Genomic DNA, 64,366 nt, shown 5'->3' on the forward strand with positions numbered 1-64,366 from the left:
GCTTTCACCTGCCAGTGGAAGCAACCTGCCCACATCTATCCTATCTATTCCCTTCATAATTTTAAATGTTTCTATAAGATCCCCCCTCATTCTTCTAAATTCCAACGAGTACAGTCCCAGTCTACTCAACCTCTCCTCATAATCCAACCCCTTCAGCTCTGGAATTAACCTAGTGAATCTCCTCTGCACACCCTCCAGTGCCAGTATGTCCTTTCTCAAGTAAGGAGACCAAAACTGAACACAATACTCCAGGTGTGGCCTCACTAACACCTTATACAATTGCAACATAACCTCCCTAGTCTTAAACTCCATCCCTCTAGCAATGAAGGACAAAATTCCATTTGCCTTCTTAATCACCTGTTGCACCTGTAAACCAACTTTTTGTGACTCATGCACTAGCACACCCAGGTCTCTCTGCACAGTGGCATGCTTTAATATTTTATCGTTTAAATAATAATCCCGTTTGCTGTTATTCCTACCAAAATGGATAACCTCACATTTGCCAACATTGTATTCCATCTGCCAGACCCTAGCCCATTCACTTAACCTATCCAAATCCCTCTGCAGACTTCCAGTATCCTCTGCACTTTTCGCTTCACCACTCATCTTAGTGTCATCTGCAAACTTGGACACATTGCCCTTGGTCCCCAACTCCAAATCATCTATGTAAATTGTGAACAATTGTGGGCCCAACATGGATCCCTGAGGGACACCACTAGCTACTGATTGCCAACCAGAGAAACACCCATTAATCCCCACTCTTTGCTTTCTATTAATTAACCAATCCTCTATCCATGCTACTACTTTGCCCTTAATGCCATGCATGTTTATCTTATGCAGCAACCTTTTGTGTGACACCTTGTCAAAGGCTTTCTGGAAATCCAGACATCCATTGGCTCCCCGTTATCTACTGCACTGGTAATGTCCTCAAAAAATTCCACTAAATTAGTTAGGCATGACCTGCCCTTTATGAACCCATGCTGCGTCTGCCCAATGGGACAATTTCTATCCAGATGCTTCGCTATTTCTTCATTGATGATACATTCCAGCATCTTCCCTACTACTGAAGTTAAGCTCACTGGCCTATAATTTCCTGCTCTCTGCCTACCTCCTTTTTTAAACAGTGATGTCACGTTTGCTAATTTCCAATCCACCGGGACCACCCCAGAGTCTAGTGAATTTTGGTAAATCATCATTAGTGCATTTGCAATTTCCCTAGCCATCTCTTTTAGCACTCTGGGATGCATTCCATCAGGGCCAGGAGACTTGTCTACCTTTAGCCCCATTAGCTTGCCCATCACTACCTCCTTAGTGATAACAATCCTCTCAAGGTCCTCACCTGTCATAGCCTCATTTCTATCAGTCGCTGGCATGTTATTTGTGTCTTCCTCTGTGAAGACCGACCCAAAAAACCTGTTCAGTTCCCCAGCCATTTCCTCATCTCCCATTATTAAAACTCCCTTCTCATCCTCTAAAGGACCATCTCCAATAAGAGCTAATCAAATTATTGCCCAATGACATTCTGGCATTAACATAATTGAATCGCCCAATATCAATGCCTTGGGCATTACCAAAAACTGAACTGGACTGGCCATATAAAACTGTGGCTATGCGAGACTAAGAATGCTGCAGCGAGTAATTCACCTCCTGACTTCCCAAAGCCTGTCCACCATCTACAAGGCGCAAGTCAGGAGTGTGATGGAATCTCTCCACTTGCCTGGATGAGTGCAGCTCCAACAACACTCAAGAAGCTCAACACCATCCAGGACAAAGCAGCCCACTTGGTTGGCATCCCTTCCACAAACATTCACTCTCTCCAACACCGATGCACAGTAGCAGCCATGTGTACCACAGAGTCATAAAATTTACAGTGCAGAAGGAGGCTATTCAACCCATCAAGTCTGCACCGGCCCTTACAAAGAGCACCCTACTGAAGCCCAGGGCCGGAATTCTCTGATCCCGTGGCGGGTCGGAGAATCGCTGGGGTGGGGTGGGGGGGGCTGGAGAATCGCGCCAAGCCACCGGCAATTGCGCCCGCGCTGGTCAGCGGCTGTTGAAAGTGCCGCCCGCAGTGATTCTCCATGACGACGGGCCGAGTGCCCGCTGAGTTCCGCCGTCATGGTTTACATATGGTCCTGCCCGGTGGGAACTCGGACTTCTGGCTGCGGTGGCCATCCTGGTGGGGGGACAGGGGGATCCAAATCGGGGGGGGGGGCCTCCAAGGTGGCCAGGCCCGCAATCGGGCCCCACCAATCGGCGGGCGGGCTCATTCCGGGAGGGGGTCTATGTTCCTCCGCGCTGGGCCCCCTTAGGGCTCTGCCATGTTGCCCAAGGGCCGGCATGAAGACGGCAACCCACGTGCATGCGCAGACCCGCGCCAGCCACGTCTGGGCCTGGAGGCCCATTGACGCCGGAGTCGCTCGCGCCGGTTTTGACGCTGGCGTCAACACTTGGCCGGGATTCTCCCACATATCTACCCTCTCCCCGTAACCCAGTAACCCCCACTTAACATTTTTTTGACACTAAGGGCAATTTATCATGGCCAATCCACCTAACCTGCACATCTTTGGTCTGTGCGAGGAAACCGGAGCACCCGGAGGAAACCCACGCAGACACGGGGAGAACGTGCAAATTCTGCACAGACAGTGACCCAGCCGGGATTTGTACCTGGGACCTTGGAGCTGGGATGCAACTGTGCTAACCACTGTGATGCCGTGCTGCCCATCTACCATGTACTGCAGGAACTCACCAAGGGTCCTTATACAGCACCTTCCAAATCCATGGCCACTAGAAGGACAAGAGCAGCAGATACCTGGGAAATCCACCACCTGGAGGTTCCCCTCCAAGTCACTCACCACCCTGACTGGGAAATATATCGGCCGTTCCTTCATTGTCGCTGGGTCAAAATCCTGGAACACCCTCCCTAACAGCACTGTGGGTGTACCTACACCACATGGACTACAACAGTTTAAGGCAGCTCAGCACAGCCTTCTCAACGATAATTAGGGATGGACAACAAACGCTGGCGAGCCAACAACGTCCACATCCCAAAAAAATTATTTTTATAAAATGTTTGTATGTTTGGAAGGTCCTTGGGTGAGGGAGGGGCAGGAGAGTGAGGAATGATCCAAGTGGCTCAAATCTTTCTCTCTCCCAATGATATCTCCACTCAGAGCCTCTCCTCATTTAACCCAAAATTGATTTTATGTTCCTCACTTTTCAGGATTCCCTCCTTGGACCCTACAAGTCACTGTGAACAATGCCATTGGCTCAGGGAACGACATTAATTTCAAAGTCCAGAATGTTCAAGTGTTTGTTTCTCAGTTGTTGACACTAATCCACCAATGATGAAACAGGAACAACCCTTTCTAATTTTCCCACGTCATAAGATTCAAGCACAACCGATATTCCCTCAGATACATATCACCCATAACACAAACACATCCACACCCCAAACACCAACCCCCCCCCCCCCCATACCCAACAACCCCCCCCCCCCCTCCCCCAGTGAAACAGCCCAACCGACACTGAAAATCTAAACAAGGTTAAAATAAGCAGGAAGATGCCTCATGGTTTCTTTAATTGATTACAGATTCAATGAATATTGAAAACATAGAGGCGATTCAGAACCTGCAGGATATTCTTCACGAGGCTCTGCAGGAGTATGAGAAGAACAGACACCTGGAGGATCCTCATCGTGGAGGAAAACTTCTGATGACTTTACCACTCCTCCGACAAACAGCAAACAAGGCCGTGCAATGCTTCCGTCGAATCATGGCAGAGGGAAGAGTGACGATGCACAAACTCTTCCTAGAGATGCTGGAGGCTAAAGTGTGAAAGCTGGAGTGGAGGATCTGCTTAAACATCTTCCCTTCAAACACAACTACCAATATCTGCTGACCAGCTCTGAGCTGCAACAAATAAACTAAACCCATCCAGAGTAGGATCAAAGCCAGCTCCGGAGCTCTATCCCCACTTGACTAAGAAATAACTTTCACAACCTTGTGATGTGTTATTCGAATGTACGGGTGGTATGTGTGCACTATAACTTGGTGATAAAGGCTGACTACCCATTTCCCAGGTCACAAGGTCAATTCACTGGTAGCCAAATTCGGGACATCTGATAAAAATTCCTGGTTCTGCAATTGCCACAAAACCACAATGGTGACACTTGAACTAAAATAGAAGTTTTTCAAGAATTGGAAAGTTTATTTGATGAAAAGACAATGAAAATAAAAGAAAATCTGGGGCTCTGGTTATAATGCTGTCGCTCTTTTATATCTCACGATAACTAGCCAATCTTCAACCTCTGCCAATATCTTACCCACTACACCAAGAGCTTTTGTTTTCCACAATAACATTTCATGTGGCAGTTTATCAATTGTCTTCTGGAAATCCAAGTACAGTACATCCACCGGTCCCCCTTTATCCACAGCAAGTTTAGCCAATTTATTGGAATTCTCTGCAGAAGTAACATGCGTTCCTCTCACAAAACCATGATGGCGCTTATCTAACCACATTGAATTTATGTAAGTGTACTGCTGTAATGGCTTCTAACATTTTCCCGACAACAGATCTGAAGCTAACCTGCAGTTGTGTTTTTGAAACTATTTTTCCGGGGACCCATTTTTACCAACCAGCCAACCTTCGAGACCCACGCTGACCCACCTTCGCGAACCGTGACCCACCCCGGCCGACGTTTGTTGACAAACTCTTCCTGGAGATGCTCCTCGCGAATGTCAACCCACGGCAGCCGACATTCACGACCCGCCATTGTCTCTGACTATTAATGCAAGATGTGAGCCTGTTTGGTCCTCACGATCTCACTCCAATCAGGTTCAGAGGAGGATAGGGCTATGTAAAGATCGAGTTCAGGATTCAGCCGGTTCCTTAGTTCAGTTCTGTCCATGATTACACCATGAGGAATATACACTCTCTCCAGATCATTACAGTAATGTTTAGGGATTCAAAACTGATCGAGGTCATCAACGGTGATCACCCACGCAGTCAGCCACCGCCAAGCCGCGATCGCACTTTGACCCCGGCTTCAGGTCCCAACACTCCCGGGCACGCATGCGAGTGCGCCGCATTTATTAAGCTGATCGCAGCTGCCATTTTGAAAGCCGCTCGCAGCCGGCATTGTTAAAGTCCAGCTGTTGCCCGTGACTTCCCGCGATCAGGGACACCGCAATGGCTGGCTCCGCTACTTCGGATTTCCAAATCCTGACGCCATTTTCACCAGAATGAGAGCCTTCGGTTGGGGTGAAACTTCAGGGTTGCTGTCAGTGTGAAAGTGAGTGTGAAAGTGAACAAGCGTGAGAGTGAGGGAGTGACTGCGAGTGAAAAACGCTGAGAGATCTTGTGTGAGTGAGAATATGAAAGAGTGAATAAGTGTGAGTATGAGAAAGTAAGTGTGAGCATGAGAGTGAGTTTGAGAAAGTATCTGCGTGAGAGTAAATTGAGTATACGGACAAGTGTGAGAGAAAGTGCGAGAGAGTGAGAGTGAGCAAGTAAGGGAGGGTGAGAGTGAAAAGTGTGAGGGTGAGAGAAGAAGGGTGAGAACGAGAGTGAGTTGGTTAGCACTGATGCCACACAGTGCCAAGGACCAGGGTTCAGTCACTGTCCATGTGGAGTTTGAACATTCTCCCCGTGTCTGCATGGGTCTCACAACAGAAAGAGTATGAGGATGAATGTGAGTGTGAGAGAGGGAGGGGGAGTGTGAGAGAGGGAGGGGGAGTGTGAGAGAGGGAGGGGGAGAGTGAGGGAGGGAGGGGGAGTGAGAGAGGGAGGGGGAGTGTGAGAGAGGGAGGGGGAGAGTGAGGGAGGGAGGGGGACTGTGAGCGAGGGAGGGGGAGAGTGAGAGAGGGAGGGGGAGTGTGAGAGAGGGAGGGGGAGTGTGAGAGAGGGAGGGGCAGTGTGAGAGAGGGAGGGGGAGTGAGAGAGGGAGGGGGAGTGTGAGAGAGGGAGGGGAGAGTGAGCGAGGGAGGGGGAGAGTGAGGGAGGGAGGGGGACTGTGAGCGAGGGAGGGGCAGTGTGAGAGAGGGAGGGGGAGTGAGAGAGGAAGGGGAGTGTGAGAGAGGGAGGGGGAGAGTGAGGGAGGGAGGGGGAGTGTGAGCGAGGGAGGGGGGAGAGTGAGGGAGGGAGGGGGACTGTGAGCGAGGGAGGGGCAGTGTGAGAGAGGGAGGGGGAGTGAGAGAGGGAGGGGGAGTGTGAGAGAGGGTGGGGGAGTGTGAGAGAGGGAGGGCGAGTGTGAGCGAGGGAGGGCGAGTGTGAGAGAGGGAGGGCGAGTGTGAGAGGGAGGGGGAGTGTGAGAGAGGGAAGGCGAGTGTGAGAGAGGGAGGGCGAGTGTGAGAGAGGGAGGGCGAGTGTGAGAGAGGGAGGGCGAGTGTGAGAGAGGAAGGGCGAGTGTGAGAGAGGGAGGGCGAGTGTGAGAGAGGGAGGGCGAGTGTGAGAGAGGGAGGGTGAGTGTGAGAGAGGGAGGGGGAGTGTGAGAGGGAGGGTGAGTGTGAGAGAGGGATGGCGAGTGTGAGAGAGGGAGGGGGAGTGTGAGAGAGGGAGGGCGAGTGTGAGAGAGGGAGGGCGAGTGTGAGAGAGGAAGGGCGAGTGTGAGAGAGGGAGGGCGAGTGTGAGAGAGGGAGGGCGAGTGTGAGAGAGGGAGGGTGAGTGTGAGAGAGGGAGGGGGAGTGTGAGAGGGAGGGTGAGTGTGAGAGAGGGATGGCGAGTGTGAGAGAGGGAGGGCGAGTGTGAGAGAGGGACGGCGAGTGTGAGAGAGGGAGGGCGAGAGTGTGAGAGAGGGAGGGGGAGTGTGAGAGAGGGAGGGCGAGTGTGAGAGAGGGAGGGCGAGTGTGAGAGAGGGAGGGCGAGTGTGAGAGAGGGAGGGCGAGTGTGAGAGAGGAAGGGCGAGTGTGAGAGAGGGAGGGCGAGTGTGAGAGAGGGAGGGCGAGTGTGAGAGAGGGAGGGCGAGTGTGAGAGAGGAAGGGCGAGTGTGAGAGAGGGAGGGCGAGTGTGAGAGAGGGAGGGCGAGTGTGAGAGAGGGAGGGCGAGTGTGAGAGAGGGAGGGGGAGTGTGAGAGAGGGAGGGGGAGTGTGAGCGAGGGAGGGGGAGAGTGAGGGAGGGAGGGGGACTGTGAGCGAGGGAGGGGCAGTGTGAGCGAGGGAGGGGGAGTGAGAGAGGGAGGGGGAGTGTGAGAGAGGGTGGGGGAGTGTGAGAGGAGGGCGAGTGTGAGAGAGGGAGGGCGTGTGAGAGAGGGAGGGCGAGTGTGAGAGAGGGAGGGCGAGTGTGAGAGAGGGAGGGCGAGTGTGAGAGAGGGAGGGCGAGTGTGAGAGAGGGAGGGCGAGTGTGAGAGAGGGAGGGCGAGTGTGAGAGAGGGAGGGCGAGTGTGAGAGAGGGAGGGCAAGAGTGAGGGAGGGAGGGGGAGTGTGAGAGAGGGAGGGGGAGTGTGAGAGAGGGAGGGGGAGTGTGAGCGAGGGAGGGGGAGAGTGAGGGAGGGAGGGGGACTGTGAGCGAGGGAGGGGCAGTGTGAGCGAGGGAGGGGGAGTGAGAGAGGGAGAGGGAGTGTGAGAGAGGGAGGGCGAGTGTGAGAGAGGGACGGCGAGTGTGAGAGAGGGAGGGGGAGTGTGAGAGAGGGAGGGGGAGTGTGAGAGAGGGAGGGCGAGTGTGAGAGAGGGACGGCGAGTGTGACGGAGGGAGGGGGAGTGTGAGGGAGGGAGGGCGAGTGTGAGAGAGGGGGGGGCGAGTGTGAGAGAGGGACGGCGAGTGTGAGAGGGAGGGCAAGAGTGAGGGAGGGAGGGCGAGTGTGAGAGAGGGATGGCGAGTGTGAGAGGGAGGGCAAGAGTGAGGGAGAGTGGGTGAGTGTGAGAGAAGGAGGGGGAGTGTGAGAGGGGAGGGGCAGTGTGAGAGAGGGTGGGGGAGTGGGAGCGAGGGAGGGCGAGTGTGAGAGAGGGAGGGCAAGTGTGAGAGAGGGAGGGCCAGAGTGACGGAGGGTGGGTGAGTGTGAGAGAGGGAGGGGGAGTGTGAGAGAGGGAAGGTGAGTGTGACAGAGGGAGGGCGAGTGTGAGAGTGGGAGGGCAAGAGTGGGGGAGGGTGGGTGAGTGTGAGAGAGGGAGGGGGAGTGTGAGCGAGGGAGGGCGAGTGTGAGAGAGGGTGGGCAAGAGTGAGGGAGAGTGGGTGAGTGTGAGAGAGGGAGGGTGAGTGTGAGAGAGAGAGTGTGAGTGTGAGGGAGAGTGGGTGAGTGTGAGAGAGGGAAGGTGAGTGTGAGAGAGGGAGGGTGAGTGTGAGAGAGGGAGGGTGAGTGTGAGAGAGGGAGTGTGAGTGTGAGAGAGGTAGGGTGAGGGTGAGAGAGGAAGGGTGAGTGTGAGAGAGGGAGGGTGAGTGTGAGGGAGAGTGGGTGAGTGTGAGAGAGGGAGGGTAAGTGTGAGAGGGAGGGTGAGTGTGAGAGAGGGAGGGTGAGTGTGAGAGAGGGAGGGTGAGTGTGAGGGAGAGTGGGAGAGTGTGAGAGAGGGAGGGTGAGTGTGAGAGAGGAAGGGTGAGTGTGAGAGAGGGAGGGGGAGTGTGAGGGAGAGTGGGTGAGTGTGAGAGAGGGAGGGTGAGTGTGAGAGAGGGAGGGTGAGTGTGAGAGAGGGAGGGTGAGTGTGAGAGAGGGAGGGTGAGTGTGAGGGAGAGTGGGAGAGTGTGAGAGAGGGAGGGTGAGTGTGAGAGAGGGAGGGTGAGTGTGAGGGAGAGTGGGAGAGTGTGAGAGAGGGAGGGTGAGTGTGAGAGAGGAAGGGTGAGCGTGAGAGAGGGAGGGGGAGTGTGAGGGAGAGTGGGTGAGTGTGAGAGAGGGAGGGTGAGTGTGAGAGAGGGAGGGTGAGTGTGAGAGAGGAAGGGGAGGAACATAACTTTAAGAGCCAGTCGTGAAACATAGAAAATGTGTGTTGAAAACCAAAGGTTTCAGAAACAGTCTATCCCATAGTTTAAATGCAGACTGAACCACAGTAGAAAATGGGAATCCAGATCAGGATATTAATGAAACATTTGCTCCTCTTTTACCAAATTCCAGTCATATCATTTGCAACCGGACAGTCTCAAGAAGTAGTGTTCAAAATAAAAGAACTGCTCCCTCTCTTCCTCCAACTTCCTTCAGGCAGGCAGGCTGAATCATGCAATCACAGACAGAATCACACACGCACAGGCAGAATCGTGCGCACACAGGCAGAATCGTGCACGCACAGGCAGAATCGTGCAGCCACAGGCAGAATCGTGCAGCCACAGGCAGAATCGTGCGCACACAGGCAGAATCGTGCACGCACAAGCAGAATCGGGTACACACAGGCAGAATCGGGTACACACAGGCAGAATCGTGCAGCCACAAGCAGAATCGGGTACACACAGGCAGAATCGTGCACGCACAAGCAGAATCGGGTACACACAGGCAGAATCGGGTACACACAGGCAGAATCGTGCACGCACAAGCAGAATCGGGTACACACAGGCAGAATCGGGTACACACAGGCAGAATCGTGCAGCCACAGGAAGAATCGGGTACACACAGGCAGAATCGGGTACACACAGGCAGAATTGGGTACACACAGGCAGAATCGGGTACACACAGGCAGAATTGGGTACACACAGGCAGAATCGGGTACACACAGGCAGAATCGCACACGCACAAGCAGAATTGGGTACACACAGGCAGAATCGTACACGCACAAGCAGAATCGGGTACACAGGCAGAATCGTGCAGCCACAGGCAGAATCGTACACGCACAAGCAGAATCAGGTACACACAGGCAGAATCGGGTACACACAGGCAGAATCGTGCACGCACAAGCAGAATGATGCACGCACAGGCAGAATCGTGCACGCACAGGCAGAATCGGGTACACACAGGCAGAATCAGGTACACACAGGCAGAATCGTGCACGCACAAGCAGAATCGAGTATACACAGGCAGAATCGTGCACGCACAGGCAGAATCGGGTACACACAGTCAGAATCAGGTACACACAGGCAGAATCGGGTACACACAGGCAGAATCGTGCAGCCACAGGCAGAATCGGGTACACACAGGCAGAATCGTGCAGCCACAGGCAGAATCGTGCAGCCACAGGCAGAATCGGGTACACACAGGCAGAATCGTGCACGCACAGGCAGAATCGGGTACACACAGGCAGAATCGGGTACACACAGGCAGAATCGGGTACACACAGGCAGAATCGGGTACACACAGGCAGAATCGGGTACACACAAGCAGAATCGGGTACACACAGGCAGAATTGGGTGCACACAGGCAGAATCGGGTACACACAGGCAGAATCGGGTACACATAGGCAGAATCGTGCACGCACAGGCAGAATCGGGTACACACAGGCAGAATCGGGTGCACACAGGCAGAATCGGGTACACACAGGCAGAATCGGGTACACACAGGCAGAATCGGGTACACACAGGCAGAATCGGGTACACACAGGCAGAATCGGGTACACACAGGCAGAATCGTGCAGCCACAGGCAGAATCGGGTACACACAGGCAGAATCGGGTACACACAGGCAGAATCGTGCAGCCACAGGCAGAATCGGGTACACACAGGCAGAATCAGGTACACACAGGCAGAATCGGGTACACACAGGCAGAATCAGGTACACACAGGCAGAATCGTGCACGCACAGGCAGAATCGGGTACACACAGGCAGAATCGGGTACACACAGGCAGAATCAGGTACACACAGGCAGAATCGGGTACACACAGGCAGAATCAGGTACACACAGGCAGAATCGTGCAGCCACAGGCAGAATCGGGTACACACAGGCAGAATCAGGTACACACAGGCAGAATCGGGTACACACAGGCAGAATCAGGTACACACAGGCAGAATCAGGTACACACAGGCAGAATCGTGCACGCACAGGCAGAATCGGGTACACACAGGCAGAATCGGGTACACACAGGCAGAATCAGGTACACACAGGCAGAATCGTGCACGCACAGGCAGAATCGGGTACACACAGGCAGAATCGGGTACACACAGGCAGAATCGTGCACTCACAGGCAGAATCGGGTACACACAGGCAGAATCGTGCAGCCACAGGCAGAATCGGGTACACACAGGCAGAATCGTGCAGCCACAGGCAGAATCGGGTACACACAGGCAGAATCGGGAACACACAGGCAGAATCGGGAACACACAGGCAGAATCGTGCAGCCACAGGCAGAATCGGGTACACACAGGCAGAATCGTGCAGCCACAGGCAGAATCGGGTACACACAGGCAGAATTGTGCAGCCACAGGCAGAATCGGGTACACACAGGCAGAATTGTGCAGCCACAGGCAGAATCGGGAACACACAGGCAGAATTGTGCAGCCACAGGCAGAATCGTGCAGCCACAGGCAGAATCGTGCAGCCACAGGCAGAATCGGGAACACACAGGCAGAATTGTGCAGCCACAGGCAGAATCGTGCAGCCACAGGCAGAATCGTGCAGCCACAGGCAGAATCGGGAACACACAGGCAGAATTGTGCAGCCACAGGCAGAATCGTGCAGCCACAGGCAGAATCGGGAACACACAGGCAGAATCGTGCAGCCACAGGCAGAATCGTGCAGCCACAGGCAGAATCGGGTACACACAGGTAGAATAACGCAATCACAGTCAGAATCGTGCAGCCACAGTCAGAATCGTGCACGCACAGGTAGAATCGCACAGGCACAGGTAGGATCATACATGTACAGGCAGAATCATGCACACACAGGCAGAATCACGCAGCCACAGGCAGAATCATGCACGCACAGGCAGCATCACGCAATCACAGTCAGAACCGCACACGCACAGGCAGGATCATACATGTACAGGCAGAATCATGCACACAAAGGCAGGATCACGCACACACAGGTACAAAAATGCAAACAGGTACACACACAGAATACACACTGACAAAGAAATCGACAGAAATCCAGAGACATGTTCTAAATATGTTCATGAAGACTCAACATGAATTTGAAGAGATGGTATTTTGAAAGCTGAAAAGAATTCCTAAGTGCAGAGTTTTGTTTGATTTCTTTCTGCCGCTCAGCTCTCCGGTTGGTAACGTGTGTAAACCCTTTGAGATTTAGTCCCTGTTTAATTTATTTCTGACCACATAAGACTGATCATCAGCTAATAGTGTAATATTTTAATTTCAATATTTAATTAACTTCCCTTTGAATCTATTAAAATTAATTATCTGCATCCCATACTTCATTAAGAAGCTGTCAATTTTTTCAGCGTTGGCCCACTTCCTCTCAAACTGGTGCTCGCTGAACTTGGATTTAACACTTCACGTTCCCAATTCCATGGGATCATTTACAGATGGGAACTCAGTTTAATGTCTCACCTAAAAGACAGGATCGACGACAGTGCAGTACTGACGCTGCAAACGTCTGGTGCTCCTTAAGTACTGACCCTCTGACAGTGCAGCACTCCCTCAGTACTGACCCTCTGACAGTGCGGCGCTCCCTCAGTACTGACCCTCTGACAGTGCGGCATTCCCTCAGTACTGACCCTCTGACAATGCAGCACTCCCTCAGTGCTGACCCTCTGACAGTGCAGCACTCCCTCAGCACTGACCCTCTAACAGTGCGGCACTCCCTCAGTACTGACCCTCTAACAGTGCAGCACTCCCTCAGCACTGACCCTCCGACAGTGCAGCACTCCCTCAGTACTGACCCTCTGACAGTGCAGCACTCCCTCAGTACTGACCCTCTGACAGCGCAGCACTCCCTCAGAACTGACCCTCTGACAGTGCAGCACTCCCTCAGTATTGTCCCTCTGACAGTGCGGCACTCCCTCATACTGACCCTCTGACAGTGCAGCACTCCCTCAGTACTGACCCTCTGACAGTGCAGAACTCCCTCAGTACTGACTCTCTGACAGTGCGGCACTCCCTCAGTACTGACTCTCTGACAGTGCGGCACTCCCTCAGTACTGACCCTCCGACAGTGCAGCACTCCCTCAGTACTGACCCTCTGACAGTGCAGCACTCCCTCAGTACTGACCCTCTGACAGTGCAGCACTCCCTCAGCACTGACCCTCTAACAGTGCAGCACTCCCTCAGCACTGACCCTCCGACAGTGCAGCACTCCCTCAGTACTGACCCTCTGACAGTGCAGCACTCCCTCAGTACTGACCCTCTGACAGCGCAGCACTCCCTCAGAACTGACCCTCTGACAGTGCAGCACTCCCTCAGTATTGTCCCTCTGACAGTGCGGCACTCCCTCATACTGACCCTCTGACAGTGCAGCACTCCCTCAGTACTGACCCTCTGACAGTGCAGAACTCCCTCAGTACTGACTCTCTGACAGTGCGGCACTCCCTCAGTACTGACTCTCTGACAGTGCGGCACTCCCTCAGTACTGACCCTCCGACAGTGCAGCACTCCCTCAGTACTGACCCTCTGACAGTGCAGCACTCCCTCAGTACTGACCCTCTGACAGTGCAGCACTCCCTCAGAACTGACCCTCTGACAGTGCAGCACTCCCTCAGTATTGTCCCTCTGACAGTGCGGCACTCCCTCATACTGACCCTCTGACAGTGCAGCACTCCCTCAGTACTGACCCTCTGACAGTGCAGAACTCCCTCAGTACTGACTCTCTGACAGTGCGGCACTCCCTCAGTACTGACCCTCTGTCAGTGCAGCACTCCCTCAGTATTGACCCTCTGACAGTGCAGCACTCCCTCAGTACTGACCCTCTGTCAGTGCAGCACTCCCTCAGTATTGACCCTCTGACAGTGCAGCACTCACTCAGTACTGACCCTCTGTCAGTGCAGCACTCCCTCAGTACTGACCCTCTAATCGTGCGGCACTCCCTCAGTACTGCCCCTCTGACAGTGCAGCATTCCCTCAGTACTGATCCTCTAACAGTGCAGTCCTCCCTCAGTACTGACCCTCTGACAGTGCAGCACTCCCTCAGTACTGACCCTCCGACAGTGCAGCACTCCCTCAGCACTGACCCTCTGACAGTGCAGCACTCCCTCAGTACTGACCCTCTAATCGTGCGGCACTCCCTCAGTACTGCCCCTCTAATCGTGCGGCACTCCCTCAGTACTGCCCCTCTGACAGTGCGGCCCTCCCTCAGTACTGACCGTCTGACAGTGCGGCACTCCCTCAGTACTGACCCTCTGACAGTGCAGAGGGACATAGATAAGCTGCAGAGCTGGGCTGACAGGTGGCAAATGGAGTTTAATGCAGAAAAGTGTGAGGTGATTCATTTTGGAAGGAATAACAGGAAGACAGAGTATTGGGCTAATGGTAAGATTCTTGGTAGTGTGGATGAGCAGAGAGATCTCGGTGTCCATGTCCATAGATCCCTGAAAGTTGCCACCCAGGTTGAGAGGGTTGTTAAGAATGCGTACGGTGTGTTAGCTTTTATTGGTAGAGGAATTGAGTTTCGGAGCCATGAGGTCATGTTGCAGTTGTACAAAACTCTGGTACGGCCGCATTTGGAGTATTGCGTGCAGTTCTGGTCGCCACATTAGAGGAAGGAAGTGGAAGCATTGGAAAGGGTACAGAGAAGATTTACAAGGATGTTGCCTGGTATGGAGGGAAGATCATATGAGGAATGGCTGAGGGACTTGAGGCCGTTTTTGTTAGAGAGAAGAAGGTTAAGAGGTGACTTAATTGAGGAATACAAGATGATCAGAGGACTAGATAGGGTGGACATTGAGAGCCTTTTTCCTCGGATGGTGATGTCCAGCACGAGGGGACATAGCTTTAAATTGAGGGGAGATAGATATAGGACAGATGTCAGAGGTAGGTTCTTTACTCAGAGAGTAGCAAGGGCGTGGAATGCCCTGCCTGCAACAGTAGTGGAGTCGCCAACACTAAACGCATTCAAATGGCCATTGGATAGGCATATGGACGATAAGGGAATAGTGTAGATGGGCTTTAGAGGGGTTTCACAGGACGGCGCAACATTGAGGGCCGAAGGGCCTGTACTGCACTGTAATATTCTATGTTCTATGTTCCCCCCAGCCCTGGCTGAAGCCTCCGGGCCAGAGGCACGGCTGTCGGTGAAGTACGGCAGTGCTGGTCCCTGTCCGTCCGCCCTCTCTCTCTCAGCAGCCACCACGCCAGTTACACAATGTCTGAGAGCAGACATGGACAATGCCGCCGAGAACTCAGCCCATAGGAGGCAGAGAATCGCACGTGGGCCCACCATTGATATGCAAACTGTGCTTAAAGTACGCACGGGACACATTGCATTAATGCCATTTTTGAGGTGGAGCAATGCAATTCAGCATCAAACCAACGCCTGCCATGATTTTGGAGTCGAGAGCTATACTCCTCCCGCTCGCACACCCCGATTGTGGCGTCAGCTAACGGAGAACGCCGCCTAATGTGTTTCAAAAGCTTTTGCCGAAGAAGCTCTCAAGGTCCAGGGCATTCATTTTCTGATGAAACCTCATCTATGGCCCATCTGGGAAGGTGGGACTTTGCACAGTGGATGGTTAGGGTTGAGAATATACTGCCCGAGTGTGTGGTCCAAGTCCCGATCAATCCTGGTTTTCCAAACTGAACAATTACCTCAAGACAAATAAATTGCAGGGAAAAGGTGGAGAAAGTGGGACCAGGTGTGTCCCTATTGCATTGAGCTGTCCTCCACTGCTCTGACCCTTCTGAAATGAAAAAATGAAATGAAATGAAAATCGCTTATTTTCCCAAGTAGGCTTCAAATGAAGTTACTGTGAAAAGCCCCTAGTCGCCACATTCCGGCACCTGTTTGGGGAGGCTGGTATGGGAATTGAACCGTGCTGCTGGCTTGCCGTGGTCTGCTTTCAAAGCCAGCGATTTAGCCCTGTGCTAAACCAACCCCATTCTGCGCTGCTTGACCACAATTGTTGTTACAAATAAGGCATTTGCAAATTAATTTCAGAGAGAAGCAATTGTTAGCCAAGCACAGAAAGGGGTGTGAAAGGCTCCCTTTCTTGGAGAACATCAGTCATATTGTGCAGGAATGCGGGAAGTTCTGCACTATTTAATTTCATGAACTATTGGATCTATTAGATGTAATTCACAAACCGCCCTGCTGTGAATTGAATTTATTTTTTTTAATATTTAGGGTACCCAATTAATTTTTTCCAATTAAGGGCCAATTTAGCATGGCCAATCCACTTACCCTGCACATCTTTGGGTTGTGGGGGTGAAACCCACGCAGACACGGGGAGAATGTGCAAACTCCACACGGACAGTGACCCAGAGCCGGGATCGAACCTGGGACCTCAGCGCCGTGAGACTACAGTGCAACCACTGCGCTGCCCTGTGAATTGAATTTATTGGCTCTGGTTTCTAGTCCTGCCTCAAATAATGAGAGGGGAAGGTAGTGGATCCCATCAGTAACAACAGGGTTCTCGTCGGGAACCAGCTGGGCACAAGCAACAAATATAAATAAAAATGCCAACTTTAATGACCCTGAATTCCGGTGTGTTTTTGGGGGGGGGGGGGGGGGGGGGGGGAGAAGATCCGGTCTCTTTAGAGCCACTGGGCGAGATTCTCTGCAAATGCGGAGAATCGTAAAGGCTCCCGTGGGACAGGCCGTGACCCACGGCAGCCTTCACGCCCACTTCCGGGGTCGATTCTCCCCCCAGGCGGGGCTAGGAGCGCGGCCCCGTGCGTCACGGCCGTGCGGCCTTGACGACTGTCGTCAAGGCCACACACCGAGCATCACGCCGGCTGATGCAGCCGATGACGTCGGCCACGCATGCGCAGGTTGGACAACGCCAACCCGCGCATGTGCTGTTGGCGTCTTTTCCCTCAGCCGCCCCGCAAGACGTGGCGGCTTGATCTTGCGGGGCGGCGGAGGGAAAAGAGTGCGTCCGTTACGGACGCACAGCCCACGATTGGTGCCCACCGATCGCGGGCCTATACCCCCCCTTGGCACGGCCGTGGTACTGCCGTGCCAAATCGGGCCCCCAGATGCCCCAAACGGGCATCTGGCATCCATTTCACAATGGCAGCAAGCAGGTGTGTTTGCTGCCGTGTTGAAACGGGCGCTCGGCCTGGCCGCTCCGCCCATTGCAAAATACGGCGAGCGGTGATTCATGGCGTGGTTCGGGGGGGGGGGGGGGGGGGGAGAATAGCGGGAGGGCGTGAAAAATGTTCTCCCACCCGGCGTGGGGGGCGGAGAATCGCACCCACTGGATCACAGTTGCTGAGGGGGGTTAAGAATTAAAACTTGGTGCTTTAAACTGTGTCTCCAACAGATTCATCACAAAAAGCTCAGTCTTTGGTCCTTATGAAATTTAGAGTCAAAGAATTTACAGAGCTGAAGGAGACCATTCAGCCCATTGAGTGTGCACCAGCCCTTGGAAAAGAGCACCCCACTTAAGTCCCACTCTATCCCCTTTATCCCCACCTAACATTTTTAGACACTTAACGGCATTTTTTTTTAGACTGGCCAATCCACCTAACCTGCACATCTTTGGACTGTGGGAGGAAACCGGAGCATCCGGAGAAAACCCACGCACACACGGGGAGGACGTGCAGACTCCGCACAGTGAGCCAAGCTGGGAATCAAACCTGGAACAAGCTGTGAAGCAAGTGCTAACCACTGTGCTACCGTGCTGCCTAAATAATCCCAATTAAATTCTCTGTTACCACAATTGATTCTGATTGGTGTTTTCTGGACTTCTAATCCTTCCATTCAGACATGATCCTGATGAAGGTTCCAGTAACTTTTCAGCTGGCCAAGTCTGGTCTCTCACCTCCCTCGTCTGTGAACTGCACTGCCATCTGGTGGAGTACCTTAATGCTGATTTTACAGTGACCCAGGATGGCTCCTCATCCATTAAATCTGCATTTGACTGCAGGAGGATAATGGGCTGGGCAGGTGGCAGAAACCTAGAAAATGGAGAAGTTAAACAGGGCAAAGGATGACACAATAAATGGGATGAGAGGAAGTGAGGGGCATTGGAGTGAATGTCCCAGATCAGTGAAGGGAGCAGGACGGGGATCGTGGTTAAGGCAGCAAATGGAATCTTTCAATTTGTTATCTGAGGCAATAAATAGACGAGCAGGGAGGTAATGTTACAACTATATTAAACATTAGTTAAGCCACAACTTAGTACTGGGAGTAGTTCGGATCACCTCATTACAGAAAGGAAGTAATTGGATTTGAGAGGATCCAGAGGTTTACCAGGATTGGAAAGATTGGAAGGGCTGAGGTTGTTCGTCTTGGAATGGAGGAGTTAGAGTAGAGATTTTATTGAGATGTACAAAATTGAGGGGCCTGGATAGGCAGGGCCAATGTCAGCAGAGACCAGTGACAGGGGGAGGGGGAAATGTGATTGGTAGAAAGATTAATAGGAGATGAGGAAACATATTTTCACCCAGAGGGTTGTGGAGGTGGGAACTCTCTGCCTGGAAGGGCAATAGAGATAGAAATTTTCAATTCATTTAGAAGGTGTTTGGATTGGCACCTTCACTGCTCCGTGGAACTTGCGAGGCTACAGACCAGAAGGGGGCTTTTTTTTGACCGGTGCAGATGCAATGGCCAAGTTGCCTCTTCCTGTGCCATATGGTTCTTACTTGGGAAGTTGTTCACAGTCACACATATCTCGCATCAACAATTACCAGCAACTTGTCTCAATGAAATCGGCAACAGAATTGCCAAAGTTACAGCTGTCATGTCAAAGCTCAGACATTGAGTGTGGACCAACATCAAACTAACTGAAAATATAAAGCTTGGTGCATGTCCCAGGGTTGTGTTCACATCATCTTTCTTTTCAGAGAGGAGTGAATCTGTGGAATTCTTTACCGCAGAAAGCTGTAGGAAGCTGGGGCGTTAAGTGTGTTCAAGGCTGAGAGAGGCAGATTCTTAATTAGTGAGGGAATCGAGGGTTATGGAGGTAAGGTGGGAAAGTGGAGTTGAGGATTATCACATCAGATCAGCCATGATCTCATTGAATAGTGGAGCAGACTCGATGGGCTAATTCTGCTCCTACATCTTATGGTCTCTTGGGTTTTACTAAAATCAGGAATAGACTGGGGAATATATTAGAAATAGAAATGGGGTTATACTCAAGGGGACTGAACAGGAAGAGGTTTGGTTCATGCGGTCTGTACAAGGAGAGCTAACAGGAAGGGGGTTTGTTCCATCAGTAGAGAGTGTTGAGCAGTTGCAAGTGCACACGTTAGGAACAAATATTGCGAATAACAGTGACAGAAATCCTTCATTGTTTATTTCATTGTAGAAATTCCATCAGCGCATTAAGCAACTTTAAAAATATTGCGAGTCATGAACTGCCTCGGAGACAAGACTAGCTGGATTCAAACATTTTAATCTTTAAAAATGAACACTTCAGTGTTTTCAAATGCAAACTATTTCAAGCACAAGTCTTCATCAGGGTGGAATTTTTAATCTGATCTGTTGATAACTCAAGATTCAGCTTTTGGGCTGGGATCAGGGCTGTGGAAATTCTCACAACTGGAAAAGCAGCCGATTGGTTGATTTCTTCGTTCTTTTATGACAGGATTTCAAATGTGGTTCTGGGCGGCGACCACGCAAAGTCAGAATCTGAAGCAAACAGGAAATGGGTTTGAAGAAGTCTGACAATTGTCTGCAGCAAGCACCCAGTCTTCAAAAGCTCACCCAACATTTCACAAGAGCGATAAAAACCCATCGCTTGGGTTTTGTCCAATTATCGCTGGACATTAATATGGGGACAGAGATGGTCAAAACGAGGTCTCATTCATTCTGGGTCTGGGAGCTGCAGTTGATTCAGTGGCTGGATCGAGGGGACTCGCTACTGACACTTGTGCCTCTGCAGTGCCTCTTATTAACGGTACACTGGGAGGGAGGGTTTTGATAGAGAGCGTCGGACTAGGAGACACAACTTTCAATCCCTGGACTGAACCTGACGGAGCCAGGGGTCTATTTTTCATCAATAGTCTGCTGTCAGATTCACAGCTAAATCGGCGCAGGTTAGTAGCACCAAATTCAGTGCCACGGGCTAACTCCTGACAGCGCTCAACAAAGCTTCCTCGTTTTCCTGTTCTGCCATCAATGTCCGACGCACTATTTTCACCACTTGGACACTCCGCTCGGAGAGGTGGATGATGCAATCTCAGCAGCTGCGGGCTCCCACTGGCAGCATCACTTTTATCCAATGAGCTTCGACTGGCAACATGTGATTGTAGGCTGCAGGCACTGGGAAATTTTTCCCGCTGTCTGATCACCGTAGGACTGTCTCTCCAAATCCCTCCAGTCCCACTCCTGGTCCATTTCTCACGGAATCCATCCACCGTTTGAAATTGGCTGTTTTAACAAAGAAGAAAAGAAAGAATGACACCAAAACAGTCTCCATCTGAACATAGACGTCCTGTCACACTGTAGCTACGGGCAAAGAGCAACACTAAGTTTGTGTAACATTTACTTTCTCTCATACTTTCACTGTGAATATTCTAGTTATCTTCTGCACTAGTGATAAAGATAGTTTATTCTCCCATTCTACTGTAACCTTGAGTAAAATAAACAATGTGGTGCCAGAATCAGACTTCACTTGTTGCATAGAATTGGACTGAGATTGCAGCTCAGATTAGGCAAGACTGGTTAAACTCAGTTCCCTATAGCACTGGATGCTGAAACATTTAGTTTTTAGTTCTGGGATGGGTCCACAATGGTTTTCCACACTATCATTCTTTACATTTCATGAATTAACTTATTAATCAGGGAATTACCTGGACGATGAAACCCGCAGCATGATAGGGTGTGACAGTGATTCTGCAGGACTGATATCTGGTGTTCTTGTCAGTGTGAGATCGCATTGCTCCAGCTGCTGCAGGAGCTCCTGTTCTGTGGGGCCACCGGGATCTGAGAACATTAAAAACAAAACTAAAATCAATGAAAAAAGGATTTTCTTCCTCCTTTTCAACTTTCCCCTCTTGCTTTGATTCGAGCATTTCTCATGTGAGCCAATTATCAGCTAACTGACTGCAGTAGGCATCACAGCACAAGCCTATCCTCACAAACACGGAATGCTACAATAATTCATCATATTCAGACAAATTGTAATAATTCCACAGAACAAGGATTGAACCAGTAAGATTCAGCACTCCCACCCCACACATATCCCTCCTCACCCCACCCCCAACTGCAACCCATACCCCATCGACCTGGCAAGGGGAGAGGCCACACCTGGGGGGGGGGGGGGGGGGGGGAAGAGAGGCTAGACCCGGGGAGGGGGATAAGAGAGGCCTGGACCCCGGGAGGGGGGAGGGGGGGGGGGGGGGAGGAGGGGAGAAGCCAGACCCAGGGGGGGGGGGGGGGGGGGGCAGACCCGGGGGAGAGGTCAGACCCGGGGGAGTGTCCCTTGTGCTTTAAGACTTTTTAAGTTTGGACAGAAAACAAATTGAGGGATTGTGTCTGTCCTTTGAACCCAAATAGACATCCACAGATTCCGCAAACTTGGGCGGTATGATGGCATAGTGGTTAGCGCTGTTGCTTCACAGCGTCAGGGTCCCAGGTTCGATTCCCCGCTGGGTCACTGTCTGTGCGGAGTCTGCACGTTCTCCCCGTGTCTGCGTGGGTTTCCTCCGGGCGCTCCAGTTTCTTCCCACAAGTCCCGAAAGACGTGCTGTTAGGTAAATTGGACATTCTGATTTCTCCCTCTGTGTACCCAGAACAGGTGCCGGAATGTGGCAAATAGGGGATTTTCACAGTAACTTTCATTGCAGTGTTAATGTAAACCTGCTTGTGACAATAATAAAGATTATTATTACTTTATCTCCTCAAGTTCCTTTGCACCTGGCGTCCCACGTACCCACGATCCCCTGCGCACCCCGACTCTGTTTGCCCCCTGACCCACCCAGGTCCCCTGATTTGCTGCACATCCCATAATCCTCCACAGACCCCCCCCCCCTGACCTAGATTTGCCGCCTTGCCAGTTGCCTCCATGGCTGTCGTCAGATCCCACATCTGGATGCTGCCATCAGAGTGTCCGGTGAACAGGTAGCGACGGGCACGGGAGCTGATTCGACTGGACCCCTCGCATTCATGGACAGTAAAGGCTGTGACAGCAGTACCATCCACTGAACGAATTTCACAGATCCTGTGCAAGACAGAGGGGTGGAGAGAGAACAGAGAGAGGGTGAGACAGAGGGGGGTTAAACGTGCTTGACCTGCTCATTTTGAGGTGATTTTGCCAACACCAACTGATAGCATCCATTTTTACTCCTGAATGTGACTCAATTGTTCAGCCCAAGCAGCTGCTGACCCCGACTTCACTACAAACCTGTCCTATTAGCTTAGTGACTGGACCACTTGGGGTGCATCAACCTTGCCTCTTGTAAAGAAAGACAAACTTGCATTTCTATAGCACCTTTTGCTATTTCAGGATGTCTCAAAGTATATTGCAGCCACGTAGGTACAACTGCAGTGTTTCACTGTTACCACGTCGGTAATCAAACGGCACAGCCAGCTCCTACAACAGCAACGTGATCACTTGTTTTGTGACGTGGATTGAGATATAAATATTGGCCAGGATCCTTTTGCTTCAAAACAGTGTCCTTAAATAATTTATATCTTTGGAATCTTTATAATGATAGAAAGTGTGGGACTTGCCTTTGGAAACCCAGCCACTTTCCAGCAATTGACTTCCAGCCCATCGGGTTCCAGCAATTCAGGTGCAAATCCAAAGGGGAAAGTTTCACCTCCCCAACACTGGCTAAAAAATAACCTTCCAGCCGGTACAATCTGTGCCTCGACTAATAAATGAAAGGATTCCATTTGCATTCTTAACCAACTTATCAAACTGCCCTGTGACCAATAGGAACATGTGGACATTCACTCCAATGCCCCTCACTATCCTCCATTTTATAATCTGATCCTTTGCCTTGTTTGACCTCCCCAAATGTATCACCACATACTTCTCTGAATTCACGCGTTGTTTTTCTGCCCATCAAACGGAACGTCAGTTTAACATCCTATCTAAACAATGATGTCTTGGGCAATGCAGCACATTCCAATTACTGCATTAGGCTGTATGCTTGCTCATTCATTAATCCCTCGAGCCTCCCCATTTACTGCAATGGATCAGACATATCTTCAAAACATCTAAAGAACCTCAGCTCATACACACACTGCTATCGCCAGAATTGACTTATCCCAACACTCCCTTGGCCATGATGGGAACCTTCTAACTTCTATGAACAGGAGGCCACTTCCCAAGTCTGAACATGCCCTAATTTCCAATAGCCTATCACCCATGTTCACTGACAAACATTGGCTCCCAGTAAAGTAACACCTTGATTTTAATTTCTCAGCTGTTTTCCAAACTCACCAGGGCCTCAACTCACCGTCTCTCTCTCGTTCTCTGTAACCTCCTCCATCTATCATTCCCATCCCTGTAACCTCCTCCAACCCCTCCCTATCTCTGTAACCTCCTCCCCCCCGACACACACCCCTCCCTATCTCTGTAACCTCCTCCAGCCCCTACACCCCTCCCTATCTCTGTAACATCCTCCCTCCCCTACACCCCTCCCTATCTCTGTAACATCCTCCCTCCCCTACACCCCTCCCTATCTCTGTAACCTCCTCTAGCCCCTACACCCTCCCTATCTCTGTAACCTCCTCCAGCCCCTACACCCCTCCCTATCTCTGTAACATCCTCCCTCCCCTACACCCCTCCCTATCTCTGTAACATCCTCCCTCCCCTACACCCCTCCCTATCTCTGTAACCTCCTCTAGCCCCTACACCCTCCCTATCTCTGTAACCTCCTCCAGCCCCTACACCCCTCCCTATCTCTGTAACATCCTCCCTCCCCTACACCCCTCCCCATCTCTGTAACCTCCTCCAGCCCCACACACCCCTCCCTATCTCTGTAACCTCCTCCATCTCTCATTCCCATCCCTGTAACCTCCTCCCACCCCACACACCCCTCCCGATCTCTGTAACCTCCTCCATTTCTCATTCCCATCCCTGTAACCTCCTCCCCCCACACACCTCTCCCTATCTCTGTAACCTCCTCCAGCCCCTACACCCCTCCCTATCTCTGTAACCCCCTCCATCTCTCATTCCCACCCCTGTAACCGCCTCCCACCCCACACCCCTCCCTATCTCTGTAACCTCCACCAGCCCCTACACCCCTCCCTATCTCTGTAACCTCCTCCATCTCTCATTCCCATCCCTGTAACCTCCTCCCGCCCCACACCCCTCCCCATCTCTGTAACCTCCACCAGCCCCTACACCCCTCCCTATCTCTGTAACCTCGTCCATCTCTCATTCCCACTCCTGTAACCTCCTCCCACCCCACACTCCTCCCCATCTCTGTAACCTCCTCCAGCCCTACACCCCTCCCTATCTCTGTAACCTCTTCCAGCCCCTACACCCCTCCCTATCGCTGTAATCCCCTCCAGCCCCTACACCCCTCCCTATCTCTGTAACCTCCTCTAGCCCCTACACCCCTCCCTATCTCTGTAACCCTCTCCAGTCCCGACATCCCTCCCTATCTCTAACCTCCTCCAGCCTCACACCCCTCCCTATCTCTGTAACCTCCTCCATCCCCTACACCCCCTCCCTATCTCTGTCACCTCCTCCAGCCCCACACCCCTCTCTATCTCTGTAACCTCCTCCAGTCCCGACATCCCTCCCTATCTCTAACCTCCTCCAGCCACACATCCCTCCCTATCTCTGTAACCTCCTCCATCCCCTACACCCCCTCCCTATCTCTGTAATCTACTCCCCCCCACAAACCCCTCCCTATCTCTGTAACCTCCTCCCTCCCCCCCACACACCCCTCCCTCTCTGTAACCTCCTCCATCTCTCATTCCCATCCCTGTAACCTCCTCCCGCCCCACACCCGTCCCTACCTCTGTAACCTCCTCCAGCCCCTACACCCCTCCCTCTCTGTAACCTCCTCCAGCCCCTACACCCCTCCCTCTCTGTAACCTCCTCCAGCCCCTACACCCCCTCCTTATCTCTATAACCTCCTCCAGCCCCTAAACCCCTCCCTATCTCTGTAACCTCCTCCAGCCCCACACCCCTCCCTATCTCTGTAACCTCCACCAGCCCCTACACCCTCCCCATCTCTGTAACCGTCTCCAGCCCCTACACCCACCCTATCCCTGTAACCTCCTCCCCCCCACACACCCCTCCCTATATTTGTAACCTCCTTCAGCCCCTACATGCCTCCCTATCTCTGTAACCCCCACCAGCCCCTACACCCCTCCCTATCTCTGTAACCTCCTCCAGCCCCACACCCCTCCCTATCTCTGTAACCTCCTCCAGCCCCTACACCCTCTCCCTATCTTTGTAACCTCCTCCAGCCCCTACACCCCCTCCCTATCTTTGTAACCTCCTCCAGCCCCACAACCCTCCCTATCTCTGTAAACTCCTCCAGCCCCTACGCCCCCTCCCTATCTTTGTAACCTCCTCCAGCCCCACACCCCTCCCTATCCTGGTGACCTCCTCCAGCCCCTACACCCCCTCCCTATCTCTTTAACCTCCTCCAGCCTCACACTCCTCCGGGATCTCTGTCACCTCCTCCAGCCCCACACCCCTCCCTATCTCTGTAACCTCCTCCAGCCCCACACCCCCCCCTATCTCTGTACCTCCTCCAGCCCACACCCCTCCCTATCTGTAACCTCCTCCAGCCCACACCCCTCCCTATCCCTGTAACCACCTCCAGCCCCTACACCCTCCCTATCTCTGTAACCTCCTCCAGCCCCTACACCCTCCCTATCTCTGTAACCTCCTCTAGCCCCACACCCGTCCCTATCTCTAACCTCCTCCAGCTCCAGCCCCTACACCCCCTCCCTATCTTTGTAACCTCCTCCAGCCCCACAACCCTCCCTATCTCTGTAAACTCCTCCAGCCCCTACACCCCCTCCCTATCTTTGTAACCTCCTCCAGTCCCACACCCCTCCCTATCCTGGTGACCTCCTCCAGCCCCTACACCCCCTCTCTATCTCTGTAACCTCCTCCAGCCTCACACTCCTCCGGGATCTCTGTCACCTCCTCCAGCCCCCACCCCCTCCCTATCTCTGTAACCTCCTCCAGCCCCACACCCCTCCCTATCTCTGTAACCTCCTCCAGCCCACACCCCTCCCTATCTCTGTAACCTCCTCCAGCCCCACACCCCTCCCTATCTCTGTAACCTCCTCCAGCCCCCACACCCCTCCCTAGCTGTAACCTCCTCCAGCCCCACACCCTCCCTATCCTGTAACCACTCCAGCCCTACACCCCTCCCTATCTCTGTAACCTCCTCCAGCCCCTACACCCTCCCTATCTCTGTAACCTCCTCTAGCCCCACACCCGTCCCTATCTCTAACCTCCTCCAGCTCCAGCCCCACACCCCTCCCTATCCCTGCAACCTCCTCCAGCCCCACACCCCTCCCCTATCCCTGTAACCTCCTCCAGCCCCTACACTCCCTCCCCATCTCTGTAACCTCCACCAGCCCCTACACCCCTCCCTATCTCTGTAACCTCCAGCCCCTACACCCTCCCTATCTCTGTAACCTCCTCCAGTCCCTATTTCACTCTGAGAATTCATTGCTCCTTCAATTCTGGCCTTTTAAACATTGTTGATTTTAATTCCATCAGCATTGGCATCTATAACCTCCGCTGCCTGTACTGCAAGCCCTCCCTCACCCTCTCCACCGGATCTCTCATCCTTTCAGGCGCTCTTTAAAACTAACCACTTTGACCAAACTATGGACGTATTTCTGAGCTAGCCCACACTAACAATGAAGAACTGGTCAGGTTTTCATGGAGCGTGATTACCTCTTGCCTGTGGAGGACAGACGCACAAAGATCTGATTTGTGTCAGGAACAACTTTCTGAATGAAAACCTGCTCATCATCTCGCTCCCCAAATGGGCCTGAAAGAGAGAGAGAGATGGTTACAATAGAAAGCTCGTCTCAGTAATGGTGACAGTGAAATGACTGGATTGGAGGGAAGGAAATCTGCCACCCTTAGCTGGTCTGATCACCCTGTGACTCCAGACACACAGAAATGTGGTTCACTCTTAACTGGTCTGTGAAATGGTCTAGAAAACCACTCAGTTGTACCAAACTGCCACAGAAAAGTGTCAACCAAGGCTCCAGAAAAAGCAAATCCACATCATGCCCAGTTGACCAAAGTCCTCCTTCCGATTGTCTAAGACTGGTGCCCAAATTGGGAGAACTGTCCCAGAAGATTCAAACAGCCCGACAGTCATCCTCACTGAATCAGACGTTACAATATCCAGGCTCATCCACACTACAGTGTCATCACAATCTGAAACATCAGCTCTTTCTTTCCACTGATGCTGGCTGACCTGCTGAATATTTCTCGCATTTTCTGTTTTATTTCTGATTTCTAGCATCGTATTTTGCTTTTTTACTTCCATCACCGTCCCTGGGTAAGTCCCGATTTCCTGTACCACTGACAGGCTAAGCCCACCAGACGTGGCGGCACAGTCTTAGAGAGACACTGCGCAGGAAAACTCTTCAGCCCATCGAGTCTGCACCACAATAACTACCCTAATCCCGCACTAATCCCACTTACCAGCACTTGTCCCATATCCTTCAATATGACGATATTTCAGGTGAGCACCCAAGTGCTTTTTAGAGGTTCTGAGGTTTCCAGCCTCCACTACCTTCCCAGACAGTGCATTCCAAAACCTAGCACTTGGCTCCCACTCTGCAACTGGATCCTCGACTTTCTGACCAACAGACCACAGTCAGTAAGAATGAACAACAACACCTCCTCCACAATAGTCCCCAATACCGGGGCCCCGCAAGGCTGCGTACTTAGCCCCCTACTCTACTCCCCATACACACACACACGACTGCGTGGCAAAACTTGGTTCCAACTCCATCTACAAGTTTGCTGACGATACGATCATAGTGGGCTGGATCTCGGATAACAACGAGTCAGAATACAGGAGGGAGATAGAGAACCTAGTGGAGTGGTGTAACGACAACAATCTCTCCCTCAATGCCAGCAAAACTAAAGTGTGTGTACAGTACACACCCCTGTCAGCATCAACGGGGCCGAGGTGGAGATGGTTAGCAGCTTCAAATTCCGAGGGGTGCACATCTCCAAACATCTGTCCTGGTTCACCCACATCAACCCCATCACCAAGAAAGCACAACAGTACCTATACTTCCTCAGGAAACTAAGGAAATTCGGCATGTCCACATTAACCCTTACCAACTTTTACAGATGCACTATAGAAAGCATCCTATCGGGCTGCATCACAGCCTGGTATGGCAACTGCTCGGCCCAGGACCGCAAGGAACTTCAGAGCGTCGTGAATATCGCCCAGTCCGTCACACAAACCCGCCTCCCATCCATTGACTCCATCTACACCTCCCACTGCCTGGGAAAAGTGGGCAGCATAATCAAAGACCCCTCCCACCCGGCTTACTCACTCTTCCAACTTCTTCCATCGGGCAGGAGATACAGAAGTCTGAGAACATGCACAAACAGACTCAAAAACAGCTTCTTCCCCGCTGTTACCAGACTCCTAAACGACCCTCTTATGGACTGACCTCATTAACACTACACCCTGTATGCTTCAACTGATGCCGGTGTCTATGTATTTACATTGTGAACCTTGTGTTGCCCTATTATGTATTTTCTTTTATTTCCTTTTCTTTTTATGTACTTAATAGTCTGTTGAGCTGCTCACAGAAAAATACTTTTCACTGTACCTCGGTACACGTGACAATAAACGAATCCAATCCAATTCCCGATTCTCACCACCCTCTCATATACAGTTGAGGGAGAATTTCCCGGGGAATCCTCAACATCGACTCTGGAATCCATGAGGTCATGGATTCAGGTCAAACATGAGCAATGAAACCTCCTTTTGATTTCCACCTCGCCTTCCCTCAGCTGGTGAATCCGTCCTCCTCCTTGTTGGACACCATTTGGGGGAGGTACCAATTGCTCACAATGTCCTCTGGGTGGGGACTTCAATGTCCGTCTCAAAGAATGGCCGAGCTGACCAAGTCTCAAAGGACTTGTGATAGCTGCTGAGACAACCGACACAAGGGATAAATTCAAATGATCAAATGTCCTCAACAATCTATCTTTCATAGATGTATCTGATTGGAGACAGCAGAGACGGGTACATGTTGCAGTGAGATTCACACACCAGTAAATGAGTGAGGAAAGCCCAAATCTGTAATATTTTGCGTTAGTTCCACACACCAACACAATCTTGCTGCCTCTTACCGATCTCCAAACCTGCTGAACAGCCTCCATGTCCATCCAAGTCTTCCAGGGAGAGGATTTTGAATGATGCCAGTGGGGTTGAACCAGGCTGTGTGGAGATCATCCCGCGGAATCTGGTTACAGTCCACGTCCGCACGTGGTTATTATCGGCACAGACTGAATAAAAACACAAATCACATCATCTCATGAAAGTGTTGATTGCCGTGTAGCTGAAGTGACCATGTGCTTCATGAATTAAAAAGCTATTCATCTGTGGAAGACTTCTCGGCTTTAACCTAATCCCACTGTCAGCTAAAATGTAAACAAATGGCAGAGGCTGCGCAGTGATTGAAAGCAGTAACCTAATCAACCCAGCAGCCAGAGAATACAGTGGACCAATTATATTCATCATTGCAGATTGTGGAGGAGGGATTGTGGTTGGGGGAATAACCGTATCTGCACATTGTATCCAATTCTGCCCAATAATCTCCTGAGATCGCTGTTCACGGGAAATCCTTCCCATCCTGGCAGTGAGGGCCGGGAAGGAAGTGAGACACAGAACACAGCCAAGTAACAAGTTGGCCGTTCAGGGTTAAGGGGTCCAATTTATAAGGAACGTTTGAGGAAGTGATGGTAAAACGACAAAGATTAATAATAGTTTACTACCTGAAATAAGGTTTTTCTCAGAGAGGGTGATCTTTGTGATTGGGCTGCGATGAACACTAAACGTCTGAAAGAGTTGCGGACCAGATCCCACTGTCTCAGGGTGCTGCACAATCACACGGACCATTCCAGAACTTGTCCCATATGCAATCTCAATCCAGTTTCCACTGTCGCCTAGTAGAAACAAAATACAGTGACTAAAATTTTGATTATTAGAACTCTGAGCCCAGCGCAGAAGGATACACCACTGAAGTAGAGTCGCTTCATCATTTTTGAAGTCTTGTCGCTTTATCATTTTTTTGTTTTTAGGATCATTCAACAAACCTGCTCTGCCATTTGATAAGATCGTGGCTGATCGGATTGTGGCCTCAACCCTGCTTTCATGTCTGCCCCAATATCCTTTGCCGCCCTCGTCAATCAAGGATCGTCATTTTCAGAATAACCGTGAGGATATTGGATATTACAAAGTGAGATTACATTTTTGTGAAATTGGCCACAAAACCTGTTAAGGTGGATGCAGCTTAAGGTGTGAGTGTGGACATTTAAACTGTGGGCAGTATTTAATTCTGTCATCAATATCTATTTTAACATGGACCTCAAAAAAGGAAATTTTCTACCACCTAAGAAATTAACACATCCTATTGTTTCAGGATTAACCAACATATTTCTCATCTCAATCGTAACTGACCGATTTGAATCCGGCGACTGTGACCCTTATTCTAGACACCGAGCCAGGGTAAACATCCCTGTCCAGCCTAGTCAGAATTTTATATATTTGAATGAGATTGCCTATCATTCTTCGAAATTCCAATGGAGACAGGCCTAGTCAACTCAGTATCTCCTCAACGCTATCCTGCCATCCCAGGAATCAGCCTGGTGAATGAGAAACTGAAGTGGATTAGCCATTAAATACTGTGGCAACAAGAGCAGGTCAGGGACTAGGATCCTGTGGATAGTAGTTCACCTCCCAAGTCTCAAAGCTTATCCATCATCTCTAAATGGCACAAGTCAGGAGTGCAATGGAATACTCCCACTTGCCTGGACGAGTGCAGCCCCAAAAATGTTCAAGAAACTCGACACCATCCAGGTCAAAACAGCCCTGCTTGATTGGCACCCCATCCACCACCTTCGACATTCACTCTCTACACCACTGATGCACAGTAGCAACTCATTAAGGCTCATTCAACAGCACCTTCCAAACTTACTACCACTATCATCTCGAAGACAAGGATAGCACACACATGAGAACACCACGATCACAAGGAAGTTCTCCTCCGAGCCACACACCGCCCTAATTTGAAAATATATCACCGATCCTTCGTTATCGCTATATCAAAATCCGGAAACTCCCTTCCTAACAGCACTGTGAGTGTATCTACACCACATGGTTCAAGAAGGGGTTCACCACCACCTTCTCAGTGTTGGCCTTCCCAGTGACCCCCAAAGTCCTTGAATGAAAAAAACAATACTGGCTAAAAACCCCCAGATTCTTTCTCCTCTCCTTCAGGGACGGCTAATTGATTCTTATCAACAATCTCTTCAGATTGCCTGAAGATCAAAAGGAAACAGGTGGGAATGACTGTCTTGTGATTGATTGCTGTTCTCGACATTGAGATATCGATTGATTTGATCCATTTAATTGGTCTCGGCGACTGAAGCCAGACGAAGCTTCGGAAGATTATCGGGAATGTCGGACCAATCTGAAACGAGGAATCAAGAGGGCTAAAAGGGGTCATGAAATATCTTTAGCAAACAGGGTTAAAGAAAGTCCCAAAGCCTTTTATTCATATATAAGGATCAAGAGGGTAACTACAGAAAGTATTGGCCCACTCAAGGACAAAGGAAGAAAGTTATGCGTGAAGTCAGAGAAAATGGGTGAGATTATTAACGAGTACTTTGCATCGGTATTCACCGAGGAGAGGGACATGACGGATGTTGAGGTTAGGAATAGATGTTTGATTACTCTAGGCCAAGTCGGCATAAGGAGGGAGGATGTGTTGGGTATTCTAAAAGGCATTAAGGTGGACAAGTCCCAGATCCGGATGGGATCTATCCCAGGTTACGGAGCGAAGCGAGGGACGAAATAGCTGGGGCCTTAACAGATATCAAGTTTGCAGATGACACTAAGATTGGTGGAGTAGCAGATAGTGAAAGGGACCATCAGAGAATATAGATAGATTGGAGAGTTGGGTGGAGAAATGGCAGATGGAGTTCAATCTGGGCAAATGCAAGGTGATGCATTTTGGAAGATCCAATTCAAGAGCGAACTATATGGTAAATGAAAAAGCCCTGGGAAAAATTGATGTACAGAGAGATCTGGGTGTTCAGGGCCATTGTACCCTGAAGGTGGCAACGCAGGTCGATAGAGTGGTCAAGAAGGCATACGGCATGCTTTCCTTCATCAGAAGGGGTATTGAGTACAAGAGTTGGCAGGTCATGTTACAGTTGTATATTTAGTTTGGCCACATTTGGAATACTGTGTGCAGTTCTGGTCGCCACATTACCAGAAGGATGTGGATGCTTTAGAGAGGGTGCAGAGGAGGTTCACTAGGATGTTGCCTGGTATAGAGGGTGCTAGCTATGAAGAGAAGTTGAGTAGATTAGGATTATTTTCATTAGAAAGACGGAGGTTGAGGGGGAACCTCATTGAGGTCTACAAAATCATGAGAGGTATGGACAGGGTGGATAACAAGAGTGGGGGTGTCAATTACAAGGGGTCACGAGTTCAAGGTGAGAGGGTAAAAGTTTAAGGGAGATATGCGTGGAAAGTTCTTTACGCAGAGGGTGGTGGGTGCCTGGAACGCATTGCCGGCGGAGGTGGTAGAGGCGGGCACGATAGCATCGTTTAAGATGTATCTAGACAGATACATGAACGGGCAGGGAGTAGAACACAGAACATAACAGCGCAATACAGGCCCTCGATGTTGCGCCGTCCTGTGAAACCCCTGAAGTCCCTCTACACTATTCCCTTATTGTCCATATGCCTATCCAATGGCCATTTGAATGCGTTTAGTGTTGGCGAGTCCACTACTGTTGCAGGCAGGGCATTCCACGCCCTTACTACTCTCAGATTAAAGAACCTACCTCCGACATCTGTCCTATACCTATCTCCCCTCAATTTAAAGCTATGTCCCCTCGTGCTGGACATCACCATCCGAGGAAAAAAGGCTCTCAATGTCCACCCTATCTAATCCTCTGATCATCTTGTATGCCTCAATTAAGTCACCTCTTAACATTCTTCTAATGAAAAAAGCCTTAGTCCCTCAGCCTTTCCTCATATGATCTTCCCTCCATACCAGGCAACATCCTTGTAAATCTCCTCTGTACCCTTTCCAATGCTTCCACATCCTTCCTCTAATGTGGCGACCAGAACTGCACGCAATACTCCAAATACGGCCGTACCAGAGTTTTGTACAACTGCAACATGACCTCATGGCTCCGAAACTCAATTCCTCTACCAATAAAAGCTAACACAACGTCCGCCTTCTTAACAACCCTCTCAACCTGGGTGGCAACTTTCAGGGATCTATAGACATAGACATCGAGATCTCTCTGCTCGTCCACATTACCAAGAATCTTACCATTAGCCCAATACTCTGTCTTCCTGTTATTCCTTCCAAAATGAATCACCTCACACTCTGCATTAAACTGCATTTACCACCTATCAGCCCAGCTCTGCAGCTTATCTATGTCCCTCTGTAACTTGTAACATCCTTCTGCACTGTCCACAACTCCACCGACTTTAGTGTCATCTGCAAATTTACTCACCCATCCTTCTACGCCCTCCTCCAGGTCATTTATAAAAATGACAAACCGCAGCAGCCCCAAAACAGATCCTTGTGGTACAGCACTAGTAACTGAACTCCAGGCTGAACATTTCCCATCAACCACCACCCTTTGTCTTCTATCAGCTAGCCAATTTCTGATCCAAACTGCTAAATCACCCAGAATCCCATGCCTCTGTATTTTCTGCAATAGCCTACCGTGGGGAACCTTATCAAACGCTTTATTGAAATCCATATACACCACATCAACTGCTTTACCCTCATCCACCTGTTTGGTCACCTTCTCGAAGAACTCAATGAGGTTTGTGAGGCACGACCTACCCTTCACAAAACCATGTTGACTATCTCTAATCAAATTATTCCTTTCCAGATGATTACACATCCTATCTCTTATAAACCTTTCCAAGACTTTTCCCACAACAGAAGTAAGGCTCACTGGTCTATAGTTACCGGGGTTATCTCTACTCCCCTTCTTGAACAAGGGGACAACATTTGCTATCCTCCAGTCCTCTGGCACTATTTCTGTAGACAAAGATGACTTAAAGATCAAAGCCAAAGGCTCAGCAATCTCCTCCCTAGCTTCCCAGAGAATCCTAGGATAAATCCTATCTGGCCCAGGGGACTTATCTATTTTCACACTTTCCAGAATCACTAACACCTCCTCCTTATGAACCTTAAGCCCTTCTAGTCTAGTAGCCTGTATCTCAGTATTCTCCTCGACAACTTTGTCTTTTTCCTGTGTGAATACAGCCAAAAGATATTCATTTAGCACCTCTCCTATCTCCTCGGACTCCACGCACAACTTCCCACTACTGTCCTTGAGTGGCCCTACTCTTACCTTAGTCATTCTTTTATTTCTGACATACCTATAGAAAGCTTTAGGGTTATCCTTGATCCTACCTGCCAAAGACTTCTCATGTCCTCGCTTGGCTCTTCTTAGCTCTCTCTTTAGAGCCTTCCTAGCTAACTTGTAACTCTCATGCGACCTAACTGAACCACCACGTCTCATCTTCACATAAGCCTCCTTCTTCCTCTTGACAAGTGTTTCAACTGCTTTAGTAACCCATGGTTCCCTCGCTCAACGACTTCCTCCCTGCCTAACAGGTACATACTTATCAAGGACACGCAGTAGCTGTTCCTTGAACATGCTCCACATTTCCATTGTGTCCATCCCCTGCAGTTTTCCTCTCCAGCCGATGCATCCTAAGTCTTGCCTCATCGCATCATAATTGCCTTTCCCCCAGCTATAACTCTTGCCCTGCGGTGTATACCTATCCCTTTCCATCGCTAAAGTAAATGTAATCGAATTGTGGTCACTATCACCAAAATGCTCACCTACCTCCAAATCTAACACCTGTCTGAGTTCATTACCCGAACCAAATCCAATACGGCCTCGCCTCTTGTTGGCCTATCTAGATACTGCATCAGGAAGCCCTCCTGCACACATTGTACAAAAATGGACCCATCTAAAGTACTCGAACTATAGTGTTTCCAGTCAATATTTGGAAAGTTAAAGTCCCCCATAACAACTACCCTGTTATTTTCGCTCCTATCCAGAATCATCTTTGCAATCCTTTCCTCTACATCTCTGGAACTTTTTGGAGGCCTATAGAACAGCCCGAACAGGGTGACCTCTCATTTCCTGTTTCTTAACTCAGCCGATACTCAGTATTCAAGTCCTCATCAAATGTCCTCTCAGGCACCTTAATACTGTCCTTAAACTATCCTTTTAGACTTTCGGTGTCCTCTGCACACTCTACCATTCATCTTAGTGTCATCTGTGAACTTTGACACATTACACTTGGTCCCAACTCCAAATCATCTATGTAAATTGTAAACAACTGCGGTCCCAACACTGATCCCTGAGGCATACCACTAGCCATTGATCGCCAACCAGAAAAACACCCATTTATCCCCAATTTTTGCTTTCCTTTAGTTAACCAATCCTCTAACTATGCTAATACATTACCCATATTGCTGTTTACCTTTATGTTATGTAGCAGCCTTTTGTGCGGCACCTTGTCGAATGCCTTCTAGAAATCCAGATACACCACATCCACCAGTTCCCCATTGTCCACCACACTAGTAATGTCCTCAAAAATTCCAGTAAATTAGTTAAACATGACTTGCCTTTCATGAACCCATGCTGCATCGGCCCAATGGGACAATTTCTATCCCAATATCTCGCTATTTCTTCCTTGATGATAAATTCAAGCGTCTTACCTACTCCAGAAGTTAACTGGCCTATAGTTACCCTCCTTTTTTAAACAGTGACGTCATATTTGCTGTTTTCCAATCTGCTGGAACCATCCAAGAGTCCAGCAAATTTTGGTAAATTACCACGAGCGCATTTGCTATTTCCCCTGCCAGGGTTTAATACCCTGGGATGCATTCCATCAGGGCCAGGAGACATGTCTACCTTTAGCCCCATTAGCTTGCCCAACACTACCTCCTTAGTGATAACGATCGTTTCTAGGTCTTCACCTGCCATAGCCTCCTTTCAAACAATTGTTGGCACGTTATTTGTGTATTCCAACACATCTTTGAAATCATAGAAAGGTGTTTTCCACTCAGCAAATTCCCAGAAAAAGCCAAGAGATGGGCTATTGGGAGGTATCAGTTTGGACCCAAAGCATTTTTGCTCTTTGGACAAAGAGAGTAGGCAAACAAAGCGACAGGGTCCCAGGTTTGATTCCCGGTTTGGGTCACTGTCTGTGTTGAGTCTGCACGTTCTCCTAGTGTCTGCGTGGGTTTCCTCCCACAGTCCAAAGATGTGCAAATTAGGTAGACTGACCATGATAAATTGTCCTTAGTGTCCAAAGATGTGCAGGTTGGGTGGGGTTTCAGGGATAAGGTGGGGAGTGGGCCAAGGTAGGATGCTCTTTCAAACGCTCGGTGTTGACCCGATGGACAAATGGTCTCCTTGTGCACTCTAGGGATTCTATGGATTATTTCAATGAGCCAAGTTTATATATTTCAGCCATAATGGAAGATTTAGACATTGTAAAGCAGCAATCGAATAGCAGGATAAATTATCACTCACTGGTTTTTGGGGTGAGATAGACACTGAGAGCTGTGATGGCATCTTCATAGGGATCACAGTAAAGTTCTGTAACAAGTAAGTCATTGTCCTTTATCCTCAGGGGAAACTTCTGTACATCTGCAAAACAAATGTCACTCCAATTTGAGAACACAGAGGGAGAGATTGTCACAGGATTTTTCTCATAGAAAATGTACAGCATGGGGATTATTCTGTCCATTGCATCTGTGAAGCCATCAAGAGCCTTTCTGCCGAATCCCACATTGCAGCTCTTCCTGCATCCTGTAGGCAATAACATTTCAAGGGAAGATCTATCTACTTTTCAAATGAGGAGGTTTTTGCAATGTTTGAGGCAGAGTTTCAGACACCCAACACCCTCAACCAGAATTGTTTCTAATCCTTCACCAATGACTTAAATTCTCTGCCCCCAACTATTAACCTCTCTACTGGAGAAATTTGGCCTTCCTATCTTCTCTATTCAGGCTCCACAATTTTATACAGCTCAATTTAACCTTCCTTCAGTCTCATCTGACCCAAATAAACATTCTCAGGCTGTTTAATCTTTCCTCAAAGCTAAAAATCTCCATTCCTGGGAACGGTTTTGTATATCAGTTCTGTAACCTCGTTAGTATTGTCACATCCTTCCTGTAACGTGGTGGTCAGAATTCTATGCAGTAACCTATTTGTTAAAATATGTTTTTTTTAAAACATGTACACTTTTGGCATTACTCCCATTTGATTCTGTTCCTAATAGAAGGAAGTATCCATATGATCCCTTAACCACCTTCTCTACCTTTAGGGATCTGTGGACATTCATTCCAAGGTCCCTCAGTTTCCCTACACTTCTCAGTATCCAGCGTTTATGTATTGTCTTGTTTGCCTTCTTCAAACACATCACCTCACATTCTCCAGACTGAACTCCATTTGCTATTTGCTGCTGGCCTGGCCAGTCCTTTGATACGGTCATAAAATCTACAAATTTCTTCCCCACAATCAACAATACGAGTTTTGCATCGTCTTCAAACCTCTTAATCAATCTTCCTGCAATTAAGTCTATTCTAAACCATTGCTTTATTTCATGAACAGCAAGGGATCTGACTGGAAACAGCCTTCCAGGCACAAAAACATCAGTCAACCATTACCCCGTGCTTAATCCCAATAAGCCAATTTTGAATCCATCTTGCCAATTTCCCTGGGTTGCATAGACTTTTCCTTTTCTGACCAGTTGCCAAATATTGTGACCACCAGCTTTTTCTAATCCCTTGTCTGAAAACCCTGTTAGTGGGAATGTTCAGCTGCATGCCTTTCCCTTCTTTGAGCCACGTTTCAACAATAGCTACATCATAATTCGGAGTGTCTGCCCCAGCTCACCTGCCTTATTCACTCATGGCATTTAATTATTTTTAATCAAATCAATGAACAACCGTTTTTTAGGTTATTTTCAAGGCTTTAAATCTTCTGCCTTCCATACTTGCTTCCAAAATCTCTGCCTTCAATTTAAGATTCTGCTTCTGTTCCTTCTGAATATATGTTCTGCTCTCTACTCCCGTGCGGAGCAAGTTTAAACCCTCCCCAATAACACTCGCACCTCTCCAACCATTTTAACTGAAAGTACCTTATACAAAACCCACTGCCCCAAACTCAGTCCTAATTCTCCAAGAATCTAAAGGGCTCCCGCCTGCATTATCTCTGCAGCCACACATCCAGAACTATTCTCCTCTTTCTAGACTCCAACAGGTGACCCCAAAAGCACTCCAGCAATTACCAACTTTGAGATCAAACATTTTAATTCCTTTCTTAGCGACCTAAAATCTGCCTGCAGAACCTCATTCCTCTTTCTCCTTATGTAATTGATATCAATACAAGGACCACAACCTCGGCCCCCTCATGTCCTGCAGTGACATCCTTGAATCAGACACAAGTGAGGCAACACACCATCCTTGAATCACATCTGTCACTGCAGGAACTATCAAGTCTGCTATTCTTATTTCTTTCCAAAACTTTATCCCCGCTCCCACTTCCTGTGCAGCTGAACCACCCATGATGCTGTGGATGCGACTCTGCACCCCTGAGGGGGAACTGTCATTCTGACTATCGTTCACAACTAAATCCAGGTTAGCGAGTCAGATACACTCGGGTGACTCCTGCACTACCTGCTTAGTCCTTCTCGACAGTCTAGTTGTGACTCCCTGCACAGCCATCGGCTGCAGGGTGACATCTATAAACATGCTACCCATTAAATCTGCAACCTTTTAAATCAGTGACACCAGCTGCTGCTCAAGCTCCTGCTCACTTTATACTTTGCATTTAATTAATTACTTTATTTAAATTAAACATTGACATGTAGGAGCTACTACATGTTCTAAAGATATCAAACAGCACCTCCACTGCATGGGTATTGAATTTCGAACTTTCGCATCTTGTCCCAACATGATTATCTGATGTTGTCAGGATTACAGGAGACCCATTACTTCATTGCACAAAGAAGAAAGAATCACTGAATGAGTAGCACCCAGAAATCTGGGGCAGGCAGAGTGGGTAAGGGATCAAAAGAGAAATTGAACATGTTTCACTTACCAATATAGTAAATGGATCCATTATTACACCCAAGGATGAGCAATGACCCAGCTGTGTCATAACTGTTTATTGGAACTACATCCTGAATCTGTGGGAGAAACGAACTGTGAGGCAAGAGAGAGTGATCAGCAAAGGGGTGATAGAGTTAGAGAGTTGGGAGAGTTCCTACCTGCCAGTGTTTGGTGACTGCGTTCCACACGCCAACTTTACCAGTGTGACTTGTTGCAATCAGCTGATTACCCACAAAGAACAAAGATTCCACTGGGACTCCAAGGCTAAAGATTCCTGCAGGGAAATGGGGATGGTGGGAAGGAAGAGGAGAAGAGGTCACAAATCAGGATATCAGCAACTTCCATCTTCTGACGAATGTTCATTGACCTGAAACATTAACTTTGTTCCATTTCCTTCAGATTCTGGCAGAGCGGAATTTGAATGCAGTAGGAATAAAAAGATAAAACATTTTTTATCTTTGCTAGTAGATTGCAAGTACAGTTCCCACAGGCACTGATTCTCACGGGGGGTATGGGCCCCAAATACTTGCCACCTATTCCAATTCATGTGTGTTTGCTGAAATAATGACAACCACAAAAATAAATCATTGCAGAGGCTGGACACCAGAAAGTACAGAAAAAAAACTCAGCAACTCTGGCAGCATCTGTGGGGAAACTAGTTAACATTTTGAGTCCTGTGTTGTTGAGGGGGGGGGGGGGTTGGGATGATGGTAAACGACCGTCCTGGAAACAAGAGTTTGATGTTTGTTTGAGGTCAGAATCTGGGGGAGGTGGGAGTATCTGAGAGTTGGCACTGAGCCTCTGTCAGGTAGAGGTCATTATGCCAGACAAAAATAGCACCATCTTTATCAGTGGGTTTGATCACAAAGTCAGTGTTAGACCCGAGAGAGAAGGAAGAGTGAAGCAGGTTAAGAGGGAGATAAGTTAGAGTGGGTGCGAGGGCAGAGAAATGAAGATGCTGATGTCACGCTGACACAGTAGGCGTCCAGGTGGCGGGAAGAGTGAACTGGAACCATTCAGCAATTTTACTTTCAATTTCCACACTGTCACCCTCACACAGTCCATGTCCAATACTTTCCTTCCCTTCCTTGACTTCATAGCCCATCTGAGAAATGAAGACACACAAAATGGGAGCAGTTAATGTCGTATACATGGATTTTAGTAAGGCGTTTGATGAGGTTCCCCATGGTCGGCTCATGAAGAAAGTAAGGAGGTGTGGGATAGAGGGGAATTTGGCCAATTGGATAAGTAACTGGCTATCAATTACAAGGGGTCACGATTTCAAGGTGAGAGGGGGAACTTTTAAAGAAGATGTGCATGGAAAGTCTTTTTACACAGAGGGTGGTGGGTGCCTGGAACGCTTTGCCAGTGGAGGTGGTAGAGGCGGGCACGATAGCATCATTTAAGATGCATCTGGACAGATATATGAACGGGCGGGGAACAGAGGGAAGTAGATCCTTGGAAAATAGGCGACAGGTTTAGATAAAGGATCTGGATCGGCGCAGGCCGTGAGGGCCGAAGGGCCTGTTCCTGTGCTGTAATTTTCTTTGTTCTATCGCATAGAAGACAGAGGCTGGTGGTGGATGGAAAATTTTCAGACTGGAGACCAGTTACCAGCGGTATACCACAGGGATCAGTGCTGGGTCCACTGCTATTTGTGATTTGTGACCTGGAGGAGGGGGCTGAAGGGTGGGTCAGTAAATTTGCTGATGACACCAAGATTGGTGGAGTAGTGGAAGAGGTGGAGGGCTGTTGTAGACTGCAAAGAGACATTGATAGGATGCAGAGCTGGGCCGAAAAATGGCAGATGGAGTTTAACCCTGATAAGTGCGAGGTGATTCATTTTGGTAGGAAAAATTTGAATGCGGATTACAGGGTCAATGGCAGGGTTCTGAGGAATGTGGAGGAACAGAGAGATCTTGGGGTTCATGTCCACAGATCTCTGAAGGTTGCCACTCAAGTGGATAGAGCCGTGAAATAGGCCTATAGTGTGTTAGCGTTTATTAACAGAGGGCTTGAGTTTAAGAGCCGCGGGGTTATGCTGCAACTGTACATGACCCTGGTGAGACCACATTTGGAGTATTGTGTGCAGTTCTGGCCACCTCATTATAGGAAGGATGTGGAAGCATTGGAAAGGGTGCAAAGGAGATTTACCAGGATGCTGCCTGGATTGGAGGGTAGGTCTTATGAGGAAAGACGGAGGGAGCTAGGGCTTTTCTCTTTGGAGCGGAGAAGGATGAGAGGTGACTTAATAGAGGTTTATAAGGTGATGAGGGGGATAGAGTGGACGTTGAGACTATTTCCTCGGGTGGATGGAGCTGTTAGAAGGGGGCATAACTATAAGGTTCAGGGTGGGAGCTATAGGAGGGATGTCTGAGGTAGGTTCTTTACTCAGAGAGTGGTTAGGGTGTGGAATGGGCTGCCTGCTGTGATAGTGGAGTCAGACACTTTAGGAACTTTCAAGCGGTTATTGGATAGGCACATGGAGCACACCAGAATGACAGGGAGTGGGATAGCTTGATCTTGGTTTCGGACAAGGCTCGGCACAGCATCGAGGGCCGAAGGGCCTGTTCTGTGCTGTACTGTTCTATGTTCTAGAGGGAGGCCATTCAGCCGATTGAACCTGCTCCGATACAAGATCATGGTAGGTGTGTTTGAGTTTTGAATTCCCCATTCCCATCTACCCCCAATAACCGTGGGCCTGAATTTTATGTTTGGGGTCTGCCCGGAGTTGGCATGAGCAGGGATGGATGTGAAACATGCACCCGCCTGAGATGATGTTGTTAATGAAATATTACCCTGGATGGCCAATTAACGGCTAACCTAGCGTGAAACACAACTCCTGTAAAATGCTGAGCGCTCCCAGCGAGAGTGGGTCTGAGAAAAGGGAGTGCGTGGGCTGGAGGTTTCAACAAGGGTGCTTTCTCAAGGGTACTGCTGCTGCAAGCTGCCTGAGGGAACTGCTGACCTGTACAAAATAAATATCAGCGGAAAAACTGCTAGCATTGTCTAGGCAACAAAATCATACACAGACCTCAGTCCCCAGACATATTTGTTAATTTTATTTGTGCCTTGAATTCCATCGCACCCTGGATTGAGTCTTAAACATAAAGGTCTCCTGGCCATATGACCCACCCATCCTCCCACCATAAAGACAGACTGGCAACTGCTGTTTGTTCAATTCAAATTGGCCTCTTGATTGTCAGCAAGCACGTGTCTGACTCACGTGTACGTCCAACACCAGAATATCACGCAAGGGTGCAATGATGTCAGGGCGCACACCGAATGCCTTTGCGTGCACTTTGTAATTGAAAATATAGAAAGATATATCATTTGAAACAAGGCAGTCTGGCAACACCCGAGAATGTGGGGGGAAATCGCACAAAGGGTTAACAGCAGCTGCAGGAGAGGATTGTAAAATGCAGATAACCTTAGTCAAGAAGGCTTATTAGCAAACAAAACAAGCAGGTCTTTCAAGACACAATTGAGTGAATTTTAGTATACAGCTAGAAGCAATGTTTCGCACCTCCTTTTGAAGTTAGGTAAGCAGATGGAAAAGAATGGATAAGGTTCTCAGTTGAATTAGGTGACAAACGTATAGGTGTGAAGTTCTGCTGACATCAGGTAAATTAAAGAAAGCTGGAGACAGCTTGTCTACGAGTACACAAATTAGACCCAAATCAAAGTCTAAATTATGAGCTGGGGCACAATTTAATAATAATAAAACTATAGAAATGACAGGAATCAAAAGTCACACCACTTTGAAATCAAAGCATTTTTGAACATCACAAAGGATACAATGTAAGCAGAGATCTATGAGATGAGGTCATGCTCAAAATGAATACTTAGTCATGTGAGAAAAAATTAGATTAAAGGTACTTTTTACAATCCAAGTGAAATAAAAGTTACTTTACAATAAAGTCATAAAAACTTAACTGCTAGAAGGGGATAGAACATAGAACAGTACAGCACAGAACAGGCCCTTCGGCCCTCGATGTTGTGCCGAGCAATGATCACCCTACTCAAACCCACGTATCCACCCGATACCCGTAACCCAAACCCCCCCCCCCCTTAACCTTACTCTTAACCTTCCCCTAAGAAAGGGGACTGCCAGCAGAGTTAGCTCGGTCATGGGAAAGATAGAGCATAGCAACCAAGCAGAACAGTGAATACATCTGAGAAAGACCAAAAGCTAAAGAAGAGAGAGAGCCAGCTCTCATAGCTCTGTACATGGGACGGATAGAGCATAGCAACCAAGCAGAACAGTAAATACATCTGAGGAAGACCAAAAGCTATAAGTGAGTGTCAAGGTGGACCTGTTGGTCTCTTCAACCAACCAGGAGAATCCAGAAGCAAGATCTTTTTACTTTTCTGTAAAGACAGTGATTGTATATTTTAAAAGAAAGAATATAATAATAAAATAACTTAAACAGTTTTAATCTGAAACAGTGGTTATTATAAAGTCTACTTTACTTACTTAGCAACGCGGGACCCAGGATTGATGCTACTAAGTGGTAAGTAGATGAAATCTTCTGTGAAGGTATGCGTTATACCGGGGGATAACTTGAAAATATAGTTTGACCTGAATAGCACCCACCGAAGCCTGCATAGGAGTCAAGGAGTGAGAATCCCTGTTCACCATTTAGAATATCGGCCCTTTTTGGTATAGGGGGAATTCTAAGAATAGTGGTGAGTTTTTAACTTCAACTTCCAGGTCAAACATATGTCTGCCCGAGCAACAGAAAATTCTGGCCCTGGATTATCTTACCTGACCAAAATGTATCTACTTGTGCCTTAAAAATGTCAATCACCCCACCTTCACCGGCAGAGATTCCAAAGTCACACAAGACTCGAGAGAAAATAATTCTCCTCACCTCTGTCCCATAAGGATGATCCCTAATTTATAAACAATGCTCCCGAATTATGGGCTCACCCACAAGAGGAAATGTCCTTTCCATGCCCACCTTCTCAACACTTTCAGGATCTTATAACTTCAATCGAGTCACCCCTCACCCTTCTAAACTCCAGTGGAAACAAGCCTGGACTGTCCAATCACCCATGGCGACACAGTGGTTAGCACTGCTGCTTAACAGTGCCAGGGACACGGGTTCGATTTCCGGCTTGGGTCACTGTGCGGAGTCTGCGCGTTATCCCCTTGTCTGCGTGGGTTTCGTCCGGGTGCTCCGGTTTCCTCAACACAAGTCCCAAAAGATGTGCTGTTAGGTGAATTGAACATTCTGAATTCTACCTCTGTGTACCTGAACAGGCGCCGGAATGTGGCGACTAGGGGCTTTTCACAGTAACTTCATTGCAGTGTTAATGTAAACCTACTTGTGACAATAATAAAGATTATTATTATTGTTATATCCGTCCCTGTCCTGCTACAATGTTCCAGTGAAGCCCAGCGCAAACTGGAGGAACAGCACCTCATCTTCCGATTGGGCACCTTACAGCCTTCCGGACTTAACATTGAGTTCAACAACTTCAGACTGTGAACCCTGTCCCACATGAGCCAGTTTGAATCTTATTCTCATTGAATGATAGAATCATAGAATTTAAGTGCAGGAGGCCATTCAGCCCATCAGGTCTGCACCGGTCTTTGCCAAGCCCACACCCCCACCCTCCCAGAGCCCACACCTCCACCCTATCCCCACAACCCCACCCTATCCCCACACTCCCACCCTATCCCCACAACCCCCACCCTATCCCCACAACCCCACCCTATTCCCATAACCCATAACCCCACCCAACCTTTTTGGACACTGAGGGCAATTTATCATGGCCAATCCACCTAATCTGCACATCTGTGGACTGTGGGAGGAAACCCACGCAGACACGGGGAGAACGTACAGACTCCGCGCACACAGTGACCCAAGCCGGGAATCGAACCTGGGACCCTGGAGCTGTGAAGCATCAGTGCTAACCACTGTGCTACCGATTTGTTTGTTTTCAGAGCTGACCTTTATTCTGCTATTAACACCTGCTCTGGACCAATGATTTGTTTTCTTATTATTACCATGATCACTCTCTTAGCCTTATGTTCCAGGATATCTTCACTTTATAACCTCCCGCAGCCTCTAACCTAACCGTGACCTTCCCTTTTTCCCCATCTGATCCACCTCCCATCCCATCCCTTATTCAATGCATGAAAACCCGGTACATTTATATCTCTCCTCAGTCCTGAAAAGTTATATTGGACTTGAAATGTTGACTTGGTTTCCCTCTTCACAGCAGATGCAGATTTTTTCATCCGGGGGGGGGGGGGGGGGGGGGGGGGGGGGGGGGGGGGGGGGGAGAGGCCTGTCTGCACACAAGTAGCTGTACATTGATCATGGCCAGTGTCTCTATCTGACCTGTGATTCAATATCAGATCAAAACCAGTTTCTGCTGATGGCTTTGTAGTTGGGTTGGGTCTGGGTACCAGGTTCTATAGCCCAAGGATTGGTATAGTGACCATATTTCACGGTTAAAATAGCAACATGCAGCATACCAGACACTGTTGCAAATACTCTTTGGAAGCAGTAAATTGAAGCAGTCACTGTACCGATCTCATTCCCACTGCCGCCTTCATGAATGGCCCACAGGATAATCTCGCTGCAAGAGGCCACGGCCACCATCTTGTCATTGTCCCCCAGGGAACCGCCCATGACTTTAGCATTCAGTGCCACCCTCTCAATCACCCAGTCCAGACGGGGGCTGGAGAAGACTTGCTGCCAACCCGATGACTCCTTCAATCTGTGTGGTGAAAAACAGAAAAGGGTGAGAAGCCAATAAGCATTGAGAGAAATGACTGTAAACTCCTGATGTCAGAGGCTCAACCCCAGGTCCAGAGAGTGCGACAGGGTGTAAAAAGAAAGGAGAAAAAAAATAGATGAACGAGGAAGTAGGAGTGAGATGACATGAAGTTTGAGTTTTGCACACTCACCTGTAACACACCACAAACTGCGTGTAAACTACTGCAATCCAGTTGTGATGCCCGCGAACAATCCGTACCATCCCAGGGTGGGCCGTCAAACCTGCTTAGGGAGGGGGAAGCAGGTTAGAGTGACACAAGCAAATTCAGTACTTCAGTTTTACAGACCTGTTGAGTACTTAACACTTTCGCTGATCAAATGTTTCCCTCGATTTCAATGCAAATTAATTACTATTTCGGCATTTAGGAAAAGTGAGCAGCTGCTTCACAGACCAGGTGAATTTTTGCTCCATCCTTCGACTTCACTCAGCCTCTTAGCAGAAGCACGAGAATGCCAACTGGTCTCAGGGTCCTGGGTGACCACTGGGCAAGTTCTGGATACAATGCCATGCTACTCAAAGATTCAATCCCAAATTTAATGCCCTCTAACAGGAAGAGTACTCCATCCACCACCTTAAACATTCACTTCCTCCACCACTAATGCACAGTGGCAGCCGTTTGCACCATCTACAAGACGCGCTGCAGCAACTCACCAAGGCTCCTTCGACAGCACAGCCCGATCCCATGATCTCTGCCACATTGAAGGACAAGGGCAGCAGATTCCTGGGAACCCCACCACCTGGACCTTTCTCTTCATGTCACTCATCGTCCTGACTTGGAATTACATCGCTGTTCCTTCACTGTGGCTGGGTACAAATACTGGAACTCCCTCCCTAACAGCACAGTGGGTATACCTACACCACGTGGTCCGCAGCCTAACTCAATATTGTGAGTTAGTAAATAAAGAGAAAGCAGGCACCAGTACTTTGGGTCACAGTGCCCTGCCCACCTCTCCCAGAGAGACAGGCTCCTGGTACTTTGCCCAGTTGATGCTTCTTTCTTGAAGTTGGAGTACAAACAGCTGCATGGCTTCTAACCATGGCAATCATGATGACAAAACAAAGAACGAAAAAAAGTACAGCACAGGAACGGGCCCTTCGGCATTCCAAGTCTGTGCCGACCATGCTGCCCGTCTGAACTAAAATCTTCTACAATTCCAGGGTCCGTATCCCTCTATTCCCATCCTATTCATGGATTTGTCAAGATGCCCCTTAAATATCACTACCGTCCCTGCTTCCACCACCTCCTCCGACAGCGAGTTCCAGGCACCCACTACCCTCTGCGTAAAAAAACTTGCCTCGTACATCTCCTCTAAACCTTGCCCTTCACACCTTAAACCTATGCCCCCTAGTAATTGACCCCTCTACCCTGGGAAAAAGTCTCTGACTATCCACTCTGTCTATGCCCCTCATAATCTTGGTAGACCTCTATTAGGTACGCCCCTCAACCTCCTTCGTTCCAGTGAGAACAAACCGAGTTTATCCAACCTCTCCTCATAGCTAGTGCCCTCCATACCAGGCAACATCCTGGTAAATCTCTTCTGCACCCTCTCTAAAGCCTCCACATCGTTCTGATAGTGTGGCGACCAGAATTGAGTACTATACTTCAAATGTGGCCTAACTAAGGTTCACCTAACTAAGCTGCAACATGACTTGCCAATTTTTATACTCAATGCCTCGGCCAATGAAGGCAAGCATGCCGTATGCGTCTTGAGTCCCTTCTCAGTGACAGTGCCTGATCCTCAATCCCACCTCCAGGACCCCCACCAATCCCTCACCCAATACTCGACCTTCATGTTTCTACAACTTCCAGCAAATGTCATCAGGTGATGATCAAGGGGGGGGGGGGACCCTTGACTTTGTTAGTACCCATCATCCAGTGTCCTGAGCCCAATTCTGGTACGTGGTTCAGCTCCTGTGGCTGACACCAACTCAGTCACAATGGACCAAGGTTCAAATCTGCTGCCTTCTCGACCTCAGGTGAAGGACGGACATTTTGGGGGCAGGTGAACTGTAGACTCATTGGCCAATTTCTGAATCAGGGAGTTCAATGTTTCAGAGACAAGGTACAAACCATTTCCTCGTTGCTCCAGGAGCTTCCCCAAAATCCCAGCATTGCCCAGATTGGGTGGCATAGTGTTGCTCCTTCGTACGGGCACTCGGTCTGTGGCTTCCTGCCGAGTCCCCACAAACTGTGGCCCAGCAAGGCTGTGCCGATTCTGTCTCATTGTTGGGATGACTGTGGACAAAGAAGCACATCAAAATAAAAGGTCAAGAAGCCAGAGGTTGTGATGATTGGTCCCCACCTCCCATCCATGGCCAAAGGTCAGAAGGCATCAACCGCATTCTGATAACTCGCCTCTTTCCCACCCTCACCTCTGCCAGTGGATAGTTTCTGCTTGTAAGAATGAACAGGGACTATTCAACTTTCAACGGCATCACATCTAAAGATCAATCTTGCCCAGGGCCATTGTGACCACGAGGTGCCTAGAGCAGCAAAACTGGGAGGGTGACTTAAAACTGACTGAATTATTCATCAAACAACATCAGAAAACAAACAGGCTTCAGCAGTGAAAATTGGGGGGTCTCCCATGGGGGGGGGGGGGGGGGGGGGGAGGAGTCTCCCATTGTGGGGGGGGGGGTCTTCCATTGTGGGGGGGTCTCTCATGGGAGGGAAGGGACCCTCTAATAGACTTTGGCACAAATTTCCTGAAAGGGTTGTCCCTTTGGCCCACAGTGTGGTCCGCCGAGTCAGGGCCCCGCTGGGAAATATTTGAACTAACTCTTGCTCAGGTGCATTGCGCCCAGATGGCCACAGAATCACGCGGGTTTGGAGAATGTGGTGTCCAGCCCGTTAATAGGATGCTGATGGGTCAATCTGACAATGCTGGATTCTCCACCACACCAGTTACTCCACTATCTCCACTGGAGAATGCAGCCTGTGTTATTTTAAACATCTGGGGTGAGTGTTTGACAATAAATAATGATCTTTATTTAAATAAAGATCACCAAAAATTCTGAAATTTATTTTCATATTGGAAGTCACTGAGGGTAACTCACACATCCTGTGTACGGACTGAAAGTGACCACACAATTTCTGTCTGTAACACATCTCACGAGACGTACAGTCCTCAGCCGTGCAAAAGGGGAAAGAAACAAGGTTACTGAACTAACCTGGAGGAGGCAGGTATCCATGGAACAGGACGCTCCCACAAGATGAGCGCTCCAAATCCTCACACAATTCCAGGCGACGAACTGGGAACAGGAAGAAACACAACATGAAGTTCCATCACAGGCCCAGCTCCCAGGGATGAGGAATGGGGAGGGTGTGGCTCCTCCACAGGTGTTTGAGGGGATAGGGGTCAGTGGCATTATTCCACACAATATGGAGGTGATGAGAATGATGCAGAACACAGCTCCCGTCTCCAGGGCATTGATGTAATTGGACATGTTGAAATTCTGGTCAATGACAACCCCAAAATGTTGATGGTGAAGGATTTGATGAGGTCACTCCTGTCGAGGGGAGGTGATTAGACCATCTTGCTGAGCAGTTATTGTTTGGAATTTATGTGACATTCCATATTTGCATCTCTGTCAGCCAGGTTCAGTGGTCGCTCTTTCCTCACCTAGTCCGTGAGACATGAACATGTAATCCAAGCTGATACTCCCAGTGCTGCACTGAGGGAGGTGCCATGATTGGGTGGGACATTAAATTGAGCAATGTGCAATTTGGTTATTTGACGAGGAGCAGGGGAATGCTATCTAGAGCCGTGGCTGATATATATTTCTGAGCCAACATCACTGAAACAGATATAATTGGATCTTTATACTATTGTGGGGTCCTGCTGCGCATGTGGAAAATGTCAGGAAAATGCCTTGGAATTTAGAGTGTTAAAGGGATGGTCGGGATGGAGGTAGCGAGGAGTCAGGCGGGATGGTTCTGTGGGTTAAGAGCACTGGAGGAGCAAGTTAAAGAGAGATCACAAGACTGAAAACATTGGGAATAGAGTTGGGAATGGGACCTACAAACTGGGAGTAAGACACGCGGCCCAGAAATCTGCTCCATCATTAAATTAGATCATTGGCTGATTTGACTGTGGCCTCAATGCCACGGGTCCACCAATCACCGGTCAGTAACAAAGGAGTCAAAAGGTTTCTACTTCTGTCCTTCAAAACATTTCCTGACCGTACTGCCACCACTCTCTGGGGAAAAAGAGAATTTCAGACTCACAAACCCTAGAGAGAAAAATTTCTCCTCATCGCTTTATTTTTACTGTAAAAATAGTTGTTGCCTCTCCCACAAGGAGAAACATCCCCTCAGCATCTTCTGTAACACAACATAGCAGCTGATATCTGGGACAATTTTGGGATGCAAGTTATTTAAAACAAGGGGTGAATAAGGATGTTGGTACAGTTATTCCCTGGTTTATTCTGTACTTACCCAGTGGAGAGATTCCGTAGAATTCAGCTTCATGCCGAAGTGTTGCAATGTTGATGTCTCTGAGGGGAAAGAAAATTCAATCCTTTAATTCTAGAGAATTCTACAGCTTCTTAAAGAGATATGATGATATCAATAAACCATCACAATGGAGCTAAATGACAGTGTTGAAATCCTAGCTGGTGTTACTAATGGGCAGTCAGGACCCAGATGGAACCTTCCTTCATAGATCCTGGGCAGATTCTCCAGCCGCCGACGCCAAAATCACGTTCAGCGATCGGCCGGAGAATCAATGTTTCGTGATGCTCCGCCCCCTCCAAAGCTCATTGCCTGAGGCCCGCCAACCCCCAATGCTCCACTCCCGACCGGCCAAGTTCCCGACGGCATAGGTCATTCATGGTCTCATCTGTCGGGAACTCGGCGTGGCGGCTGTGGACTCAGCCCAGTGCCGCTACAGTCGAGGGAGGGCCGATCCACGGGCAGGGGGCACATTATTCAGGGCTGGGGGCATTGTGGGGAGGGGGGGGTGGGATCTGGGCAGCATGAGCCGGCCAAAGGGGAGGGGGAGCACTATATCACGGGCTGGGTCTGTGAGCTGCCACTGCCATGTAGCCTGGCGCAGCCACTGTAGGCCGCTGGCATGCGCGGCCACGGACCTGGCAATTCTCCAGGGCGTATCGGTGCCGGATGCTCTACGCTGAAGCACGTTAGCCCCCAGCTACACGGAGGGTCGGTGGCCATTTCTTCTGGCGTAAAACACCACCGTTCCCACGCCGGAGTGGGGACATAGCCCCAGAATCGGAGAATTCAGCCCCCTAACTTGCATTTTGTGATTAGGAACGTGGATGAACAGTCACAGGAGCAGATTAATTTTATAAAAAAAGAATAAAACATTTATTAGACCAGAGAATATTAGCACTAATACACTACTCCCTCTCCCAATTATACCTTTCAGATCTATACCTATTTGTAAGGATAACAAAGTTACAAAATATATCTTGGATTCTAATATTCTTAGTAAGTACACAGTCCAGGGAAACCAATCGGCGAAACGATGGCAGACACCCCACACTCTGAAACCAAATGACAGATGTCACTTTATACAATCTCTGTGGATTTCGCATCACATCTTATCAAGGTGCTTGTCACACCGTAAATCATCTGTTCTCCCTGGAACTCTGACTTTCACACCAGCATCAAAACTCCACTGTCTTAACACACTTAGAACTTTTACAGAATCACAGAATAATAGAGCAGAAGAGGCCCTTCGGCTTACCGATGGATGAAAAACACCTGCCCACCTAATCCCATTTCCTAGCACTTGCCATAGAATGCTCTGACACGCCAAGTGCTCATCCAGGTACTTCTTAAAAGGATGTGAGGCAACCCGCCTCTACCACCCTCCCAGGCAGTGTGTTCCAGACCGTCACCACCCTCCCAGGCAGTGTGTTCCAGACCCTCACCACCCTCCCAGGCCGGGTGTTCCAGACCCTCACCACCCTCCCAGGCAGAGCATTCCAGACTATCACCACACTCTGGGTAAAAATATTTTCCTCAAATTCCCCCTAAACATCCCACCCCTCACTTTGAACTTATGTCCCCTCGTAACTGACCCTTCAACTAAAGGGAACAGCTGTTCCCTATCCACCCTGTCCATGCCCCTCATAACCTTGTACATCTCGATCAGGTCGCCCCTCAGTCTTCTCTGCTCCAGAGAAAACAACCCAACCCCCCTTCATACTTTAAAAAAATAAATTTAGAGTACCCAATTCATTTTTTCCAATTAAGGGGCAATTTACCATGGCCAATCCACTTACCCTGCACATCTTTGGGTTGTGGGGGCGAAACCCACGCAGACACGGGGAGAATGTGCAAACTCCACACGGACAGTGACCCAGAGCCGGGATCGAAACTGGGACCTCAGTGCCATGAGGCAGCGGTGCTAACCAGTGCGCCACCGTGTTGGCTTTAGGGGCTGGTTTAGCTCACCAGGCTAAATCGCTAGCTTTTAAAGCAGACCAAGCAGGCCAGCAGCACGGTTCAATTCCCGTACCAACCTCCCCGAACAGGCGCCGGAATGTGGCGACTAGGGGCTTTTCACAGTAACTTCATTGAAGCCTACTCGTGACAATAAGCGATTTTCATTTCATTTATCTCTTTATAACTTTAATGTTCCATCCCAGACAACATTCTAGCAAATCTCCTCTGCACCCCCTCCAGTGCAATCACATCCTAAGAATCCAATTATAAAGTTTCCTCAAAAATTATTTTTGAAGTTGCACTTTATTGGTTGTTCTGCTTTGAGGAGGGGGTACTGGCTAGCTAGTTAATTGCCACTAAAACCCATCTTGAATGAGGTAACAATACTGCCCAGGTAAACAGAGGAGTTTTGGCCCTTGTGTTTCGGACCCTTCCTACAAACAGTTAATAATAATAATCGCTTATTGTCATGAGTAGGCTTCAATGAAGTTACTGTGAAAAACCCCTAGATGTCACATTCCGGCACCTGTTCAGGGAGGCTGGTACGGGAATTGAACCCGCGCTGCTGGCATTGTTCTGCATTACAAACCAGCTGTTTAGCCCAGTGTTACCCCGTCTCCCGTTGTCAACATACCTGGCATCCAGATCTTTTGTGCGGAGAAAATTCAAAATGGATGCAAAGACAGTTGGATCCCGATCGATGAATATCTAAAATAAATGGCAGAGACGTTCAGCCTAAAGCATCGTTAGATTCTGTGCACAGGATCAATATCTACAGAGTTTGATTTTTTTATGAATATGTGTTACTCACGGCCCCTGTTTCATCCTTCAATGTGGAGATTCGGCCGCTCAGCAAGCTAAAACACAGCAAACCGCAACAGCATTAGATCAATAACCCAGATTCACAGGAGGGCAACTGATGCCTCATCGGCCTCACAACCAGTCCCACACCTTGCAGCCAACCACATTGCCCTCGCCCAGCCCCACCTCCCCCCTCGCCCAGCCCCACCTCCCCCCTCGCCCAGCCCCACCTCCCCCCTCGCCCAGCCCCAACCACTACCCCCTCGCCCAGCCCCCAGCCACCACCTCCCCCCTCGCCCAGCCCCACCTCCCCCCCTCGCCCAGCCCCACCTCCCCCCTCGCCCAGCCCCAACCACTACCCCCTGTCACAGGGCCTACAAGCAGCCATACCTCTTTCAGCCAGCCATGCTCCCTTGCTCACGAACACAAAACACACTCCATTCACTTGAGACTTAACCCACAAGCAATTCTGGACAGGATGGACTTGAATTCAAAGACTTGCTTTGGTGAAGTTTAATGAAAATACATGGCAAACGTGGATTAGTAAAACTCTCCATGTTACAAGGCAGGAAACAAATGGGGAAAATATGTCCGTGATTCTCTGGAAGGATTTCTAAGTCTCGAAAGAGGTGCTGTTAGGCGATTTGGACATTCTGAATTCTCCCGTATACCCGAACAGGCGCCGGAATGTGGTGACTAGGGGATTTTCACAGTAACTTCATTGCAGTGTTAATGTAAGCCTACTTGTGACAATAAAGATTATTTTAAAAAGTAGTGAGCAGGAATTGCCGTGAGCTTCCCTGCGCTCGGTCCAGCAACACTATTCAACGTTATTGGGTCCACTAACTGAGGCCTCGCGGGCTTCTCGCGAAGATGAAGGTTCGTCGGCTGATTCACCGGGCCAAACCCCCCCCCCCCCCCCCCCCCCCACCCCCCCACTAACAAAGTGAGCAGCATTTAAGCTGCATTTACTCTGCCAACCCCAGCCAGCTCACAATAATGGCACCCAGGAGACTGGTCCCAAGATTTGGGGATGCTGACCTGGAGAAGCTGCTAGATTTTGTGGACGCCAGGAGGGATGTCCTGTTTCCCCGAGGGTCCCGGAGGGTGAGCCACACGGCCGTCCTTGCTGCCTGGGATGAGGTGACAGTGGGAGTCACCTCGAGCGGCCCAGTTGCATCATGAACAGTTTGGCGCCTGGCGCAGTTCTCGATTTCGGCCTCGCCCACTACTCACCAGCCTCATTCTGCTCGAGCGAGGTCGTAACGAGGCCAGAGAATCGCATCCTAAATGACCAATCAGAAAACCCTGTTGTGGAGTGTCGTTTGTACTGAAACTGGAAAAGGAGATGCCTTTAATCGTGGGCTGGAGCAGCAGCCAGTATCTTACCTCGAGAAGAAAGAGTCTGGGATCCAGGTCAGAGTCTGTCGTGAGGAACTGAACCTGAAGGTTTTCAAAGAAAACAGTATCAGCAAATGTCAGCCAGAGATGCAGCAGCCTCCGACCCAGGCCAAGTCAGCAGGCTTGGGTCATACCTCCGACCCACGGCCAAGTCAGCAGGCTTGTGTCATACCAGAGGTCAAAATACATTGGTCTGATTCGCAAATTCACTTTCAAAACTTCACAAACAGCTCATGAAAAAGCAACAAATTCAAGAAAGGTCTCCACCAGCCACTCCACCAACATATATTATACAGTTACATTATGGTTCCTCCACCGTCAGGGAATGAATAATTCCAGGAGCTGGCACCAGAAAGAAAGAGAGGATTCAACCATCAGCCCTTGATATTCAATGGGATTACCATCACTGAATCCCCGCTATCAACATCCTGGGGGTTACCATTGACAGAAACTGAACTGGACCCAACCACTCTAATACTGTGGCCGCCATTTAACCTGCAAAAAAAAGAGAGTCCCGGTGTCATTTTAAATGCCGTTGCACTCTCTCAACCCCCTCCTCAGACACCGTGGCCTCCAGAGCCCCCACTGCCCCAAGTTATCTCTTAGCCCCCACCTCGTAAGGGCAGGGCACCCCTGGGTCCAATCCCTGGCACAGGAATCCTGGCAGTGCCCCTACCAGCCTGGCAGTGCCAAGGTGCCACCCTGCCCAGAGCTTGACCACCCGGGGGCCTCCAGTGTCCTGAGACACCTCTGCAGGTATCGTTACACCTGGTCCACGTTTGTGTGGAGCAGTGCTAAACGGCACCCTGGCGAGTTATCCCAGGCACGGGTGTCCGTTCCCCAGCCTCAGGAGAATCAGGTGCCAAAATATTTAAACGAGCCTGATGGCTCACTTAAATATGTAAATCAGGATCTCACCCAGTGAGGGAGACATCCATATTGCGAAGTCTTCTGAAATCTTGTTAGACATCGCGAGGCATTTCGAGCATCGCAAATCTCGCCAGAAGCCTCATCACGTCACTGAATCAATTCCTCAAAGCTGTTCACTCAGGCCCTGTGGCTACCAGAGCAGGTTGGAGGCTGGTATTCTGCAGGGAGTAACTCTCCTCCTGAATCGTCAGGCATTTGCTGCAATTCTCTTTACTTGTTTGGATGAATGCAGCTCCAACAAAACTCATGAAGTTCGACGCCATCCAAGACAAAGGAGTCCACCTGATTGGTACCCCTTCCACAAACATGCAATCCCTCCACCATCGACGAACGGTAGCAGCCGTGTGTACCATCTACAAGATGCACTGCAGGATGTCACTGAGGGTCTTTCGTCAGCACCTTCCAAACCCACAACTGCTACATCTAGAAGGACAAGAGCAGCAGACATATGGGAACCACACCACCTGGAAGTTCCCCTCCAAGTCATTCACAATCCCAAGTTGGAAATATATCGCCGTTCCTTCACTGTCGCTGGATCAAAATCCTAGACTTGCCTCCCTAACAGCACAGTGGGTGTACCTACATCATGGCAAGGCCACGGCTCACCATCACCTGCTCAGGGGCAATTAAGGATGGGCAATAAATGCCGGCCTAGCCACTGACAGTCACATCCCAGGAATTAATAAAGAAAAACAAAAGGAAAAAAGTTAAATCCTTTCCAACAGCTTTCTTCCTTTTTTATATTTGTCAAATAAATTATTTTGGGAGTAAAGTCTTAATTCGAGAGAGCTGGGGTTATGGAACAAAATTGTGGTGCAAATCCAGATCTTTCTGTTCCCCTTGGATTTTTCTTTCAATGTTTCTATGATGAAGCTTTGTCTGGAAACAAGCCTTTTGCCCTTTTTCTGCGCGGAGTCGTGTGGTTATAAAAGAGCCCGTTTTGTTTTAATGTCAGACATTGGAGGAGGTGATGAGCTGGACTGGCAGTAGGCTTACATTAATGCTGCAATGAATTTACTGCGAAAAGCCCGAGTCGCCACATTGCAGCACCTGTGTTCAAACTTAAATCTTTACATCTAAGCAGCCTCTGAAAACCAGAGTAACCACTAAACTCAAATAGTAGCCCTCAAGAATAAAATATATTTTGACATCCCCCCACCCCATTGCACATTCTGGCCTAAGGAAGTGGGTGGGGGGGGGGGTGGGGGGGGGAAAGAGAGAGAGAGAGAGAGAGAGAGAGAGAGAGAGAGGTAGATCTGTCAGCACTCTCTAACCCGTGCTAAGGGACAGGAAACTAGTCACGCACCATCTCTCTCTTTGACTCGGCTCCAGTCTTCATACTATACCCTGGGGGAACACCAACCCTGGAGATTGCAAGGAACACGGACCCTGGAGGTCACGAGGAACACGGACTCAAGAAATTCTGAACTTTCAAGCCAACAAATTTTAATCTATTGGTGCCTCTGTTTGAAGTTAAGGTTTTCATAGAATTTACAGTGCAGAAGGAGGCCATTCGGCCCATCGAGTCTGCACCGGCTCTTGGAAAGAGCACCCTACCCAAGGTCCACAACTCCACTCTATACCCATAACCCAGTAACCCCACCCAACACGAAGGGCAATTTATTATGGCCAATCCACCTAACCTGCACATCTTTGTGACTGTGGGAGGAAACCGGAGCACCCGGAGGAAACCCACGTACACACGGGGAGGATGTGCAGGCTCCGCACAGACAGTGACGCAAGCCGGAATCGAACCTGGGACCCTGGAGCTGTGAAGCGATTGTACTATCCACAATGCTACCGTGCTGCCCTAAGGGCCTTTCAAGGGTTTTAAGGGCTTAGAGGTGAAGGAGATGTTTTTGAATGGCCTGACTATAATAAATCATTGGGATTGTCACCGAAGCTTAATTTTCCCTCCCTCTGATCCAGATCACACAAAGAGAGGGCAGCACGGTAGCACAGTGGCTAGCACTGTGGCTTCACAGCGCCAGGGTCCCAGGTTGATTCCCCGCTGGGTCACTGTCTGTGTGGAGTCTGCACGTTCTCCCCGTGTCTGCGTGGGTTTCTTCCAGGTGCTCCGGTTTCCTCCCACGGTCCAAAGACGTGCAGGTTAGGTGGATTGGCCACGCTAAAGTGCCCTTAGTGTCCAACAAAAAGGTTAGGAGGGGTTATTGGGTTACAGGGGTAGGGTGGAAGTGAGGGCTTAAGTGGATCAGTGCAGACTTGATGGGCCGAATGGTCTCCTTCTGCACTGTATGTTCTATGTTTTTAACAGCCAATTAAGTATTAGGTTTTAAAACAGAATAGGAAGATCCCAGGATTGTTGGAATGCAGCCAGAGAGAAGTTGGAACACAAGTGACCTCTCAGTGATCCTAGAGTGAGGAAATACCCAGCCAGGACCTCTGCAAAGCCAAATCCTTTCCTGATCTCCTTTCCAGCCTCACTTATTCCACGTGCATCCCAACTGAACCTTCATCCCTCGGATTTACCAACGGTTACAGATGGCTCGAAGGTATTCAGTGTCCCGTCACCATTCTTCTTGACTTTTCCCAAGATTCACATACACATTCTGGACCATCACATACACATTCTGGACCACTCTTTACAGCTCTATCTCAAAGTTGTCCCATTCCGCCTTTTCATTTCATGCTTCATCACATCCGATGCTATAACAAAACCGTCGGGATCGTTCTTTCCCTTCACTATTTCTGACCCCATCTCTCCTTTTGATCTCACACTTTTCTCTCTTTTCACTGCCTGACCCGGAACACTCGGCCTCTCTAAAAGCTTAGTGAATTTCAAGCTCGATAGGAAACTGAGCTCCTCTTCTTCATCGTCACTGCGAACACACTCACCTTTCTGGCCAGGAGACTTTCCCCTCAAACCTTTCCTTTCATCAGAATTTCTCTTGCACTTCGACCTCTCTGGACTCTTACTCTCTCCAGATCTTTTCATCGAGAACTGTCATCATGACATTGACTATGCGTATTTCTCTGCTCCCCTCACTCACACTAACCTGTCCCCTTCGGAAATTCCAAACTCTGTTCTCTCAGGTGGACTAAACATTGTCATGAAACCTGTGACCAGTCTGCTTCCACCTTTGCCTCTGATGTATCTGATCTCTCGAACACAAACAGTTTCTTGGCCTAAACTGTTATTTTTCACCAACATGTTTTTTTTTGGGGTTTTTTTGAGTACCAAATATTTTGTTCCAATTAAGCAGCAATTTAGCATGGCCAATCCATCTAGCCTGCACATCTTTGGGTTGTGGGGGTGAGACACACGCAAACATAGGGAGAATGTGCAAAACTCACACGGACAGTGACCCGGGGCCGGGATCAAATCTGAGTCCTTGGCGCCCTAGGCAACAGTGCTAACCATTGCACCACCCTGTTTTTCAACAAAATGTTGAGTCCCTCGACAGCTCCACCCAGATGCCCAGCTATTTTTCACTCTGCTTCTCTAATACCCATTCCCATAACATCCTTCCCACCCCGTTCCCTCAACACCTTCCCCTGAAAGAAAGGGGATACAGGATCCATCCTTTTACCCGCCTTTCAATTCAAGGTGGGAAATATCCCTCCCACATCACTCGCACTTTTTTAAATTAATTATGCTGTTTTCATCACAATATGTGAAAAATAAAAGTTACATTTGTTCTAAATGTTTGGATTAGTGCAGGTGGTGAACATGGAGTCCACATTCCATTCACTGCACTGTTGGTTATTGTCCAGTGATCATTGCTCTCACCCCCCCCCCCCCCCACCTGTCAGAGGGTCAGTACTGAGGGGGTGCTGCTCTGTCAGAGGGTCAGTACTGAGGGAGTGCCGCACTGTCAGAGGGTCAGTACTGAGGCAGTGCTGCACTGTCAGAGGGTCAGTACTGAGGGAGTGCCGCACTGTCAGAGGGTCAGTACTGAGGGAGTGCTGCACTGTCAGAGGGTCAGTACTGAGGGAGCGCCGCACTGTCAGAGGGTCAGTACTGAGGCAGCGCTGCACTGTCAGAGAGTCAGTACTGAGGGAGTGCCGCACTGTCAGAGGGTCAGTACTGAGGGAGTGCCTCACTGTCAGAGGGTCAGTACTGAGGGAATGCCTCACTGTCAGAGGGTCAGTACTGAGGGAATGCCGCACTGTCAGAGGGTCAGTACTGTGGGAGTGCCGCACTGTCAGAGGGTCAGTATTGAGGGAGTGCTGCACTGTCACAGGGTCAGTACTGAGGGAGTGCCGCACTGTCAGAGGGTCAGTACTGAGGGAGTGCTGCACTGTCACAGGGTCAGTACTGAGGGAGTGCTGCACTGTCAGAGGGTCAGTACTGAGGGGGTGCCGCACTGTCAGAGGGTCAGTACTGAGGGGGTGCCACACTGTCAGAGGGTTATTGGTGACACTCTTAAAATGGATACATGAATCTCACAGCCAGAGAATTAAATACAAGCTTCATGTTGCAAGAGACAGGGGTGCAGGGAGTGAATTCCAGCCACTCCATCAACATCATTTCTCACATCGAGCTGTGTACGGATTTTCTGTAAAGCACATTTGAGGATATCCTGAGGTTGTGAAAGATGCTGGAAATGCAAATCTTTCTTTTGCCATTTCAGCGGTTTCCTGATGTGTAATTGCTTCCAAAGAGAGTCAGTAGCAGTCGCTGTCAAAGCAATGGCACAAACATTACTGACTAACATGAAGCCATTAAACAGCAAATGGAAAGAATAAGTCCCTAAACGCAGATGTTTAGAAGCAGTTTACATTTCAACAACTCCAGGCACTGACTCCGAATCTACACCAATGACAAGCTGATATCAAAGCGGTTTATAATGCTCAGCTTCACCCACCTCTTTCCTCCCACATTCAGATGGATAATTTCTCCAGTTTGTGTTAAATTTGCCATATTCACACCACCCCAGCACACAGAGAGCCAATTACCCAAGTTCCTCAAACTTTAGCTCAGCAAACTTTGGGTGTTTTGTAACTCGCCCCTAACCAGCTTCTAATTGGCTTAAAACTGCTCAAATCTTTCAGGATTACTAGTTGATTGGTCAGATTAGATGTCATTCAAACCACTTCCTTACTCCCAGAGTACTTTGCACCAGCAGCAATGCCTGCATTTAAAGGGACATCTCCCTCAGACTGACAGAATTTCTTAAAGCAACAGGACACTGAGAATTCACAGAAAAAATCTGAGAGAAACAAGCAGTTTGAATCCCAAAGGGATGGTTGCTTCAAAGGTATTCAAGACTACTTTCGAAAATAAAATGTCTTGAATGAACAGGATATGGTCTGAAGATCATTGATTTTGAGTTAGCAATGACACACTCTCGTCAATAAACAGACAGATGTGCTGCACGGTAGCACAGTGGTTAGCACTGTTGCTTCACAGCACCTGTGTCCCAGGTTCGATTCCCGGCTTGTGTCACTGCGCGGAGTCTGCACGTTCTCCCCGTGTGTGCGTGGGTTTCCTCCGGGTGCTCCGGTTTCCTCCCACAGTCCAAAGACGTGCAGCTGAGGTAGATTGGACATTCTGAATTCTCCTGTGTCCCCGAATAGGACACAGAAAGGTTATGAGGGGTGAAAGGTTATCAGAGGTGAAAGGTTATCAGTGGTGGCCCCCTCCACCTTCCATCTTCCACCGACCCCCTCCACCTTCCACCCGCACCCTCCACCCTCCAACTTCCACCGAGCCCCCTCCACCTTCCACCTTCCACCCCTCCCCCTCCACCTTCCACCCCGCCCCCTCCACCTTCCACCTTCCACCCCTCCCCCTCCACCTTCCACCCCGCCCCCTCCACCTTCCACCGAGCCCCCTCGACCCTCCACCCCGCCCCCTCCACCTTCCACCCCGCCCCCTCCACCTTCCACCTTCCACCGAGCCCCCTCCACCTTCCATCTTCCACCCCGCCCCCTCCACCTTCCACCTTCCACCGAGCCCCCTCCACCTTCCACCCCGCCCCCTCCACCTTCCACCTTCCACCGAGCCCCCTCCACCTTCCACCTTCCACCCCGCCCCCTCCACCTTCCACCTTCCACTGAGCCCCCTCCACCTTCCACCCCGCCCCCTCCACCTTCCACCTTCCATCCCGCCCCCTCCACCTTCCACCCGTACCCTCCACCCTCCAACTTCCACCGAGCCCCCTCCACCATCCACCCCGCCCCCTCCACCTTCCACCTTCCAGACCGCCCCCTCCACCTTCCACCTTCCACCGAGCCCCCTCCACCTTCCACCCCGCCCCCTCCACCTTCCACCTTCCACCCCGCCCCCTCCACCTTCCACCTTCCACCCCGCCCCCTCCACCTTCCACCTTCCACCGAGCCCCCTCCACCTTCCACCCCGCCCCCTCCACCTTCCACCTTCCATCCCGCCCCCTCCACCTTCCACCTTCCACCCGCCCCCTCCACCTTCCACATTCCACCGAGCCCCCTCCACCTTCCACCCCGCCCCCTCCACCTTCCACCTTCCACCCCGCCCCCTCCACCTTCCACCTTCCAGCGAGCCCCCTCCACCTTCATCCCCACCCAATCCACCTTCCACCTTCCACCCCGCCCCCTCCACCTTCCACCGAGCCCCCTCCACCTTCCACCCCGCCCCCTCCACCTTCCACCTTCCACCGAGCCCCCTCCACCTTCCACCCCGCCCCCTCCACCTTCCACCTTCCACCGAGCCCCCTCCACCTTCCACCCCGCCCCCTCCACCTTCCACCTTCCACCCCGCCCCCTCCACCTTCCACCCAGCCCCCTCCACCTTCCAACCCGCCCCCTCCACCTTCCACCTTCCACCCCGCCCCCTCCACCTTCCACATTCCACCGAGCCCCCTCCATCTTCCACCTTCCATCCTGCCCCCTCCACCTTCCACCCGCACCCTCCACCCTCCAACTTCCACCGAGCCCCCTCCACCTTCCACCCCGCCCCCTCCACCTTCCACCTTCCACACCGCCCCCTCCACCTTCCACCTTCCACCGAGCCCCCTCCACCTTCCACCCCGCCCCCTCCACCTTCCACCTTCCACCCCGCCCCCTCCACCTTCCACCTTCCACCAAGCCCCCTCCACCTTCCACCCCGCCCCCTCCACCTTCCACCTTCCATCCCGCCCCCTCCACCTTCCACCTTCCACCCCGCCCCCTCCACCTTCCACCTTCCACCGAGGCCCCTCCACCTTCCACCCCGCCCCCTCCACCTTCCACCTTCCACCCCGCCCCCTCCACCTTCCACCTTCCACCAAGCCCCCTCCACCTTCATCCCCACCCAATCCACCTTCCACCTTCCACCGAGCCCCCTCCACCTTCCACCCCGCCCCCTCCACCTTCCACCTTCCACCGAGCCCCCTCCACCTTCCACCCCGCCCCCTCCACCTTCCACCGAGCCCCCTCCACCTTCCACCCCGCCCCCTCCACCTTCCACCTTCCACCCCGCCCCCTCCACCTTCCACCCAGCCCCCTCCACCTTCCAACCCGCCCCCTCCACCTTCCACCTTCCACCCCGCCCCCTCCACCTTCCACCTTCCACCGAGCCCCCTCCATCTTCCACCCCGCCCCCTCCACCTTCCACCTTCCACCCCGCCCCCTCCACCTTCCACCTTCCACCCCGCCCCCTCCACCTTCCACCTTCCACCGAGCCCCCTCCACCTTCCACCTTCCACCCCGCCCCCTCCACCTTCCACCTTCCACCAAGCCCCCTCCACCTTCCACCCCGCCCCCTCCACCTTCCACCTTCCACCCCGCCCCCTCCACCTTCCACCCAGCCCCCTCCACCTTCCACCCCGCCCCCTCCACCTTCCACCTTCCACCCCGCCCCCTCCACCCTCCACCTTCCACCGAGCCCCCTCCATCTTCCACCCCCGCCCCTCCACCTTCCACCTTCCACCCCGCCCCCATCCACCTTCCACCTTCCACCCCGCCCCCTCCAGCCTTCCACCTTCCCACCGAGCCCCCTCCACCTTCATCCCACCCAATCCACCTTCCACCTTCCACCCCCCCCCCCCCCTCCACCTTCCACCGAGCCCCCTCCACCTTCCACCCCGCCCCCTCCACCTTCCACCTTCCACCGAGCCCCCTCCACCTTCCACCCCGCCCCATCCACTTTCCACCTTCCACCGAGCCCCCTCCACCTGCCACCCCGCCCCCTCCACCTTCCACCGAGCCCCCTCAACCCTCCACCCCGCCCCCTCCACCTTCCACCATCCACCGAGCCCCCTCCACCTTCCACCCCGCCCCCTCCACCTTCCACCTTCCACCGAGCCCCCCTCCACCTTCCACCCCGCCCCCTCCACCTTCCACCTTCCACCCCGCCCCCTCCACCTTCCACCCAGCCCCTCCACCTTCCACCCCGCCCCCTCCACCTTCCACCTTCCACCGAGCCCCCTCCACCTTCCACCTTCCACCCCGCCCCCTCCACCTCCACCCCACCCCCTCCACCTTCCACCTTCCACCCCGCCCCCTCCACCTTCCACCTTCCACCCAGCCCCCTCCACCTTCCACCCCGCCCCCTCCACCTTCCACCTTCCACCCCGCCCCCTCCACCTTCCACCCAGCCCCCTCCACCTTCCACCTTCCACCGAGCCCCCTCCACCTTCCACCTTCCACCCCGCCCCCTCCACCTTCTACCCAGCCCCCTCCACCTTCCACCTTCCACCGAGCCCCCTCCACCTTCCACCTTCCACCCCGCCCCCTCCACCTTCCACCTTCCACCGAGCCCCCTCCACCTTCCACCCCGCCCCCTCCACCTTCCACCTTCCACCGAGCCCCCTCCACCTTCCACCCCGCCCCCTCCACCTTCCACCTTCCACCGAGCCCCCTCCACCTTCCACCTT

The 64,366-nt window shown here is 50.3% G+C and overlaps 2 protein-coding genes across 4 annotated transcripts in view; one reads left to right on the forward strand and one right to left on the reverse strand.

Moving 5' to 3' along the window:
* LOC119957949 (estrogen-related receptor gamma-like) overlaps positions 1-4,259 on the forward strand; it is a 51,331-nt gene extending 47,072 nt beyond the window's left edge. The window contains 1 exon segment of the mRNA XM_038786171.1: positions 3,593-4,259. Coding sequence (XP_038642099.1) covers positions 3,593-3,837 — 245 coding nt within the window. The 3' untranslated portion in view covers positions 3,838-4,259.
* Positions 4,260-19,167: 14,908 nt separating this feature from the next.
* On the reverse strand, positions 19,168-60,535 carry shkbp1 (SH3KBP1 binding protein 1). 3 transcript variants are annotated; one of them, XM_038786053.1, is made up of 19 exons: positions 60,398-60,503; positions 60,068-60,210; positions 54,627-54,680; positions 53,248-53,293; positions 53,071-53,144; positions 50,460-50,518; positions 49,193-49,273; positions 48,093-48,257; positions 46,152-46,242; positions 45,771-45,961; positions 39,385-39,500; positions 39,216-39,303; positions 36,642-36,758; positions 29,817-29,987; positions 29,172-29,327; positions 26,730-26,826; positions 21,874-22,058; positions 20,689-20,821; positions 19,168-20,266 (listed from the first exon to the last, which is right to left on the reverse strand). In XM_038786053.1, coding segments are annotated over exons 2-19 (2,409 nt in total). In that variant the 5' UTR covers positions 60,070-60,210; positions 60,398-60,503; the 3' UTR covers positions 19,168-19,683. The 3 variants fall into 3 exon arrangements, with proteins under 3 accessions (XP_038641981.1, XP_038641980.1, XP_038641982.1); XM_038786052.1 differs by lacking the exon at positions 60,068-60,210 and having other exon boundaries at positions 60,398-60,535; XM_038786054.1 differs by lacking the exons at positions 54,627-54,680; positions 60,068-60,210; positions 60,398-60,503 and adding an exon at positions 54,474-54,588.
* Between the last annotated feature and the right edge of the window lie 3,831 nt (positions 60,536-64,366).

This window comes from Scyliorhinus canicula, chromosome 27 (genome assembly GCF_902713615.1).
Source record: "Scyliorhinus canicula chromosome 27, sScyCan1.1, whole genome shotgun sequence".
Lineage (NCBI taxonomy): Eukaryota > Metazoa > Chordata > Chondrichthyes > Carcharhiniformes > Scyliorhinidae > Scyliorhinus > Scyliorhinus canicula.

Bases quoted from the DNA above. Each gene is read 5' to 3' on its own strand.
- shkbp1 (XM_038786052.1), bottom strand. From the start codon at position 60,453: ATGGCAAATTTAACACAAACTGGAGAAATTATCCATCTGAATGTGGGA. The intron at 48,258-49,192 runs GTTAGTTCAGTA...CTTTGTCCACAG, and splicing joins TGGATACCTGCCTCCTCCAG to TCATCCCAACAATGAGACAG. The intron at 39,304-39,384 runs GTAGGAACTCTC...TTTCTCCCACAG, and splicing joins CAGTCACCAAACACTGGCAG to ATTCAGGATGTAGTTCCAAT.